General features: G+C 44.2%; 1 protein-coding gene across 1 annotated transcript; it reads right to left on the reverse strand.

The window, feature by feature from the left end:
- Positions 1–10,376: 10,376 nt before the first annotated feature.
- SLC2A2 (solute carrier family 2 member 2) lies at positions 10,377–48,912 on the reverse strand. Its single transcript, XM_048506055.1, has 11 exons — positions 48,797–48,912; positions 34,537–34,632; positions 33,247–33,461; positions 28,095–28,219; positions 26,073–26,188; positions 23,728–23,890; positions 20,536–20,723; positions 19,107–19,211; positions 17,078–17,179; positions 13,242–13,445; positions 10,377–10,864 (listed from the first exon to the last, which is right to left on the reverse strand). Exons 1-11 carry the CDS (start codon positions 48,827–48,829, stop codon positions 10,661–10,663), a joined length of 1,551 nt encoding a protein of 516 aa, XP_048362012.1. The 5' UTR covers positions 48,830–48,912; the 3' UTR covers positions 10,377–10,660.
- Between the last annotated feature and the right edge of the window lie 23,177 nt (positions 48,913–72,089).

Below are 72,089 nucleotides of genomic sequence, written 5' to 3' on the forward strand. Positions count from 1 at the left end.
TTGTGACGTTTCTATCTTTTTAGAGCATGCCGCAATTCCTTACACTCGTTCAGCGTAAATAAATCTTCCCTTTTATTGTGCATTGTGAACTTGCCATTGTTTATTCAGATAAAACCCGTTTCCTATTAGTACAGAAATGTTTAAATAGAATCACAAAATCTGGCAATGAGTGGTAACATAATTGAATTTGGTTGATTGCCTGTGTGTTTGACAAAATTTAATTCTTCACTATGATTTGTTGTTCTGTCTTAAGATTCAATAGTTTTGAAGGGTTTTGTGCACAGAGTTCTTGTTGATGCTGGATTAGAAGTGTACAGAACTCAAACAGATGAAAGTGATCCACAAATACCTGTTTCTGTATCTGCAGAGAGGTATAAGAAAGTGCTCCTGCTAAGCCAGCAGTAACAAGGCAGGAACAGGAACACATCCATCTGCAACCAATGTCCCTCCTCCTTTCCTACACTGTATATGTGCAAGTGGATTTTGGCCCCCCAATACCTGGAACCTCCTCCTTTCCCCTTCCTTTACTTTCCTTGCTGAGCCATGCTGGGAAAGAAGAAGAAGAGTTTGGATTTATATCCCCCCTTTCTCTCCTATAGGAGACTCAAAGGGGCTTACAATCTCCTTGCCCTTCCCCCCTCACAATAAACACCCTGTAAGGTAGGTGGGGCTGAGAGAGCTCCAAGAAGCCCAAGGTCACCCAGCTGGCATGTGTGGGAGTGTACAGGCTAATCTGAATTCCCCAGATAAGCCTCCATAGCTCAGGCGGCAGAGCTGGGAATCAAACCCGGTTCCTCCAGATTAGATACACGAGCTCTTAACCTCCTACGCCACTGCTGCTCCTTAAGAACTTTTTGTTGATACTGCAGGACAAAAGTTTTAAAAACAAACCTGCTGATTGCATGGCAGCAGCGGGATAATTTTTTACAAATGGCCATCAGGTCTACAGTGTGACATCATTTCCAAGGAAAACCTGAAAGCGATGTCAGGCCTCTCTAGGAATTTCTGGAAACTCTATGGTTCTTCGAGAGGCGTGGCGCCACTTCTGGCTTTTGCAGAAGTGACGTCACACTGTTGTCAATGGTGGCTGCTCAGGTTGTTTTTGGGGGCAGAGATGCTTTGGAGAAGAAGGAAATGGGCGGTAGGAAACTCATCTGCGGGCTGACCTTTAGTAACCTACAGCAAAGGTGCTCAGAAAGCAGGTAGCTTTTTAAACAAACACCAAAAAAGAGGCCTCCAATCATCATCACAGGCACTCTGCCTCATTTGCTTCTCTCTGTCCAGATTTCCTGGTCTCTCGCAGGAGAGTACCCTGTTTGAAATGGGATAATGAAAAACAGAATGAAGTGGGGCAGAAAGCTTCGTACTAGATTAGTCCAGAGAAGGATAATGGGGCCACATGTCCAAGCTCTATTGCATTAGGAAGCTGAGCTCATTTTCTGAAAGTAGAAAGAGCACACCATCAGCCATTTATCTAAAGCAACAGAAAAACCCCTAAGAGCTATAATCTCAGCGCTTTAGGAAAACACCATCAAAGCTATGCTGACAAGAGGCTTTCTGTAAAGTTTATTAATTACAGTGCATTATTAGCTAACCGCAGTACAGAATCATTGTTTGAATGTTAAACTAAAGCACAGCTCCCATTTAGCTCATACTTACAGCCTTGGCCTTTTGAATTATCTTAATGATTAGCAAAGTTAGTCAAACTGTAACACTGAGGGACAGAAAGGATAGTTGGACCGTCTTGTGTGACCAAACTGCCCAAGAGCAAAGAGTTATAAAGTGAAGAAATAAAGACAAAATTTAGAGAATTGTGCAGGCTAGCCTGAGCTCATCAAATCCCAAAAGCTAAGCAGGATTGGCCCCGGCTAGTAGTTGCATGGGAAACCACCAAGGACAGAGGCATGCAATGCCAAACCACCTCCGTTGGTCTCAGAGGGCCACTGTGGAGTCGTGTTTAAGAGCAGTGGACTCTAACCTGGAGAAGTAGGCTTGATTTCCCGCTCTTCCATATGAGCGGCGGACTCTAATCTGGTGAACCAGGTTTGTTTTCCCATTCCTACACATGAAGTCAGCTGGGTGACTAGTCACCGTTCTCTCAGGATACTCTCAGCCCCACCTGCCTCACAAGGTATCCATTGTGGGGAGAGGAAAGGAAGGAGTTTGTAAGCTGCTTTGAGACTCCTTATGGTTGAGAAAAGCAGGGTATAAATCCAAACTCCTCCTCCTCCTCCTCTCTCCTCCTCCTCCTCCTCCTCCTCCTCCTCTTCTTCTTTTTCTTTTTCTTTTTCTTCTTCTTCTTCTCCTCCTCCTCCTCCTCCTCTTCTTCTTCTTCTTCTTCTTCTTCTTCTTCTTCTTCTTCTTCTTCTTCTTCTTCTTCTTCTTCTTCTTCTTCTTCTTCTTCTTCTTCATGCCTTAAAGACACAGACTTACTCGTTGATTATTTTTCTTCCTCTCTGAAACAGAGGAGACACTTGCTGGACTGAGATTTCCTTTTGTCTCCTAGATTAGAGAAACACATACCTCCCTAATGATCCAAATTTCAGGTGAGGATAAATTCAGAAATAAATGAAAAAGATGCTTGGCACTTTTGGAGGGTCTCTGGCAGGATCCCAGCTTTGGGCATATTCACTTATCTGAGCGTTTCCTCATGTCTGACAGCTGACGGTTCCAGGAAAATATCCTGTTCCTTGAAATATTTTTCTTCAAAGGCTGCATGTACATCCTTCCTGAGTGTTTTCCATACCTGAAATCTCCCCGGGGAGGCACTATTTTCCCTGTTGAGGAAACCTCTTTGTAGTGATGGGCAAAAATAAGTTATTACCAGAAGTGATGTCCGCATACTAGCACGGCCAGCCCTGTCACCCGATTGCTCGAGGGAGATTTCAGGTATGGAAAACAAATCTGCCAAATCTGGTAAATGCCAAATCAGGTAAATGCCAAATCTGTGGCTCCCTGGGATATAGTTGCCAGGCTGACCTTGGCAACCAGCAGGAAGGTTTGTGGTGGGAAAATGGGGCAGGCTAGCCACGTCAGCTACGTCACAATGTCACTTCTGGGGAAAATCCAGAAGTGATGCTGCAACATAGCCAGTGTTGCTGTTTTTGTTGTTGTTTTTAATTTGCTCACTGCTGTGACAACAAGAGTCCTACTCTGGTACCATTTCAGGCAGAAAAACAGCAAGAAAGGAAGACTAAGGTGTCCCATGTACAGAAGTTGGCTTCCCACATGCTTCAGAAGTAGCCATGAACACCCAATGGAGGTCTTCTTTGTAGGCCCAGGCAGATCCAGGGACAGATCCAGGAACAGTGTATTGTATAGCTGGACTCTCTGAGTGGGTTTCAACAAACTCAATGGACAACAGAACCTTTGTTGCCAAATGGGTTCTTTTTAGTACCCAAGACAATAAAACTATACTGCCCCTAGTGCTGCCGTGCCGCAGCCAGCATCCCTCGAGCAATCGGGTGACAGGGCTGGCCGTGCTAGTATGCGGACATCACTTCTGGTAATAACTGAGAGTAGTGTCATTTGCCACTCTAGAACTGGTTTTACCCAGTGGCGGGATTCAGCAGGTTCGCACCACTTCTGCAGAACCGGTTGTTAAAATGATTCATTCATTCATTCATTCATTCATTCATTCATTCATTCATTCATTCATTCATTCATTCATTCATTGTTTGTTTGTTTGTTTGTTTGTTTGTTTGTTTATTCAATTTTTATATTGCCCGATCCCCAAAGGGCTCCGGGCGGTGAACAACACAATTCAACGTCAAGCATGCTTGTAAAACAACCAGGTGCTTGTAAAACAACCAGTTGTTAAATTACTTGAATCCCACCACTGTTTTTACCATGGAGATCTTGTAAATTCTAGAGCATCAACACTGTCACTTTCCTTTTTTATCAAAAGTTATGTCAGCTTGAGACACCAGTGATCAAAGCAGTAGAATGCTGTTGGGTCTCCTGCTACAGAGGGAGGCATAACTGTAGGGGTGAGCCAGCGAACCCAGCAGAGCCTCAGACAGTGCACAGGAATGCCTGCGCCATCTGTTGCCTTCTGGGCGCACACACTCACCTGTCACAAGACCCCCATGACTCACGGGTCACAAGATGCCCCGGACAAAGGGACAAAGGATACATACCCCCAGATATGGATTAGGCCCACACAGGAACGTTTCCTCCCGCACGTACGCAGCCCCTATGAGTCTTGTATTGTGCAACATTCTCCCGCTCTCCCACCTTCCTGAAACCCTTAATAAAAGGTGCCAGGGACCCCAGCTCGGCAGATTAGCCGGATCCATCGATCACGTTATATCGCCACTGGCTTCTCTCTACCGGATGATATCGCTGCGTCTCGTCTCTTCATTGAGTCGCCTGTAACGACTTCACATAACATTCCTATCTTTTCCCCAGACTAATTCGTAATTTCCACTCCCCTATGCTCTCGGGTTGCCAAGGGGTGACTGGAGATCTCCTGGGATTGCAGCTGATCTCCAGGCCACAGAGATCAGTTCGTCTGGAGAAAATGGCTGCTTTGGAAGGTGGGCTGTATGACATTATACCCCGCTGAGGTCCCTCCCCCAAACCCCACCCCCTTAGGCTCCACCCCTGAAATCTCCAGTCATTTCCCAGCCCAGAACTGGCAACCCTACAATGTCCTGTTTCTAGGAACACCAGCGATTCCTAAAGGCAATGTGTTGTTCTGAGCATTGTGTGGGGCTTTGGCTGGCAAATCTCTGCTCAGCTGTAAAATTTACTACAGGTGCCCACCAGTAAGACTCCAGTCGGATGTTTATTGAAGGGGAAGGGGGAACAGTGACAGCAGCGGCAGACCTTGTCATGTCTTACTCCGTTTTCAGCAGTGTGCTTTACGGCATAATTCATTTATGATAAATTCACTCAAATGGTGGAAAGGTGAATTTTTTCATGTTCTTCGGGAATGATGCATCTAAGGATAGCACCCAACTGTACATATTACTTCCCTTGCATGTAAGGTGCCGTCAAGTCACAGTCAGATTATGGCAGCCCAGTAGAGTCTCAAGGCTAGTGATTAAAAGAAGTGATATGCCATTGCCTTCCTTTGTGTAATGACCCTAGTATTGTGTAGTGACCCTGGCACTGTGGAATGACCCATCCAAGTACTAACCAAGGCCAATCCTGTGTAGAATCTGAGATCTGACAAAATTAGGTTAGCCTGAACCCCTCACATTAGGGCATTATTTCCCTTAATTTAATGCAACTGTTAAATAATACTGATGTACTTCATGGGTCTGTTGTTAAGCCTCACATTTATCCTATTCCTCCGGTAACAAACGCCTGCTCCCAAGTAAATGAGGAACGAGATTTAAAAAATGACTTCCACGGAGTGACTCTAGGAATCCCCCCTTTTATGCCCCTGGCTTGTTTTATTATTAATAATTCTTATGTTGTTATGTTTATGGTTTTTTTATATTGCTTTTACTTTGTGGGTCACCTTGAGTAGGATTCTGGAAAGGTAGCATAAATCATCCTTGCCCATAACTGTCCCGCTCTGAGAAAATCAGAAATTGAATACTGCGTTAGGTTGGCCAAAATGGGCAGGCATCACTACATCGGCAACAACACTGAGTACAACTTGTAGAAAGTACTACAGAGTATGTCCGCTGACCATCAGTGACCCAGGTGATTCTGACGTGGTTAGAAGCCTGCCAGAACAAACCAGTGAGAAGTGAAATTGCAGAATTATTTTTTTTTGGGGGGGGGGGGGGGGGGACTAAAAACTGGTTACAATTTTTTTTAAAAAATAAACAAAATAAATGAATTTGAAATTGTGACATGCAGACGTGAAGTTTAGGTTTTGTCCTTGAATTTTGAGTTCCAATATAATTTTGCCCTGACAGGGATAAGTAAGTTGTTGCAAAATAGTCAAGGACTATCTCTGGCCCCTTCCGCACATGCAAAATAATGCGTTTTCAAACCACTTTCACAACTGTTTGCAAGTGGATTTTGCCATTCCGCACAGCTTCAAAGAGCACTGAAAGCAGTTTGAAAGTGCATTATTCTGCTTGTGCGGAATGAGCCACTCACAAGAAGTATTTTTCTGGATTAGTGCAGCCTTTCCTTTTGCATTTTGGGCTTTCAGTCTGTTTTATGAATACAAATGAAAACCGAGCACTAATTATTTCCAGCCTGTGTATGTTATGTGTGTATTGTTTATTTCTTTACCTCAGAAAAGGAAACGCTGAAAATGTATGATTTTATTAATATCAGCTTATATCTGGCAGAGTTAGATGTTTTCCACATGGGGACAGACAGGCAAAGGGTTGCCAGCCCCTCCCCACATTGGGGATAGAAATTCCTTCATCTTTGGGTCTTGTTTCCTGCCTCTGTTCTCAGTGATGGTGAGAGATTTTTAAAAATAATCATTTCTGGGGAAACCTCAGAAGTGATGTCAGACTTGTCTTGGAATCACTGAATATTCTATGGTTTTATCGTATAGTTTCCCATATATGTGATTCCTAGAGAGGCATGACATCACTTACGCCTTTTTTGGGATGGAAATTCCTTCATCTTTGGCTCTCATTTCCTGCCACTGCTCTGAGTGCTATTGGGAGGAAAAAAATAGTCACTGGGCCACAGTGTGACATCATTTCTGAGGAAAACTCAGAAGTTACGTCAGTCCTGTCTTGAGAAATCACTGAATATTCTATGGCCTTACCATATAGTTTCCAGTGATTCCTAGAGAGGCATGACATATTTTCCAAGCGTTTTCTGGAAATGACTTCACATGGTCACTGAAAGCAATTCCATGTTTCTGCCTCCCATTGGTTGACAGGCAGTGTTATAATTATCCTTGTACTTCCAGGAGAACTCTGTATCCCACCTTTTGCATCATAGCCATCTTGTCTTTTCTGCAATCTTTCCTGTTTCAGAGTGAAACAGGTTTGGGAAAGATCAGAGGAAAGCCAAGGAAACCTTTGGAGGTGAACAGATGTACCACAATGAAGCAAGAAAAAAACACCCACTTCCGAACAGCATCAGACCCTGGGGCAAATAGCCTGTGCAGAAATGACTGGAGAAAGGTGAACCAGAAGTGTACGTTATTCTTACCAAAGGCACAGTCTTCCTACTTTGAACTTGAAAGGTATATGTGGAAAGGCACCCCATGGGAGTTCAGTTCTCCCCCTCGAGCAATTGTTGCACAGGTATGTCACTGCTCACCAGGTGTATGTGCTCGACCATTCACAGCAAACCAAGGCCTTTTTAGGCTCCTATCTTACAAGCTGCTCATAACTTTGAGGTACCCTAGTGGACACTCCTCTCTGAACACAGAGTAGGAAGGTTTATTCCCTCCACCCAATTTAAAAATGTTCTGGCTATTTATCTTTCAGAGTTCCCCTTTTCAGAATTCTGAAATCTACAGTCTTCTCAAAAACCACCTAATCTTTGCACAGAGCCCAGCCAGGGCAGGGTGATAAATTCCCCCAAAGAGAGGCATCAGCAAGTCTATGCTGCTTCAGAAGTGACAACACACTCAAGGTCAGTGGAAGGCAAAGAGCAAGAACAAAAGCCAGCAAAAGTTGAAAACATTGTTTCACGGTTACTATTTACAGCACAGTTACAGGCATGAATAATAATACTGCTGATATCACAACTCCCGCGTCTGCCATTCTGTTATGGTAGACCCAAGAAAACAAGCTAGCTGCCTCTTCTGTTTTGCAAATTAATCGCATCCACAGAGAATTATCAATGCCAGGTTTTAATAGTTTTCCTGCAATGTACTCTCGGTTTTGCAAAATCCATTATCATTTTTAAAAAGGTTAGTGCAGGCTTAAATTCTAAGCAGTATTCTACTGAACAGCAATACTTTACTGCCCTTTGATAGCTTAAAAAGGCCCACCCCATCCCCATTTCAGCCTTTCTGTTATCACTTCTTTTGTTTGGTTTTAAAGGACATCTTAAGAATTCCACATAATAAAGAAACAAACAATGGCACATATCATTTAAAAGCCTTCAACAGTACAACAGTATATATCCATTAAAAGCAGACGGGAGTCTATAGATTTCTAGGCAGTGAAGCTAGAAGACTAACCTGGCATCTCCAGAAACTTAGGCTATATCGGCACCAACTGTTTTTTAGCATGAGCTGCTACCCATAACTTAGGGAGGAAGGGGTATGAGCCACACTCCATAGTGTGTTCTGTTATTGTTGTTCTGGATTTTCTCCTACAGCCATCCACTTAAAGAAGGAGAAGGTGCTGCCGGGTAAATGTATCCCTGAGAATTGTTCAAACTGATGCTCCTGCTTCTCTGTCGAGGCCTCCTTTTCTTTCTTTGGCTTGCACTATAGCAGTGGTGGCGAACCTTTGGCGCTCCAGATGTTATGGACTACAATTCCCAATTGGCCATGCTGGCAGGGGCTGATGGGAATTGCAGTCCATAACATCTGGAGCGCCAAAGGTTCGCCACCACGGCACTATAGAATGAGTTCTATCAGTTCCTCCCACCCTAGGACTTTAACAGAAGCAGAGGCGTAGCTCCAAGGGGAGGAGGTCGCAACGCACCGGGCACGCGTCCCTGTGGGGGTGTGGCGGGGCGTTCTGGGGTGTGGCGGGGCGGGGCGGGGCAGAGGGCGCACCAGTGCACCGAGCGCTTTCCCCTCTTGCTACGCCTCTGAACAGAAATTTTATGTCCTGTGATGAGCCAGCGTAATAATGCTGTCTTCCACCTCTATGAAAAAATGTACCTGCTGATTCCTCCAGAACAAACTGTTAAAGGCACAGGGTCTCCAGATTTGGTCTCCAGTGTCTGGCCCAATATTTAGGGCTGGTGTCAAGAGTCAAAATGTTAGGGCACCTGAAACAGAGAGCCCTCCATGGATCAGGACACACTGAGCCAATTTACAGTCTGGCTGCAGTGGAGGAAGGAGGTAGCACAAAGTAACCGCTGTCACCCTCCACGGCACCCGCTTTAGAAAGATATAGGCTCCTGGACACTACAGAGACCTCTCAGGCAATATCCCTTGTCTCAGAAGAATGGTCTTTGTAGGATGGATGCAGGCTTGGATCTCCTGAGATCCGACCCCACACACCTGAACTGGGCCCGAACCTGAACCGGGGCTGAATTTTTTTCCAATCTACCAACCCTAACTTCATCATGTCCTTGAGTGTCACCACTACTTGGGGCAGGAAAAGGGGATATACAGTGGAGAGGAGGTATCAGAGGGCCATAAAAAGGGAGCCATCTATAGCCCTAGTCACCTACACATCTTATACATATTCTGTATCATCCTAAATCAGAATCACAGCCTTCTGAGCTCATTAATGTCGGCAGATATAGGAGGGCATAACTCTGCTCAGGGTAACACCGTTTATCTGTTAAATGCACTTTAACAATACTGCATTCTTTGCAAATATTACTACATCACTATTCTCAAGGCCTGCATCTGATTTGCTAGGATGGCTATGGGTTCATGAGTACAAATGTGCAAGTACCACGTTTACCACATTTGTTACAGGGGAAAAAATGAGGGATTCTGTGCAGATGTGGGAGGAACGAGGCCCTTATGACAGAACCAATTTCAAGAACAGTCATGGACAAAAGGAAAATGAGCTGAAAGGAGGCAAGTGAGTTTAGTGCAGACAGATGTGGGAAAGTAAAACATCTGCTTACAGGGGATCGAGTTTCACCTCTCCTTTCCCCAGCCACAGCAAAAATAGCAAAACAGAACATTTCTTAAATGCCCCTTCCATTCTGAGCCATACCAGATTGGGGCGACTGAACCAAAAACACACCAAGGAAGCTGAGAGTGGTGGCATTTCCTAATTTGCATGATGCAATTGAATGACACAGAGGGTTACCAATCAAATGAAGGTGGACATCTCCAGCTATTACAACTTATCTTCAGGCAACAGAGATCAGCATACTGGAGGAAATGGTCTGTTTGGAAAGTGGACTCTATGGCACTATATCCCACTATATGGGGAGGGACTTCACCTCCCCAAACTCTACCTTCTTCGGGTTGCACCCCCCCCCCAAAAAAAATCTTCAGGTATCTCCCAGCTTATTGCTGGCAACCCTAATCACAAAATGTGGGGCTGCAAAATTCTGTGAGTAAATGAGCCTGCAGATTTTGGGGAATTTCCAGCAGCACATTCCTATCTCTTATTCTCATAAGAACATAAGAACAAGCCAGCTGGATCAGACCAGAGTCCATCTAGTCCAGCTCTCTGCTACTCGCAGTGGCCCACCAGGTGCCTTTGGGAGTTCACATGTAGGATGTGAAAGCAATGGCCTTCTGTGGCTGTTGCTCCCGAGCACCTGGACTGTTAAGGCATTTGCAATCTCAGATCAAAGAGGATCAAGGATCAAGAGGATCAGATTCTCCTGCAAATCCCACATCAATTATGCCCAGGGCCCCCTTAGGGAACCCTACTGTTCCCTCCGCCACCTTTTAAAACTGCAGTCTTGACACTCTGACACTTCTCAGCTTGACACAAAACAAGTTCCTGGGGAAAGAGGAAACGTTACGAAACTCCGCAGTCACGTCCACTTGAAGTCGCAATACAAACTCAGCATACCAGTATCAATTTCCATTTTTTTTTACGTTTTAACAAATGCTTTTTTTCAAAGCTCCGCCTAGAAGCGTGAATACTACATGTATTTTCCCAGGTCTGCCTGGTCCCTAGGCCTCGGGGTTGCCTCCCAAATGCTCCAGTTCGGTAGAAGCTTTTGTGTCTCTGCCGACTGCCTTCTTTCGGCGGCGGAATTCTTCCGCAATTTCTTCAAATGACTTCCCTTTTGTTTCTGGCACCTTGAAGAATATGAAAGCGCTGAAGCCAGCGATCATGGCAGCAAAGATGAGGAACACGTATGCTCCAGTGAACTTCTGTAGTGGGCAAAGCGGAAAGAAAAACCCGGTTAGAATTTTCTGGAGACTGAGAGGAAATCCTGAGAAATCTCATAAAATCTGGAGTTTGTAAAATATTTGAACAAATCGGATACGCATTTTTATGATATGATAAGAATAGGGGTTATTCTATGTATTACATTACAATTACAAATATGAATTTATCTATTTATATGATCTATCTTTGTTATTTTGTTATTAAATATTTTTTTATTTGTGATAACTAGGGCTGATTCCGCATGGGCCAAAAACATAAGAACATAAGAACTAGCCTGCTGGATCAGACCAGAGTCCATCTAGTCCAGCATTCTGCTACTCGCAGTGGCCCACCAGGTGCCTTTGGGAGCTCACATGCAGGAGGTGAAAGCAATGGCCTGTTGCTGCTGCTGCTGCTGCTCCTGAGCACCTGGTCTGCTAAGGCATTTGCAATCTGAGATCAAGGAGGATCAAGATTGGTAGCCATAGATTGACTTCTCCTCCATAAATCTGTCCAAGCCCCTTTTAAAGCTAAAAGCTGATTCCGCATGGGCCAAAAACAGCAGTGTGAAAACGGTGTGAAAACAGTATAAACCCTTTTTCACTGTTTTAAACCCTTTTATACCATTTTCACACCGTTTTCACACTGCTGTTTTTGGCCCATGCGGAATCAGCCTAGGTAGAGTGTAACAGTGTTATAGTTAGATAAAAGAATTTAAGATTCAATATTGTTTGGAACAGTTAATATACTTGTGTGTGTGTGTGTGTATCAGAAGTAAGTGAATGTTTATGCACTATATAGAGGAAAAAGAGAGTAGAAAGTGGGGAGGGTGAATACGGGAAGGTTTCAAAGAGAATTATATGTTTCTGGGATTGGTAATATTATTGAGTGATTGAGAAGAAAAGATAGAAATGTATGCATGGAATTTCATTATATAGAAGATTATAGAATTGTACTTGTTTGTCTTTATGCAAATTGTTCTGTTTGAAAATCAATAAATAATTTTTTACTCCCCAATTTCCCCCCCCTTCCTCTTAATCAACAACAGTGATCAATCAGGAAAGGGTTGCAATATCTGTTCTTCTTCAAGAACTGGGAAAGTCGTCTACCATATTTCTTTTTAAAATCTCATTCTTCATTGAAAGAGTTTAGGGAAGCAGGCATACTTCTATCCTCCATCAGCACCATGTTGAGCGTCTCTGATGTATAGACAACCAACGTGCAAAAAAAATCTCGTGGGTACAGTTTGTGAAGACAGAAACAATAGTATCTAACTGCTGTACCCCAGCTGCACAACAGGCAATCCTTATAACAAGCACTGGAGTGAGCAGTGAAATTTAACATATAATGTGCAAAATCTCATGCAAAGTACAGTACGAGCGCATCAAAACAGAACTCTGCGTTGTTATGAATGAGGCTGATGCCGAAGTCCAAAGGATTCTTAGCATCAGCATCATTCATAACAATGTTACCAGTGTATTTATGCAGAGATTCTCTGTTGTTGTTTTGACAAGCAGAGAATATAGAGTTCTATTTTGATGAGCTTATACTATAATTTGCACATTATATTTTGAACTTCACTGCTCACTCCCGTGCTTGTTACGAGGATTGCCTGTTTGGCAGCTGGGGTACAGAGGTTACATGTTTTAGTTTCTGACCCCTGATGTATACCATAAAAGGTTTTTTTAATGGTTATGTAATGAGGTGAACAATTCATTCTGAGAATCTTGGCTTAATTTTTTTTGTTATTTTGTCTTAAGCAAAAGCAAGTTAGGTTTGGACAAAAATTATTTGGTTAAAAAACCAAAGAATGTAACTCTGTTTAGAGTTTTTTACTCACCCCTCCCCCTTCAAAGAACACTAACAATTTGTACAGAATCTCACTGGGTCAGATATGGGTTTGTTGACCCCCCCTCCCCATGTGTCATCCAAAGATCTCCTGGAATTACACCTGATCTTCAGGCAACAAACCAGTTTCTCTGGAGAAAATGGTTGTTTTGGAGGGTAGACTCTGTGACAGTGGTTCTCAACCTTTGGGTCGGGACCCCTTTGGGGGTCGAACGACCCTTTCACAGGGGCCGCCTAAGACTCTCTGCATCAGTGTTCTCCATCTGTAAAATGGATAAATGTTACAGTTGGGGGTCACCACAACATGAGGAACCGTATTAAAGGGTCGCGGCATTAGGAAGGTTGAGAACCACTGCTCTATGGCAGTATACCCCACTGAATTCATGGCTATGATTTTCAGATCTGGGGATCTATCTTCTATCTGCCATTTTGGATTTCTAGGCCACTCTATTCCTGACCTTAATTTAAATGGATGAAGCCCTTAACATTTTATCTTTGTGACAAAACCATAAACGGGCAGAGTTTTCTTACAGCTATATACGGGAAGAACATCCCAACCATGAAGTTGGAGAACCAATTGGCAAAGCCAGCCACGGCGACGGCAGCTGGTCGAGGGCCTTGACTGAATAGCTCAGCGACAACAAACCAGGGAATTGGTCCAGGCCCGAGTTCAAACACACTGACAAAGATGAAGATAGCCAGCATACTGATGTAGCTCATCCAAGGATAGGTCACCTAAAAAATGAACGCAAGGTCTGTATTAGCAACATCTGAGTTCCCACTGCCAGCGTGCCTGTCTTCAGTGACATTATTCTCTGTGAAACAGAAGTTCATGTTCTTGCCTCCTCTTGTAACACTGCCTGCTGATCTCTGGGGAGCAAGGATCTCGGGTTGGGGGGAAATGGCCTGAGAGCGTGTTCGAATTCCCGCTCTTCCAAGAAAGCTTGCTGGGCGGCTTTGGACCAGTCTCTCTTAGCCTAACTTACCTTACAAGTAATTGTTGTATAGATAAACATGGCCAAACAGCCCAGAAACCACACAACACCCCGATGGCACATTCCATTGACACCTCAAAACCAAACTTCCCCTTGTTATCTGCTAGGGGATATCAACAAATCCTGGTCCCAGGACCCCAAATAACGCTTCAGTTACATTTTGATTGATCTATTGGTGCCAGCTGGTTCGGCAGACAAATGATCTGTCCATGCTGACATCCTGCTTCAGAGCCTTCGATTGCTTTATCAGAAATGCAAAATAATCTGGTTTTTAGAATAACATCTTTGAGACTCAGCAGAACTACTATCAAATTTACATTTTCAACCAAGGCTTTTCAAAAGGATTTACAATTCAACCAGAGGCATATCGGGGGGAAATGGCGCCCGGGGACAACACCTGCCCCGGGTGGCCCCCCAAGTACCCCCATGCTCCGGGTAGGGCTTAAGGGTGGGGCTCAGAGACAAGATTTAGGGGCGAGGGCTGCTCAGACAGGCACTGTGGCAGCAGGCTGGCTCCCCCGTGCCGACCCAGCTCTTCCAAGCCAGGTCGGCGTGGGGAAGGAGGAGGGTAGAGGATTAATTTGTGCCCAGGGACAGTTGATCCCCCTGTCCCTGTTGCAGATACGCCACTGAATTCAACATTTATTCATTGTTGTCTGAAAGCAAACCCTTGCTTTCTCCTACAAGGTAACACAGAGGAGCTCCGACGTATAAATGTTTATCTTTGATGTTTTATTTCCCTCGTAGCAGAGGTTTGAAGGAGTGGGGGTGTAATTTAAACAATACCGTATGCCTGCTTGTAATTCTCTGGTTAGAGAGAGGGTATTATAACAGCCTACAGCCTTCTAATGGATTAATCTGTAGTACAAAATTAATTCTGTAGTACAAAATTAATATATATATACATACATACACACACACACATACACACACATACACACACACACATATATACATATACATATACATATATACACACACACATACACACATATACATATATATACACATACATACATATATATACATATATACATACACATACATACATACATACATACATACATACATACATACATACATACATACATACATATACACACATATCTATACATATCTATACATATCTATACATATCTATACATACATACATACATACATACATACATACATACATACATACACACATACACACATACATACATACACACATATATCCATATCCATACCCACCCACCCACCCACCCACCCTCATACATACATACATATGGAATAATCTATAACTACGTTTTCTATTTCTGGCCACTGGCTACAAAATGACCTTAGGCCCCAGAAGCTCCTTCATAAAACAGTCTTTTCCAGTAATTCAATGATAGGTCCAGGGGAAGCCATCAAGTTGCTGCTCAGCCTTTGTCCAACAAACCTGAACCTGAACCAGCCAACCTTTCAGTTAACCTAGTCATCCCATCTAGATCGCCTTGCTGTCTGTCCCCTTTTGCTTCACTTAGGCTGCCCTTGTTTGGACTTCCACTTTCTCCTTGGTGCACATCTTTCCACACTCACCAAAACTCAAACACACCAATAGAAGACGAGACCTTGCACCCTGGATCCAATCCTGCTCCGGATGCTAAACTTTGCATGGAATTTGGTCATTAGGGCTTCCTCACTGAAGCTCAGACAACTCAAGTACACAATTGGGACACCTGGAACCCTCCATCCTTGTCGTTGGCTCTATACTTGAGCCTTCTTTCATCACTGAAATCACTCTCCCGACACACACCGTCCATCCTTATGCTCCTGGACCTTGGTCCGTTACTAGAGGATCCCCTACTTCAGTGGTTCCCAACCTGGGGTACATGTACAGTGGAACCTCGGTTTTCATTGCCTTTGGTTTTCATCAATTTAGGTTTTCATCAATTTTTTCAGTGAAAAATTTGTTTCAGTTTTCATCAATTTGCCTCGGTTTTCATCGATTTGCAGTAAGGTGCAGGGGTTTGTGGAGAATAATCACCCGGACAAAGCTGTTGCAGGCAAATCTTAAAGAGGCATCAGAAGCTCTTTGAACAGCTTACTGGTGCGACATTGGTCCACTGGCTCGGAAGCTGGTCCTAGTGTTATTGTTTGTTACTGTTTTCAGCATTAAACACTATGTTTATTCACCAAATATGTTTTTTGGAGTGCCTAGAACAGATTAATTGGATTTACATTGATTCCTATGGAAAAGTTTGCCTCGGTTTTCATCGGTTTTGGTTTTCATCAATTCTTTTCGGACGGATTACCAATGAAAACCGAGGTTCCACTGTACCCCCAGGAGTACCCAACAGAGTGTTTGGTGGTACATGAAAAAAATTATGTAACTGGTTCACTAATATGGGGGTACAATTTTAGGGAACTAAATTGCCAAGGGACACATAAGTGAAAAAAGGTGGGTAACCACTGCCCTACTTCATAGTTGGTTTTGGATTACCTTCCATCTCTGGCACTCCCCTTTTCAGACTAGCAGTCCTTCTCTTGCCCTAGATGACATGGCATTAAGCTACAGTTTCATAAGGTGACAGTTAAGGACACAATAACTAAGATTGTGATACTGTATAGAAGTGCTGTTTCTATTTCTTCTTTCCCTTGCATTTCATATTCTGTCTCTACATCTTTCCTTCTTAACTGGAATGTTACATCAAATGGGACTCAAATATACATTAGCCTGTTCTGTCCCAGGTAATTGACCTGGTGATACCAGGTTTGCCCCTTCACATATAGAAGACTTTTTGCACATTAGAAACAAGCTTACTGGATTCTCCACCTAGTGGCAGAATGAAGTATTACCCTTAATCGAACAATGAGAATTACACAGCTGATATACAGGCAGGGCCTGTAAGACGGAGCTGTTCCGCCGGGCCTTTGGAGGAACCAGCCGCTAATAGTGCCCCCTTTCTTCGGCCCTTGACAACTGGGCCACCTGTCATCCAACAAGACTCGCCATGCCTCCCTCTCTGAGGGGGGAGGGATTTTTATTACTGGAATGCTGGACGCCACTTTAATTTGTTGAGTTTTATAATTGAAATAGGAATGAAAACTTTTTATCGCTGCCTTAAATTACTACTTATTTTATACTGTATTTTATATGTTGTGCACCGCCCAGAGCCCTTCGGGGATGGGGCGGTATATAAGTCCAATAAAATAATAATAATTATAATAATAACTCTGCAATTCACTGTTGAACAGAAGAAAACACTTTGAAGATGCAAGATTAATGTTTACGTAGCTAGAGTGTTCTACTAAGAGGTGTTGGAGTATCACAGTATTCAGATTATAATTTATTCAGATTATAATTTAATAATATTCTGATATAATTTCTGAATAGATTCATCTTACCTGAAGCATGAGTCCAATTGTCATTACTATTGCGCATATAAACATGCCAAACATCCCACTAAGAAACAAGATACGCCTCCCTGCTTTCTCTACCAGCAAGAGCTAGAAAGGCAACAAACAGTTAGGTCAGGCTTTATACTCATATTGCCACACTAAACAGACATTCTAACAATAGCATTCTTCTGACTCCGCTATAAAGTCACAAATATTACACCCATGCATACTCCAACTCACTAGGTGAGTATCATTTCAATGTTATCTTTCTATCACAAATATACACAAAAAAATTCTGGTAAGTACACTGTCAGGTATGGCTATAAAACCTCTAGATTAGGTTTTTATTTTGGCAGTCCTTTGTCAAGCCAATCTGAAATGTACAAATACAGTTGTCAATATATAAAAGTCTATCCAATTCTTTCATTTACATATAATTAACAAAAACCCAAAGAACCCCCCCATATGCACTTACAATTGTTGTACAAACTATTCTTTTTGGAATGTTAAGATGATACTCACCTAGTGAGTTGGAGTATGCATGGGTGTAATATTTGTGACAGTACCTGTTGTACATTTGCTATAAAGCATGCATCAGGCCTTCTTGCTATTTATGTTTACATTGAAATCGTGTTGGCACCCAGTCAGAGGCGGGAAGAAAACTTTCATTGTCAACCTACAGATGCAAAGCTGGATGACCTTGGGCCAGTCCCAGTTCTTGCAGAGTTCTCTCAGCCCCACCAACCTCACAAGGTCTCTGTTGTGAGGAGATGAAGGCAGAGGCAGAGGCAGAGTGAGGAAGAACTGCACCCGGGGCACGTGTGCGCGCCCTGCACCCCTGCTGCGGCGCTGTTCACCCCCACCCCACAACGCCCCCGGAATACCCTGCCCTGTCCCCACCATGCCCCCTCCATGGCCCAGCCTGGGGCATCGTGCCCCACCTGGCCCCATTGGCGCTACGCCACTGGATGGAGGAATTTGTAAGCTGCTTTGAGTCTCCTTAGAGGAGAGAAAGGTGGGGTATAAATCCAAAACTCTTCTTCTCTGTAAGAGACTGCTCAATGTATTTACTACTTTCATGGTGCAAGATGGCTTAATTGATAATTCCTGTGCTTTTCAGAACACAGTCTTCATTTTCTGCTAAATATAATAATTGTGTGCCATCAAGTCGTAACCAATTCCTGGCAGCATCATGATTGCAGGGTTTTCAAGGGAAGAAATAAGCACAGCTGGTTTGCCATTGCCTGCCTCTGCACTGCAACCTCAGACTTCCTTGGTGGTCTCCCATCCAAGTACTGACCATGGACATCTATGCTTAGCTTCCAAGCTCTGATGAATTCAGGTTAAGTTGGGTGATTGGGCTGCTTTTTCCTTTAAACAGCAGTGTTTTTATTGCTAGAATTTCTGGGCATCCCTTTGGCAAATTCAGAGCAGGGAGCAAAGCAAACCCTTCAGCTGGTTGCCATAGACCAGAGGTGTCCAATCTATGGCCCTCCAGATGTTTGTGGACCATGATTCCCAGCAGCCCCTACCAGCATAGCCAACTGGCAGGGGCTGATGGGAATCATGGTACATGAGCATTGTGAGGGTCATAAGTTGGTCACCTCTGCTGTAGACTATTTTGTATTAGAGGCAACTCTGAAAGCCCTAATGGCTTCTCGGGGCATTTTCAGGCGATGTCATGGAAAGATGGCAGGAACTGGTTCACATCCCTCTCCATTTTTGGTTGTCTCCCATCCCTTCCTCAGCTGCTTTCCCAACCCTTGGAGCCCAGCCCAGCAGAGGCTGTTTCCACTTTCGGTTGCTCACCTGCAGTGGTCCCTCTTTATGAAAAGGCAGAGAGACGAGGCAGTAGCAGCAGATGCTAGGAAGTGTATCAAATGCCTTAGGTGAGTTGCGCTGCTATCTGCTCCCTTACCCTAGCTAGCGCTTTGTACAGCCCTCAAAGAAATATGCAACAAGAAGAAAAAGCAACAACTGCAAAAAAATGTATGGAATGATTGCATCGGCTTAAGTTTTCAAAGATTTTACTTACGGCAACAACGGTGAACAAAGTGTTCACAAAGCCCACTCCGATGGTTGCATAAACAGGTTCTTTGACCCCAGATTCAGTAAAAATGTCGGTAGAGTAGTAGAAAATCTAAGAAAGTAGATGAGAATTCATAGCTTCAATGGATACAGAAAGGGACATTGACATTGACTAGGCTGAAATTCTCCACCCCCTGCCCCCTACCTCAAAAGAGCCTTGAAACTTTAAATAAAATCCTGGGATCTTAAAAATCCCATTGCATTCCAATCTTCCCTTCTTCCTTCATTTTCCTCTCTGAGAACTACCAATCTGTCTGTCTTTCTATCCCTCCCTTCACAATTACACACTCTCTCTCCTGATAATTTTTGCTTCCACTTAGAAAAAGATGACTTTAGCTGCACAAGTTATTTGGTCTTAAGTGATATTTGTTTAACGATTGTGGCATCCCCTACTCAGAGAAGACAGGAAAATATAACTTGCAGTTAGACTCTCACAGAACTCTATTTCCCAGGATTCCTCAAGGAAAGAGAATCTATTTGAATTGTGGTTTAAATATGATGAACAATATTGTCATTCTGTCTAATGCAAAACAAGCAACCCTGAAGGGATACCCAAGGAGAAAAAGAACTAAGTAATATCTCATATTCTAATGTGGAGATATCAAGTACCAATAGTCAAGATATCAATAGTACAATGGGGATATCAAGTGGGGATAATAGTAAACTGTGGATATCTAAATCTGTAGATCAGAGCAACACGGACTGTAAACAGATAGTTCTGCAAACTTGGGAGACCCCCACGGTTTGTAAAAAAACCTTAAAATATTTTTAAAATATATTTGGGAGTGTGTTAAACCACCCCACACAAATGTTGTCTAGACCTGGGGTGGCCAACCAATGGCACTCCAGATGTTAATGGACTACAATTCCCATCAGCCCCTGCCAGCAGGGCCAATTGGGGCTGATGGGAATTGTAGTCCATGAACATCTGGAGCGCCATTGGTTGGCCACCTTGGTAGACAAACCAGCACACATATATTGGCACAAATGGACAGAACGCTGAATTTCTAGCACTGGTGGCATAAATTAGCCCCCAGCCATATTTCCAGGAATGTAGAACATCCATGGTTCTTTGAATATCTACTCAGACCAATGGCAGCCGGGGAACAACAGGGTATGGCTCAGTGCTAGATCAAATTGCTTTTCTCTCAGAGGTTTTCAAATTCAATCCTGGCCTCTCCAGGTAAGCGATCTCTCCACCTGGATAGCAGCTAACCAGTTAGGTGAGACAATACTAAGCCACATGGACTGACTTGTTACAAGAAAGCTTTGAATATTCAAATTTTTGCCTGGGCTTCAGCCAGCTTGGATCAGGCTCAGAGCATGGCTTGAACTGCTTATTTTACTTTAGTCACTTGGAAGTTTAGGCAACTCACGGCGTTGATCCCTGAAAACTGTTGTGCTAAGTGCACCATAATAGCCACTAAGAATGGCTGCCTGTAGGTGTCGGAAGTAATGAGCTGCCAAATGGAAACGGGCTTCTCTTTGGAGGATTCCTCTTTTTCTCTCTCCATTTCCTCCAGCTCTTTGGAAGGATCATAGTTTCCTCTCAGCCACAGCAAACCTGGGAAGGGGGCGGGGTTAGGGGAAATAACATTAATTGTTTTTTTTTCTCACACTCGTGCCTACAAAAGTTTATGCAAAGATGTATGTGTTCAGCCAGGAGGAGGTGATCTCCGGCACCCGTACCAAGCAGCAGCACACACAGACTGTTTTGGTTGGCATGTGTGGATGATTCTCCAACCCCTAGCAGTGCCACTGTGGGTCAGGGGGCAAGGGAGAAGGAGCTGAGCATCGCTGATGCCCTTCCTTGCCCTTGGTACCTGGGAGCACCATTAGCTCAGAGCTTACCCCCAGTGTGAAGAACCCAAAAGGTCAAGACTGGTTCCACTTAATTCCACTTACAGAGCCAACAAATTCAGTTTTGAAAATTATGTAATATATACCCGTGTTTCTCCAAAAATAAGTGTCTTATATTAATTTTTGCTCCCAAAGATGCGCTATGTCTTATTTTCAGGGGGCGTCTTATTTTTCCGCTCCACAGCTGCATGCTCTGGTGTTCTGTTCGACGGGCATGCTTCCAAACAAAAATTTTGCTACGTCTTACTTTTGGGGGATGTTTTATATTTAGCACTTCAGCAAAACCTCCACCACGTCTTATTCTCAGGGGATGTCTTATTTTCAGAGAAACAGGGTATATAGCCAGCAAAAAATAACCACAGAAATAGGGTCCTTAACAGAAGAAGAAAAATAGTTTGGATTTATATTCCCCCTTTCTTTCCTGTAAGGATACTCAAGGTGGCTCACCACTGGTGCACTGCCCAGCCCCCGGCTGAACTCCCCTGCCCCCCCTTGCTGCTGCCGCCTCTGCACTACCCCCCCTCCTCACAGCAAACCTTTTCCTCCTTGGAGCAGTGCCAGCCAGCAACACACTGAGGGCAGAAACAAGGCCAGTATGCCTGGCCTAGGGTTGCCAACTCTGGCCTGGGAAACTCCTTGGGATTTGGGGGCTGTGTCTGTGGAGGGGGGAATTTGGGATAGGATGCCAGGTGATACCAGGGGATCGCCCAGAATTACAGCTCTTCCCCAGACTACAGAGATGAACTCCCCTGGAGAAAATGGATGCTTTGGAGGATGGGGGTCTATGGCATCCAGTGGTGGTGAACCTATGGCACTCCAGATGTTCATGGACTACAATTCCCATCAGCCCCAATTGGCCATGCTGGCAGGGGCTGATGGGAATTGTAGTTCATGAATATCTGGAGTGCCATAGGTTCACCACCATGGCATTATACCCACTGAGGCCTCTCTCCCCCAAACACTGCCCTCCCCAAATCTGCAGATGTTTCCCAACCAGAATATGGCAACCTTTCTGCCCCATCCCCTGCCAGTGATCAGGGGGACCTGCCAACCCTAATTTGGGCAGGGATTTCATCCAGAGTTGGTGTTAGATGCTATATAAGGCTATTTATTAATCCAGCTGCCACAGTCTTAAAGCTTGGTTCTTGCACGCAAAACAAGAAGATAGCCAAGAAAACAAAATGAAGAAAGAGGAAAACTAAATCATGGAGACTATAAATTATACAGGATCACATACTGGAATGTTTTTGTTTTGTTTGCATTCCTTCAATTATCCCTCCTTCCTAACCAACGTTTTAATTGCTTTCTGAATGTTTTGTATGAATTTTAACTCTGTAGGGGTTTTTTTAAATGATATGCATTGGGTTAATTTTAATGGTTTTTTAAAAAGTGATTTTACCATGTATGTTTTAAATTGTTAGCCACTTTCATAGCCCTGGTAAGGGCAGAAAGACAGGACTCAAATTTGTAAATAAATAAATGTTCCCCTATGTTGAAAGTTACTTTTCAGCTAGGGTTGCCCACTGTGGGTTGAAAAATTCTTGGAGATTCATGAGGGAGGGGGGAGGTATCTCAGAAGAGTGGAGTTTGTGGGGAGGGAGGAATTCAGCAGGTATGTGATGCTACAGAATCCATCTTCCAAAACTGTCCTTTTCTCCAGGTGAACTATTCTTTGTAGTCCAGGTGGAGCACCGAATCTGATTCAAGGTTTTAATGTTGATACTTGAAACCTTTAATGGTTAGGAACCAACATACGTGCAAGACCACCTCTCCCAATATGTTCCCCAGAGAGTCTTGCATTTTTCTGGCAAACAACTTGCTGGCAGTCCCTGGCTCGAAAAGTGTCCATCTATCCTCAATTAGAACTGGGGCTCTTTTGGCCCGGGCCCCAGCTTTGTTTACTGTTTACTCCTGACAGGCTGGTTTGGAATCTTAAAAGACTTCTGAGGCTATTTAACCAACAAAACAAAGATAGAACATTTATTTACAGGTTTACAAGAATAGATGTTACAGAAGCTTTTCTTTTTCTTAGGCAGGAATACTTGGATAAACCTCTTAGTTGTTACAGACAGTTCTCAGTTAAACACCTTGGTTGTTACAGATAGATCATTGACTCAGTTTAAATAAATCTTTCTTCACTAAACTACTTTCTTCAGGGAAAATGTTCCTTTCACAGATCTAAACAAATACTTAACCTGCTCCTTCCACTAAAGAGAGGCACACTGTGAGGCCAAAGGGAAGATCTTCTTCTGCTCCCCCCAGGGGAAGATCCTCACAGTTGCACACATAAACAAAAGCAGAGATGAGTTTATGAACCCACTTTTTATAATACTTTGGCTATTTTCAAAAGAGGGTGCATGCACAGTTCAGTTCAGGAGAACCTTCTTTTGAAATCTTTGGTTTTTGCAGATTTTATTTGGTCTGAACAGATTGTTGTAAGATTGGGTAGTGTCAGTTCTGTGTTTATGCCCCGAGGTGGTTTTACATGCAGGAATGGCAGCCTGTGAGTATGAAAATAAATCACACACAACCACAACTCCACTGCCTCTCTTCCCGCAGAAGCAATGGCCAAAAATTGTTTCCTACCAAGTTGCAGTGATGTATTAGATCCCTCTGCTCAAAACTGACTTCAAATATGAGCCCGTAAGACAGCTTGAAGGTTGGAGGAATGACAGAGAAGGTAATAAATCTTTATCAAATGGTCTTACTTTTTTTTGCTTCCTCCACATTTCCTCCTTTAATGTACAGGTATCGTGGGCTCTCTGGGCAAAGGAATAGCAAGAAAAGTTGCAGCACCGCAACAGTGCCAGAGAGGCAAAGAAGCAGTGGCCACAGAGTTTCACTCCCCAGCAGGAAGCGTAGGCCGAGGACCTGAGTGAAATATAAATTATTTGACTGTTTTTGTTTGTCAGACAAGTGCCTTTGGACATTAACAATGAATAAATCACATGCTCATAAACCACGTCAAGAAATATAGGCCCTTTCTGCACAAGTCGGGTAGAACGTTTCCAGAATGTTTTCGATCCCTCTTCACCACAATCTGCACTCACTTCCTCCAAACGTTTCATGGCCACCATAATTTTATTTATTTATTTATTTGCTTATTTGTAGAAATGATACTTTGCTGATCTACTGATGCAGTGCCGCGCAAATCAGTTTAATTGATGCTTCGTTGACTTACAAGAACAGCAAACCCCCCCCCCACACGAAATGACGAAAATGCCGAGACAAAGGGGAAAGGAGTTATGTGAGAGGTATGAAAAATGGCAGACCGGGCACCAAGGGAAAAGTTGGGCAATAGCACAGGGGTGTGGAAAACAGTCAGGCTTGAAATTCCAATTAATTCCAAATAACAATTAACTATCAAAAGCTTTACGGATATCTAAAAAAAGAAGTGCAAGTTGTTTATCTGGCTTTTGTTCAAATGCTCGTAAAAATACTCGTAAAATTTTTATAATCCGAATTCAGCAAGGAAATCGGTCTGAAGTTTTCTACATCTATTTTGTCTTTTCCTTCTTTAGGAATTAAAGAAATATTGGAATAATTCCATGAATTTGGAATTCCTTTTTTCCCAATCTCTTTAAATAAGTTAAATAAATAATCTACAATTTTGTGTTTAAATGTCTTATTTTTAAAAGATTGTAATGTCAGGAGCAGGGGTTTTATTTACTTTCATTTTCTGGATGACTTCCAAAATTTCTGTTTTGCAATCTCTTCATTTAGCATAAATTGATCATCTATCTCAATTTTTTTTAAAAATCACAATTATCTAAATATTCTAATCTATTTTGGTCCTGTTTTGAATCTATATAATTATTGATAAACATTAACAAATTCCTCTTTAATTTTCTTGTTATCATAAACAATTTAACCTTTACTCCTAATTTTTGTGATCTATTTCTTTGTGATCTATTTTTGTGATCTATTTCTTGCTTTCAATTTCCATGCTAACCATTTAGAAATTTTATTCCCGTTTGAAATTATATTGTTTTAGTTGAAGTAGCTGCCTAGTAACCTCTTCAGAGGCTATTAAGTCTAGTTTGTTCTTTTAAAATTTTAAGTTGGTGTATCCACATCATTATAGAGATAATACAAAGGAGAGGATTTGGCAATAAATTTTGTACTGGATAAAACAAATTTATAAAGTCCAATGGGCAAGAATTATTGTTAATGGGGAATAATCACACAATTGCCAGATCACAAAGGGCACCAGACAGAGATATCCACTCTCACCTTTACTATTTCTATTAGCAATGGAAATCTCAAATTATAAAATTAGAGATGGATTAAATTAACAAAGAAAATTTTAAGATATGAGTTTGTGCCAATGATATAACAATAATCTTGGAAGAACCTAATAGTGTCTATCTAAGGCAATTGTCTATCTAAGGCAAATCTTAGAAGATTTTGGAAAGAGCTCTAGGTTGCAACTGAATAAGGGAAAATCCTGGGTTTTTTGGTTTTTGTTTTTTGGTTAAAATCTGGCACTGAATTCTGAATGGATTGGAATTCTTAGCATCTTCCATAACCATGGATGCAAGAATTTCTGCCAGTGATGTTCATTGTCAGGCTCCTCCCCTCCACTGCAACTGGGAGGTCATTAGATGAAGTCATACGTGAGCCTCGGAGGGGCATGCCAGCATTCTGCATTCAAGGGGGTTTCTCCCCTAAATAAAGGTTAACAGTGTGTGATTTTTAAGTATGTGCTGAAATTGCCAGCTCCAGCCTAGGAACTTCATGGAATTTGGGGAACAATGTGTGGCAACAGTGGAGTTTGGGGAGGGAAATAGAGTCCATGCTTTGGCTCTGCCATTTCCTTCAGGGAAAGGGATCTATGTGGTTTGGTGATTAGCTGTGATTTCAGGCGAACACCAGCCCCCATCTGGAGCTTAGCAAATTTATGAGCAAAACCAGTGGAAGATCAGAACTATAAAAAAAACTGAGGAGTCACTCCAAACGATTAGTGGAATTCTAATAAGGAATTCTAATAAGAAGTCACTTGATTCATGCATAAGTTTCACTATCAATCATTCCTCCATTTGTTCTTACATACCTGGCTGACAAGAATACCTATAACTATGGCAAGCTGGTGAAGCGTTCCCAATGCTCCTCGAAGGGAGGTAGGGGCTATCTCCCCAACATATAGCGGAACAATCCCTGCTATGATACCTGCGAAAGAGGAAAGCAAGCAAAGAAATCACTTTTGCGACCATATCAGTTTCCTTATAAGAACAATAAATTATCCTTACAGTCTTTGAAACCAGCATGCAATGGTTTTAAAAACATAAATATTTGAAAGGATTTCTCTCCAGCTGAGTACTTTTTGGAACGGATGTCTCACTTCGTCCAGTGTGGCTTATTCCAAGGCAATTTGTGCCTCAGCTGTATTTAATATATAGTGCCTTTGAGTATTCTGGTTAGGTTCCTTGGCTGGGGAGTCTTTCTCTGGCTCCTTCCGCACACGCAAAATAATGCATTTTCAAACCACTTTCACAACTGTTTGCAAGTGGATTTTGCTATTCCGCACAGCTTCAAAGAGCACTGAAAGCAGTTTGAAAGTGCATTATTCTGCATGTGCGGAATGAGCCTCTGATAATGCTTTAGAGCTGTGAAACTCCCACTAGGACATGAGATTGCCCCTGCTCCATAGGAGAAAAAAAATGTGTAGTAGTAGTAGTAGTAGTAGTAGTAGTAGTAGTAGTAGTAGTAGTAGTAGGCCAATGTCATGAAGTCAGTCCTGGGGGAAACCTGGGAATGTGGCAGTCCTCTCTAGAAATTACCTGAAACTCTATAGTAAAACTATTCAGTTTTCAGAGATTCCTGGAGAGGAATGATGTCACTTCCAGAATTTCCCACAGTCCCTTTAAGCATTCCCTGTTTAGCCTGATTCCGTTTGCTCTGCAGCGGGGTCTCCCTGCATTTCTATGTGTACATGTGAGGAGACTTCACTGCGGTTCCGAGCTGAGTGGCCGTTACCTCTCCTGGCTTCCAGGTTGTTCCTGGCTTTTAAAATATTCCCACTTTTAAAATATTTTTAGGACTTTTCAGTGTTTTATTGCCCCTGCCATAGAACATTGGTGTTAAAATTGAAAGAAAAAAAAATCCTGCTCTTCCAGAAATGCTTTCTGGGGAGTGAACAGAATTAGTCATGAGTAGGTGGGGGAAGCATAGACAAGTAGAAAAGATGAAGCAGGGCAAATGGATGCTGCCTGGCTTCATGTTTCCTGCATCCGGACTTTGCCCACTCTTAGAAACCACAGGACTTGCTGTATTTGCAGCATCTTGACTTCAGGACAGAGCAAAACCTGTTGTTAAGGGAAACTTTGCCCTGAAGGGAATGTACACTCACTGCAGGGCAGACAAGTAGTGCATAATAAACCATAGTTTCCATATAGGGGTTTCCCTATACAATTTCCAACCATTCCAAGACAGATGTTTTCACCAGAAGTGATGTCACATTGCCAGGCATCCCTAACTCTGCCACTTATAGTGGCTCTTTGGCACGACCATGGGGGCAAACCTATTTCTTAGCACAAGAGCTTCAATGGCGACATAGTAGACTGTTTTCCAAAGGAAGTGGCTAACCCCCACATTTCCTGTATCACTACAGCCTGCTGATCTCTCCCAAATCCTGCTCCTGGGATTCAGGGGATCTTCATCACAGACACCATAAGGGAATCTTGTGGCGGGAAAGAGGAATTGCAAAAAAATGTCCTCTGCCAATAGAAAAGACCTTCCCACAGCGACAAAAGCTGTTGAATATAGCTAGCAGTGGCGTAGTGCCAAGGGGTGGGAGGTGGTAGAGGCGTTCTGGGATGGGCAGGGTGTGGCAGGGGTGCAGGGCACACACGTACCCTGGGTGCAGTTACTCCTCGCTCTGGCCCTGACAGCCAGTACTGCCTTAGAGAGGAATCAACAGGAAAGCCTCTTTCTGTTCAATTTTTGTTTGACTTGAATCTTTTTCTCTCGTTGTAGTTCTTTCTTTGTGAATTGCTGATTTCTTTTCCAAGCTGCCAGCAAAATCTCTCAGGGACCAAGGGAGAGGCTATCTGCTAAGCCTTTGGTATTTACTTACCGCTGTACAGTCCTGTGATTAATCGTCCTATAATGACAAGGATGTGTGAGGGGCCCATCTTTGCCACACCCATAAAGAGATTCCCAGTGAGTGAGACGATGTTCAGTAGTTGCAGGGCCCTGATTCTGTAATAAAGAAGGGAAGTTAATTCAACATCAGAACATTAAGGTCGATTCCGCACTTGCATTATTGACCTAAGTTCCAGCTGCGTTCGACCGAAGTGCTCCGCACAACCACTGGGATCGACGTGGTTTTGTACCAGCTTCGCCCCGTGTAACTGTCAAATTTCCGACTCCAGTTGGGAACTACTACTTTTCCAGGGAACCACGCTCGAACTCAGCTCGATTCCAGTAAAGTGCGGAATCTCTGGTGCCAGGAGTCCCCCATTCAGCCAATCACAGCTGAGTGTTTCGGGCATGCGTACAGCTGGCCAATCAAAAAACGCCACCTTCGTCCCTCCATTCCTGTGGCAGTTTTTTTTATAACGTGTGTGGGGATAGACGGAACATGGCCGTAGAACAGTAGCCAATCGGAACGGAGCGGCGAAGAGGCACAGGATGATTCCGCCCTCCGAGCTGGGATCAAGCTGGTTGCAGTGGGGAACAACAATGGCTTCGGCCTAGGTCAGTACCCTTCTCAGGGAACTGGGTCAAACCTATTTTACTCATGTGCGGAATCGCCCTAAGAAGAGCCCTGCTGGATCAGACCAGCAGTCCATCTAGTCCAGCATCCTGACTCACATAGTGGAACCACCAGTTCCTGAGAGGTTCAACAAGAGGGCATAGAGCAGGCCAATCGGCCATGCTGGCAGAGGCTGATGGGAATTGTAGTCCATGAATATCTGGAGCACCATAGGTTGGCCACCCCCTAGCATAGAGGCTAAGGTCTTCCCGGATGTTGCCTACTAGCATGGAAATCAGGGGTTTACATCCTGTGAACCTGGAGGTTCTCTTCAGTCACCATGCCTGGTAGTCACCATGGACTTCTCCTCCCTGAATCTCTGAGTCTAACTTATCTAATAGGGTCGTTCAAAGGACAAAATGAAGGCAAAGGACACAATGAAGGCAAAGTTAATGATATGAACCACTTTGGGTCCCCATTCGGGAGGAGGGTAGGGTACAAATTAAATAAATAAAACTGTCTAATCCCCCTTCAAAGCTATCTACATCGGTGGCCATCATTACATCCTCTGGCAGCAAAATTCCACATTTTAATCATTCATTTTATAAAAGAATATTTCCTTTGCCCTGTATCTACCATCCATCAACTTCATTAGTTGCCCTAGTATTAAACATCTCGTTTTGATGACAGGCAAGGTTTATGATGTCACTATTTACGGAGGGAGGTTTAAAGTAGTTAGGGTACTTCCAAAAAAGTTGGAAAAATTTAAAAATCCATTGTGGGCTTAAAAGACTGTAAATCTGTGTTAGGATGGCAACATAACATAATGTTGATTACCAGAAAATGGGACATTTTTATCTCCCTCAAAACTCAGAACATAATGCTCTCCCCACTACTCTGACAAAAAGCTATCCAGAATACTCTTTGAAGATACATAGATATTATTCTAAAAATTTGACTGAATGGCAAATTTAGTGACAAAACATCCATCCTGGTCAAGGGAGGCAATTTTGCTGTTACTCCCACCAGAGTTCCCATGGAAGACATCATTGCTAATGTAGAATCAGTCGTATCTTCCAGAAGAGGAAGCAGAGGAACTAAGAGGAGAAACAGCAAGGATATTACAAAAAGCAAAACTTCCCTCCAGCAACATTACACGAAAGGAAAGAAATGACATTAAGAATCTCAGCTCAGATCCAGAAATCATCATATTTCCAGCTGACAAGGGAAGTGCCACAGTAATCATGAAGACTGGACAATATAAAGAAAAAATCAGAGAATTCCTGGATCCCACAACATACAAAAAACTGAAAGACCCAGTCAAGAAAATCACTTGCCAAACCACCACATTGATTAAGAACTTCTCCATTCAACCAGACATACGCCAACAACTCCATTCAACCAGACACACACCAACGACTCCACCCTGGTTATATGGACTCCCAAAAATCCACAAGGACTCCATTCTACTCAGACCTATTGTGAGTGCGATTGCTTCCCTCATATATGAACTGGCAAAATTTTTGACTCCACAGTTACAAAGCCACATTGGACACACAACACAATATGTTAAAGACTCAGCCCACTTCATTGAAAAAATTGGCAGTCTCCATCTCAACCCTAGCAATAGAAGAAGAGTTTGAAGAAGAGTTTGGATTTATATCCCCCCTTTCTCTCCTGCAGGAGACTCAAAGGGGCTTACAATCTTTTTGCCCTTCCCCCCTCACAACAAACACCCTGTGAGGTAGGTGGGGCTGAGAGAGCTCCGACAAGCTGTGACTAGCCCAAGGTCACCCAGCTGGCGTGTGTGGGAGTGTACAGGCTAATCTGAATTCCCCAGATAAGCCTCCACAGCTCAGGCGGCAGAGCTGGGAATCAAACCCGGTTCCTCCAGATTAGATACACGAGCTCTTAACCTCCTACGCCACTGCTGCTCCTTATCAGCTTCGATGTTGTCTCCCTGTTCACCAAAGTTCCAGTGAAAGACACACTCGCACTCATCTGCCTGATTTTTCCAGATGACATCACAGCTTTGTTTCAACACTGCCTAACAACTAGCTACTTCCAATGGGACAATGATTACTATGAGCAGAAAGGTGGGGTAGCCATGGGAAGCCCCCTCAGCCCGGTGATAGCCAATTTTTACATGGAACATTTTGAGAAACAAGCCCTCAAAACAGCACCCAGGAAGCCCACAACTTGGTTCTGATTTGTGGATGACACTTTTACAATCTGGAGCCATGGCGATAAGGAACTGCTGAATTTTCTGGACCACCTTAACAGCATCCACCCAAACATCCAATTTACCACGGAGGCTGAAAAAGAAGGAAAACTGCCTTTTTTAGATGTCTTAGTTTTCCGCAGACCCAACCATCAACTGGGCCACACAGTGTACAGAAAACCAATACACAGAGACCTGGTATCTACATAAAAACTCCAACCACCATCCACAACAGAAAAGGGGTATAATCAAAACCCTGACAGATCATGCAAAACGAATTTGTGAACCTCACCTTCTCCCTGATGAAATCAATCATCTAGTCTGGGCTCTGCAGGCTAATGGCTACTCCACTACAGAAATCAGAAGAGCTTTAAGATGAAGAAAAACCCAGAGGACTGAGGAGAAACAGCCCACCACAGGAAAAAATATTTCTACCATACATCAAGGGAATCACAGATCAAAAAGGGAAACTGATGAAAAAACACAACCTACAAACCGTCTTCAAATCTACCAGGAAAATACAACAGATTCTACACTCAGTAAAGGACAAGAGAGACCCGCTCACTTCTGCAGGAGTCTATTGCAAACCCTGCAGCTGTGGAAAGGTCTACATAGGAACCACAAAACGCAGAATTCAGACTCATATTAAGGAGCACAAAAGACACTGTCGGCTTAACCATCCTAAAAAATCTGCAGTTGCAGAACATGTCTTAAACAAAACTGGACGTAACATTTTATTGGAAAACACTGAAATTCTGGACAATTCAGACTGCACAGGGAGACCATTGAAATTCACAAACACCAATGCAACTTCAACAAGAAAGAAGAGACTCTGAGAATTAACAAAGCTTGGCTACTAGTACTTAAAAACACCTGAAGCAAAGGCCAAGGGCATGCTAAGTTCATGGACCCAAACAAAGGATTTGCAATGACCAATACTGCTGCTGCTGCAGGGCATGAAAATGTGAACTGAAACTGGACTGAAAACCCCCACCTGCAATACTATACTATCAATCACACTTTTGTATAGCAAGTTCCACCCAAACACTTACTGATTGGTTCCCCACTTGGGGAAACATTCCCTTCTCACTAGACATAGTGTGTAACAGACTTCCCTCTGTGATGCACCTCTGAAGATGCCAGCCACAAATGCAGGCAAAACGTCAGGAACAAGCTCCACCAGACCACGGCCACACAGCCCGGAAAACCCATCACATTCAGAGACAGGGATTATCTGCTCTGGTCCACAGAGATTTGGCTTGTAAACATGAATGCTCCATTTAACTTATCTGGACAATAGTCATTGATGCCCTAGTCATCTTTGATAATGCTGAATCCATTTTCAGAGCAACCTGAACTAGCAGCTGATGTAGTGTTGGTGTGTGAAGGGAAATTTACTTCTCTTTGTCCTAAACTACAGCCATTTAATTGAGGAGTCCCTGAGTTCTAATATTATGGGAAACAGAGAAGTGTATCTTTTTAATGTATCTCTTTTATCCACTCTATAAACTCCTAGTTTGCTGTCAAAGGCAGCATTCCCATATTGATTCTCTTATTCCCCTTCAGTAACATACAATATTCATTGGCCCACTTCTGTGACATCATTCAATTGCAAGTTTCCCTGCTCCACTTGATTGGCTATGGCTGGTAGTTAAGGACAAACCCACTGTGCGATGACATCACAATATGATATATATATATATATATATAAAACAATATGATTTATATATATATATATAAAACTTCAGACGCACAACTTGATACATCGATGTCATTTTTGGTTGCCAATGCTATGTCGCTTGTAAAATGTAGTTTCATCTTTGAATGCCAGATGAGGGGGTGTTTTGTGTTACTCCGAAGCTCACATTCTGCATTGGGAGTCATGGCTGATCCAAATGTTGCACCAATCCTGTGAATTTTATTACAAGCAACCAACATGACTACTTGGTTTTGATTCAAATGCCAATAAATTAATTGGCTTCTCATGATAATTCTGTACAGTGCCTGGTTGTGGCAGGTGCTTAATTAACGTTAACGATAATTATTGCATATCCCAGTGAGCAATTAGCCTTTCCTAGTCTAGCATAGCTTAGCATAGCAATTATGATTCCCAACTGGCATTAGAGATTAGGACTGATTCAAACTGAACTGGCAATTCCCACCATTTCTCCTTCCCACTCGTTTCTCACTGGAGTCCACTGTCCACCCGGGACAGCATTCTGTAGGTAGACATTGAAGTTGGGATCCAACCCTTAAAGGGTTTTTTAATGATTTTTTTAAAAAATACATGCAAAGATTGATTTTTCTCACCTTCCCATTTTGTCTCCAATCCAGCCAACAGCAAAGGAAGAAATCATTCCACCAACAGCAAATGCAGCCACAGACATGGACCAAAACATAGTAATTCTGGGATCTTTGCCAACATCTGGAGGTGGAGCACTTGTCGCGTTGGTTGCATTGTGGGTTGTTATTACGGCATCGTCAACTGAAATGCCCAGTACTTTTGCATAGTGGAGCTCAATGATCTATTGGGGACAAACATGTATCAGCCTCTTCATGAGCCCCAAATGACCCGCAGAGCTTTCTTTCCCTTTGAAATACTGGGGAGGATGTTACACACCTGAGACAGAAGCAAACCCAAGTTTGCAGTCAACTAGGTACTCAGTGATTGGCAGACAGTCTTGAATAGCTCTTGAATAGATGTACGTATACAAAGCATGAACTTCCAAATACATCTTTGTTTCAGTCACATTCCATGTCTAGGCTTTGCATTTTGGCGAAAACTTGGCAGATATACCTGTGCCCAGTGGTGGGATTTAGTCGGTTCGCACCACTTCAGTAGAACCAGTTGTTAAAATGGTGCTTATAAACAACCAGTTGTTAAATTATTTGAATCCCACCACCAGAACCAGTTGTTAAATTATTTGAAAACCACCACTGCCTGGGCCTCGGCATGTCAAAGGAGGCCAAAGGATAGGCTGACCAGACGTCCCGCTTTTGGCGGGACAGTCCCGCCTTAAAACAATTTGTCCCGCGTCCTGCAGGTTTTTTCAAGTGTCCCGATTTTTGGAAGGCTGCTGCACTGCCTTCTGGGGCGCAAGGCAGTGTGGCAGCCTCCCGTGCACACAGCCACAGGAGCACTGCCTTCTGGGGTGCTCCTGTTTCTCACCCTGTGACAGGGTGGGAAGCGGGAGCGCCCCAGAAGGCCATGCTCCTGAAGCCGTGTGCGCATGTGCCCGCGGCCGGCCGCCTACCCATCCATCTGTCTGTCCTGGTTTACAAAGGTGACCATCTGGTCACCTTACCAAAGGACCAAGGGCCATGCGTGGCCAATATAAAAGCAGTAGGGTGAATCCTATACTTGCAATCCTGAGAAAACTTTCCTGGAGGCAAGCCCCGCTGAATAAAATGGGACCTACTTCAAAGTAAGCCTATTTAGGCCTACTTGTACCCTTTAAGGGGGAAAAGATTCCTTCAGTGAAGAATGATTTTTTTCCTGATGGGAAAATACTTCTTATGGAAAAATGCCTTTGTTGAAAGAAGTCCTGGATGAAGGGTGTTATAGGATCAAACCCAGTAAATAAAATCGCATTTACTTGCCTTTTGGGGAGCATTGATAACGCTAATGCAGTACCCAAATTGGAAGAATGCCAAGACAGCAGTGAAGACAGCAAGCATCAAGGAGCACGTGAGATGCTAGGAAAGGGAAGAGAAGGAGTTAATATTCTGTGCTGTCGTCAGATTGAGCAGATCTATTGACCAAAGAGAACTGAAAAACACTTATTTCATCCGTTTGCTCTGAGTCCCTTGAAAAACCATGAAGGGTTATCTGAATGAACCCCCTCAAGATAGGATACCAACAAAGGAGTGGTCACTTGTTTTGCACAGCGATGTACAAAATATGTGAGATTTTGGTTTGCCAAGTCTAAGGGCGTTTCCCCACTCACCAGGATCCCCCCTATGCTGCGCGCTGCTCTCAGTGTGTGGCATCCCTGGAACGCGCCCGGGCATCCCCACGACCCCGCGCTCTGCGCGAGGTCATCAAAAGGCGCTGTTTCTCCAGCCATCTGTCTATGACTCTAGAATGTCTACTTTATGCCAGCTGGATGCCGCGCACTGGGGGGGGCGGGACAGTGGCAGCGTCGGGGCAGCTGCGCTGTCGCTGCCCCTGTCGTGGGGAGTGCCAGGGGACCCCGCGCTACTTGAGGAGAGTAGCGCAGGGCTTAAGGTAAGTGGGGAAAGGCCCTTAGTCTCCCTGATCTGAGCATTAGATTCACTACTTGCACACGTCACAATGCACCAGATTGGATACAGCCCACTAAGTTCAATGAACTTCTCGTTGTCCCCAGAAAGTTGCAAAGTACCTAACAGGGCTATCCTATCCAGCTGTTGATTTGTGTTTGGCTTAATGGGTTTTTAACAGGGCAGGGCAGATATGGGGTTGATACGAACAATTCATGGTCTGTACCACATTCAGCTCATGGTCTTGCTTTACAAGACAGAATAAAATTCTCCATCTTTTGCTTCCAGCTAGGTAACCAGCACCACCTACATATCTAATTGTGACATACGGCCCTCTCTTTGGATATTTAAATCTACGCAGTGGGGCCATTCAGACACAAAGCAGATTTTCCTGCTAATTTGGGGGGACCTTCCCAGATCTGCAGAAAAATCTAAAATCTTATACATAGGAAGGTTTAAATTACCTCCAAAATAAAAAAAGCATTGTCTGCACATTCTTCTACAGCAACAAATTCTGGGAGCCTCTCCAGGCCCAGCTGCAGTGGTACAGGATGCTAGGAGCTGCTATGGGCCCAGCTGCAGCTGCAACAGGCACTGGGAATTGGTCTGAATCAGCTGTGGTGGTGGTACGTGAGGCCACAAGACATTCCAGACTTGTTCATGGTGGCAGAAGCAGATGCTGGGAGTCACTGCAGCCAGGCTCAAAGGAACTGCATCAGCTGTGCCCAGTGGCGTAGTGCCAACGGGAAGGGGGGTGCAACGCCCCAGGCAGAGCAGCAGCAGAGGCGTGGCCAGACTGTGGCGGGGGCATGGAGGGGGCGTTCCAGGGGTGGCCAGAGCTGCGGCAGGGGCACAGGGTACGCACGCACCCCGGGTACAGTTTCTCCTCGTTCCGCCTCTGGCTGTGCCCTCCTCCACTCGTGTTGCACTATGTTTCACCTGACCCTCAGGAGCAACTGTTAATGTGTTCAGAGGGATGCGATGGAAAGGAAGAAGCAGAAGAGATTCAGCATGGTGCAGTGGTTAGAGCGTTAGACTAGTCTCTGGGAGACCCAGGTTCAAATCATCCCCTGCTGCGGAAGGTCACTTGGTGACCTGGGGCCAGTCACACATTCTCATCCTCACCTGTATTACAAGGTAGTTGTGAGGGTAAAATAGAAGCAAGGAGAATGATGTAAGCTGTTTCGGGTCTCCACAGGGGAGAAAAGGGGGGCATAAATTAAGTGAATTTTTAGAAAGTTCCATTCTTGATTCACTGGATCCAACCAGCAATTTGAAATTCATACCATTTACTCTGATTTCTGGTTTTTTTCAGAGGCCAGCTGAGTTCCAAGAGTCGCTTTGACCTTTTGAGGCCACAACATACTAGAACCAGAATGTTTGAAGAACCTCCTTAGGATTGCCAACTCCAGGTTAGGACATTCTTGGAGATTTGGGGGTGGGGTAGGTAGGGTCTGAAGAGGGGAGGGACCTCAGTGGAGTTAAATGCTGTGGCTTCCACCCTTCAGAGCAACCATTTTCCCCGGTGGAATTGATCCCTGTAATTGGGTGATCAGTCGGCATTCCAGGAGATCTTCAGACCCCACCAAGAGGTTGCTAATTCAGTTAATGAATCTGTAACTCCGTGGTGGCGAACCTTTGGCACTCCAGATGTTATGGACTACAGTTCCCATCAGTCCCTGCCATCATGACCAATTGGCCATGCTGGCAGGGGCTGATGGGAATTGTAGTTAATGAATCTGGAGTGCCAAAGGTTCGCCACCACTGTAACTGGTCTTGGAGACCATTGTCAGAGGCCCTTCTTCGTGTTGTCTCACTGCCTGTGGTACTATGAGTGGTGGTGGAAAGTGTCGTCAAGTTGTTGCCGAGTTATGGCAACCCTGTAGAAGTTTTAAGGCCTAAGATGTCCAGAGATGATTTGCCATTGGATGCTTCTGGGCAGCAGCCGTGGACTTCCGTGGTGTTTTCCCATCCAAATACCTGCTTAGCTTCTGAGATCTGGTGAAATTGGCCTAGACTGGCCCATCTAGGTCAGTGTGGTTCTATGGGTTTTGAAAGGGTTTTGCCTGCAGTTACATTGATGTTACGGTATAAATGTGCTGGCAACAGAGCTGGTTTTGACCTCTCTTTGTTGGGAAGTAAACACAGTCTTTTTCCAGAAGGTCTGTTGCTTTGGCCCTATCTCCCACTTGCTTTGTTGATCTGATTAGTTTAGATACTGGACGAATCTTTTTCTAATCTGCTGGTTATTTTTTAATTTCAATTTTTTTAAACATTGCTAAGCTTTTAAATCTCTCGTCACTTTGGAGATCTACTATGAAGGAAAGGGCAGAATACCGATTCCCAAAATAAAACGGGCCATGCCTCAACTATACTTGAGCTCAAGTTCTCCATAACACCGACTGGTAGGTGGCACCATCTTTTTGGCTTTTGTCTCTCTGTGGGAATGCTGAGTACAGGTATAAGATAATATTTGGTGTTTCCTGGCCACAGCTGTCAAATTCCTGTTGTTCCCTCTCTGTTATTACCTCCGCCTCTTCGTTTTCGGGGGCCACTCGATTCATGGTTTTCTTTCACATCTCTTCTGCTGCCATCTGTCTATGACTCTAGAATGTCTACTTTATGCCAGTGTTTGTTTCTGGCTGCCTTGGAAACCTTAAAGGGACGGGAGCCCAGAGGGAGTTGAAATGTCAGAGTTTCAGGAAAAGTACATTTAAAAGAGATCTGGTGGCGTAGTCTGGCCTTATTGATATATTCACAAAATGCTTAATATGAATAGCAGTGCCATCTTGAACTGAGTCATAAATTTGTCGGAGGCAAGAAGAAGAGTTTGGATTTATATCTCCCCTTTCTTTCCTGAAGGAGACTTAAAGGGGCTTACAATCTCCTTGCCCTTCCCTCCTCACAACAAACACCCTGTGAGGTAGGTGGGGCTGAGAGAGCTCCGAGAAGCTGTGACTAGCCCAAGGTCACCCAGCTGGCATGTGTGGGAGTGTACAGGCTAATCTGAATTCCCCAGACAAGCCTCCACCACTCAAGTGGCAGAGCTGGGAATCAAACCCGGTTCCTCCAGATTAGATACACGAGCTCTTAACGTCCTGCGCCACTGCTGCTCCTTAACGTCCTACACCACTGCTGCAAGGGACTTAGGAAGGCATAACACTGCTTAGGATGGTGATGTAGGTGCCCAAAATTAAAACAGAGCTCACCTGCCAAGCTGACAATCTAAAATTCCCAAAACTATCAGCTCATGAAGTATGCAAGAGGTATCACCTCCTGCCCATACAGTGCCTGCCATATTGTTTTTTAAAAATACTATTGCTCTTGTGGTTTTGTTGAAGTTCAATTTATCTTTTCCCCCCTGAAAATCTCATGTAGGTATTTCAATGAATTTGGACTGTGAAGAACAACTGCTTTCGCTTTGTGCCCAAAGTTTGTAACGGCCACTGTGGAGGGGGAGCCAAGTCAGTAAATACAATCCTTGGACATCAACCCGGGTTCATCTGGAATATTCTACTCAGCACTGAGCGTCCCTAAGACAGATCACATCGAGAAGCCCCTCATTCATCTCTCTTTGCCTCAAAAGCAGGGGCGTACCGCCCAGAGGGACATTTGGGATCAAATGTCCCCAGGGTGTGGTTATTTAGTCATATGGGGGAGGCGGAAAATCACTCCTCACACTCTCCTCCTTCTCCCCAGGTCCATACACTGACTTCAAGACCTGATACAAAAAAAGTTGTTTGGTTGTGTGGGGGAGGGAGGCCACCCATCTTGGTGAATTCCGCAGGGCCTGTAAGACTGTGTTGTTCCACCGGGCCTTTGGAGTGTCCAGCCGCTGATGCGGTGCCCCCTCTCTGCTCTATGCGCTGTTTTACATCAGGGTAACCCTCATATTGAGGGGCCCGCCGTTCCTCCTTTTGGGGGAAGGTTTTAAATGTGGGTCTTCTGGACGCCTCTTATTTGATTGTATTAACCGCTGTTTTATATGGAGTTTTAGTAAGTTTTACTGATTATTAACTGGATGGAGCTTATGTTATTTGTTTACTGTGTTTTTGTATGATCTGCTCCTTTATTCAGCATTGTATGTATCTTATGTTGTACACAGCCTGGAGCCCTTTGGGGATGGGGCAGTATAGAAATCTAATTGATAGATAGATAGATAGATAGATAGATAGATAGATAGATAGATAGATAGATAGATAGATAGATAGATAGATAGATAGATAGATAGATAGATAGATAGATAGATAGATAGATAGATAGATAGATAGATAGATAGATAGATAGATAGATAGATAGATAGATAGATAGATAGGTAGGTAGGTAGGTAGGTAGGTAGGTAGGTAGGTAGGTAGGTAGGTAGATAGGTAGATAGGTAGATAGATAGATAGGTAGATGATAGATAGATAGATAGATAGATAGATAGATAGATAGATAGATAGATAGATAGATAGATAGATAGATAGATAGATAGATACGGGGGGACCTCAGATTTTACGCCTCTGCTCAGAAGCCCTTTCAGATCATCAGGATAACAATAGGAAGCATTTTTCCCAGTGCTCAGGTACACTTTAATCATTAGCCCTCTTCACAAGTTAACAGAGAATAGATTACAGGGGACATTTTTCTACAGGCATTGAGTAATTCCCCTGTTACATGCCACACATGTACAGCTGGATGTGTGATTGAAATCCCATTTTTATTCAGGTGCTGGTCAATGTTTTCATTTGTAAAGTGGATACGTGCCAGGGGCGTAATGAGGCAGCCCTGGGCAAACTGTAGCTCTGGGCAAAACCTGAGTTGGATGCGCCCCCCATGGGCGGCCACTCCACCACGACCAAATTTTTTTTGCACCAGGACATTGGTGCCTACAGGGGGCACATTTGTGGATGTATCGGCACCACAATTTCAGGGTATCATCTGGAAACTGTCCTTATGGTACCCCCAAAGTTTGGTGCAGTTTGGTTTAGGGGGTTCAAAGTTATGTACCCTCAAAGGGGGTGCCCCATCCCCCATTCTTTGCTAAGGACATGGGGGCTACCCTTTTGAGGGTCCATAACTTTGGAGACTTCCCTAATGATACCCCCAGGTTTGGTGCAGTTTGGTTCAGGGGGGGCCAAAGTTATGGACCCTCAAAACTGTAGCCCTCATCTCCTATTAGCTCCCATTGGAAACAATGGGGGATAGGAGCACCCCCTTTGGGAGTCCATAACTTTGGAATCCCTGACCCAAACCTCACTAAACTTGGGGGGTATCATAAGGACAGTCTCCTGGTGATACGCTGAAATTTTGGTGGAAATGGAAAACCACTAAAAATACCCAAAAACGAACCCAGCATTTTGATGCCCCCCACAAGGTGATGCCCTGGGCAGCTGCCCACCTTGCCCAATGGGCATTATGCCAGTGATACGTGCTGACTCTTTCTTACAAATAGTTGCACGCAAGTGAATGCAGCTTGTTCATGCACTGGTATCAGAGCAATATAAACCTACATTGTGAATTGGTTGGTTTTCAAAATTATTTGCTGCCCGTTCAGAATCCTGCCTCTGGATGCTCAGAAGGTTAAAAAGAAGAAAAGTGAATTGGTAGTGTAGTGTTGGACTCAACAATCTGCTCCTCCCCTCCCCAGAATAGAACTTTCCTGCTGTCCCATCCAAAAGTGGCCCGTTGTATTTGAGTTCATGGGATTCCCTAGCCTAGGAATAACACTAGCCACAATACAGAGATCAGCAATAGGAGAAGGGAATTGGCCAAAATCTTTCTTCTGCCAATGGAAGAATGCAACCTATTGTTAATCTGGAGGGTTCAGATCTTTCTAACTCTCTGAAAGTTGATGTCGGAGTGAGAAACAGGGGCATCCTCTGTGTAGCGCATGTCCATGTAAATGCGCTATAGTACTGGGTATTAAAGGCTGCTTGAAGCTATGTTCTGTTGATAATTTATTATAGGAAAACTATGTTTTTCTGGCATAACATTCTTCAAAAGAACAGTCTTTTTTTTTGTAGGGGAGTCTGTGGGTTAATGAAGAGGCATGCTTGAAATCTTGGGATATAGGAGGGGGTGCAACCCCCCCCCCCTTGCCCTCTCTGGCCCTCTTGGGTGTTCTAGTTGGAGAAGGCTCTTGTGAAGGAAATTAATACAGCTGATGGCAGGTGGCAAAAAACTTTTAATTTCACATAAAGAAGTGAGGTATCCAACCTGCAGGTGAGATCGGCATAGCAAAACAACTGTGTGAAGGCTGATAAATGAAATACAGTAACGTGAAGAATCTAAGGTAATAAACTGAAAATCACATCATAAACTGAAAATCACAGTTTAATTGGTTGGCTGACCTTGTGAAACTTAATTATGTTATGTTTTGGTTTATAATGAGATACAAAATAGAGGCACTGGTTTAAGTGGTTTATTGCACTAGCGTAGAACAGTAACCTCAAATGAGCAAATTTATATTCTTCACATTGTTAAATTGTATTTATCAGCCTTCACCCAGTTGCTTTGCCATGCTGATTCAATCGGTCTGTGATGCCCATTAGATTGTCCTAACTGTCAGACTGAAGCCTAGCATCCAGAATTGCGCGGATGGGAGGAGTTCTAGAGGGCCTTTCTTCTCGGCAGGTGTCCAGCTATCGCTGGCTGAGCTGCACGGCCTTGCAGACAGGAAGCACCTTCCTTTATCAAGTGTGAAACTGTTCCTTTGCTTTGCTTTGTAGAATAGTGCCGTTGGGCTTGGGGGAGCGGGGTGCTGTAAAGGTTATATGTTGGGGATTTGCTCGGGCTTTTCAGAAATGCCTTTGCTAATGCTGTCCAGTGGCGTAGCGCCCAGGGAGCAGCGGGGCGTCTTGCACTGGGCAGGCGCCAGTGCGGGGGCGGTGCGGGGACATTCTTTCTGCAGCAATGTTGGGACAAGACAAAGTATAATTTTGTATTCTCAAACATGCAGTAGTGCTGTTCTAATATATGTTTCTGTATGTTGTGAAAAATCGTCTTCTAAGCAACCTGTTTACTTCGTGAGAAAAGTTTGACAAAGTGGACCTGTTTTGCAAAATGGATCACTAGCGTCCCCGTCACGTCCTTTCTGATCAGTGCTGAATCAGTGTTTTCGTGACTCTCCTGTGGACTGTTTTTGGAGTGGTTTTGCATTTGTTTACATCCCTTTGCATTTGTTCACATCATTGTATGAACCTTTAAGACATAATGTTTCTGCATTAGAGTCCTTTGTATCACGTTACTTTGTGTTTCAATACTGTATGTAACTTCTATTCCACAACTGTTGCATTTGCTATAATTAAGGTGTAGTAATTTTGTGCCTATACAGACTTTGGTGTGTTGTTTATGATTGTTTGTTGGACTATGTACCCTTTTGCCTTTCTTATTATCTTCAGAGGCCAGTCATGGTTAGACGTGTTTCTCTCAGTGACACATCTTACTATGACATGCCTCTGAAAGATGCCAGTCACAGATGCAGGCGAAGAGTTAGGAGCAAAAATTACCAGACCAGACCACACAGCTGGGAAAAACCGCAACAGTGTTATTATGTTATTTATGAATTAAATAAACTGTGCATGGACAGTACACTATACAAAATTTAGAAATGAAAAGCCAAACATACAGGAGTCTTAATACACTGAGTCTGCTTTGGAAACAGGACCAGCAATGCCATTCTGAACGAAAGTTCCACTCTTCTAAGTCCTCTGAAGTCAGCAGATGCCCAAAAGGGACCACTTGGTTGTATTACTTAGGCCCCTTCTGCACAAACAGAATAATGCACTTTCAATCCACTTTCACAATGGTTTGCAAGTGGATTTTGCTATTCTGCACAGTAAAATCCAGCTGCAAAGTGCATTGAAAGTGTATTGAAAGTGTATTATTCTGCATGTGCAGAAGGGACCTTAGAGTATCAGACTAGGATCTGGAGAACTGGGTTCAAATCCCACATCTACCATGAAGCTCACTAGATCCCCTGGGGTCAGTTATCTGCTCCCGCCTAGCCAACATAGGATTGTTGTGAGTATAAAATAAGGGGGAAAGAATCATGCTTGTTGCCTCACAGGAAAGGTGGGATTAAAATGCTCTAGAGCAGGAGTGGCCAAGCTATGGTGCTCCAGATGTTCATGAACTACAATTCCCATCAGCCCCTGCCAGCATGGCCAATTGGGGGCTGATGGGAATTGAAGTTCATGAACATCTGGAGCACCATAGCGTGGCTACCCCTGCTCTAGACTGTCCAGGCTAGTCTGAATTTGTTAGATCTTGGAAGCTAAGCAGGGTCGGTCCTGGTCAATATTTGCATCGGAGACCATCCAGGTTTGCTACGCAGAGATGGGCAGTGGCACACCACCTCTGAACATCTCTTGCCTTGAAAACCCTACGGGGTCACCATAAGTCGACTGTGACTTGACGTCACTGTCCACCACCAGATAGATTCAAAATGGAACAGAAATTGGAGACAAAGAAGTCAGAGCCATCTCTGCTTTCAAGTTCTCCAGTTCCTTGAGAGAGCAGTTGAGGCTGATGGGATGTCTTTGTATTATTTATTTACTGATGTAAAACATTTTTATGCCGCCTTTCCATCCCATCGGGGTTTGCATAAAAAAAAAAGCTTTTGCACAATTAAAAGTTCTTCAGTGGGGGATCACCAGGGAAATGCAGGTGGCTATACAGAGGAAGGCAATGGAAAACCACACCTGTTAGTCTCTTGCCTTGAAATCCCTAGGGGTCGCCATAGATCAGCTGTGATTTGACAGCAGTTTACACACATACAGTAATTGATTCATTTACAAAAATCCCAGTTGCTCCACTGTTGAGGCCCCTTCCGCACATGCAGAATAATGCATTTTCAATCCACTTTCAATGCACTTTGCAGCTGGATTTTACTGTGTGGAGCAGCAAAGTCCACTTGCAAACAATTGTGAAAGTGGATTGAAAGTGCATTATTCTGCATGTGCAGAAGGGGCCTTAGAAGAGTGTAGATGCAAACACACAGGCATATCTAGACTCATAACAACTTCACCTTATCTGCACCCAGAATACCCTGTCCCCAAACCTGTTGCTATACAGAAGCACTGCAAGTCATCACAAAAGGGAGTTAGCCATCTTTTTTTTGTATTTTCAATGGCATGCTACCCTCTTCCCTGCATGCCATTGAAAATATTATTGACTGATTGATTTGCCTCATTTATCACCTCCCTTTCTTGCTGAGAATCCAAGCAGATTACAGAATATAAGCAGGAAACTATCAAACAGCATAAGTGTGCAATTTAATAGTGTCTAGTCACACTCTGTGCCAGTTAAAGTTGGCTAAGCATCCTGACAAATATCCTACGGGATACAAAAACTTTTTTTAAAAAATTCGTGAGCTGAAAAATGTCTCCCTCTTTTGAAAAAAAACATGAAGTCTGATGAAGGGTTTCGGAGAACTGGAAAGCTAGCACACTGTTTTCTGTTATTTCTGTTGGTCCCAATATTACGTGGCTTTTTTGGATTTTGGAAGCCAACAAAAATTTACAGGGCTATGCTCTTTTCTCTTTTTCTAGGGCTTAAATTTTGGCAGACTCATTTGCATTCACTCCCACTCTGGCTCATTCCGCACATGCAGAATAATGCACTTTCAAACTGCTTTCAGTGCTCTTTGAAGCTGTGCGGAATGGCAAAATCCACTTGCAAACAGTTGTGAAAGTGGTTTGAAAACGCATTATTTTGCATGTGCGGAAGGGGCCTCCGAGAAGGGGTGAGTCTTGAAGTACATTCCAAGGTAGCTGACCAGCAATACAGCTTGAAGGCGACATTGTACACTGACTACTACTATGGGAAGTTTTCCTTGTTAATGATCCAGCTATAAATCTGGGCAAAGTTTTACACAGCCAATGAGAGGAGAAAGAAGAGTTTGGATTGATATCACAACTTTCTCTCTTGTAAGGAGTCTCAAAGCAGCTTACAAACTCCTTATTTTCTCATCCCCACAATGGCCACCTTGTGATGTAGATGGGGCTGAAAGAATTCTGAGAGAACTGTGACTAACCCAAGGTCACTCAGCAGACTTCACTTGCAGGAGAGGGGAATCAAACCCAGTTCTCCAGATTAGAGTCCACCTCTCTTAACCACTACGCCATGCTGAAGAGAACATCTAAAAGGAAGAACATCCTAAACATCCCACAAAGTATGAAAAACTTCATAGATAGGTTCATCTCTGTGCCCAAATAATTTTGGCTGCATCCATATCTAGTTGGATTTTTCTATAATTGCTATTGTTGTTCTATAGCCGTTATTCCCCATCTCAATTGGAATTTTCTCATCCACGTGGAAAAATCTAGTGATAATTGATTGCCACGAGGTACTAACAATAGCCTAAAACACAACACTGGGCAGACGCAGCCCTTTGCCTGAAAAACTTCTGAAAAACTATTTCCTCTATGCAGCATCCTACATATACAAATAGGCAGACACACTTTTCAATGCAATAACAACAACAACAACAAAAATCAGCTTTCTGAAGTGATCTGGGTTGGGCCCCTTCCACACATGCAGAATAATGCACTTCCAATCCACATTCAATGCACTTTGCAGTTGGGTGTTACTGTGCAGAGTAGCACAATCCACTTGCAAACAATTGTGAAAGTGGATTGAAAGTTCATTATTCTGCAAAGTTCATTATTCTGAAAGTTCATTATTCCTTGGAGTCAGTAATTCCCTTCAGCTAAAGAATCATGGAGGAAATATTTTGAAATTGGAGGAAGTGGAAGGGAATAAGTGGGCGGATCCAACCCTGTGCATAGGATGGATGACTTTAAATGTGTATGACTCTCTAGGCTTTGGCAGGAATTTTGCATCCGTGTGGTATAGTGGATGCACTCAGGTCTGGAAAAAATAGGTTTTAATTCTTACTCTACCATGGAAACTTCCTGGGCCGGTATCCCTTCTACACATGCAGAATTGTGCACTTTCAATCCACTCTCAATCCACTTTGCAGCTGGATTTTACTGTGCAGAATAGCAAAATCCACTTGCAAACAATTGTGAAAGTTGATTGAAAGTGCATTATTCTGTATGTGCGGAAGGGGCCAATGTGCTACCTAATCCAGAGCCTGCCTGTGGAAGCCGGTACATCAGCACCGAATACAAAGTTTCGCCAGTCTCAAGGACAACACCATTTGCTTCAACACATGAAGCCCTCAGGGGAAGGGGCAGTATATAAACAAACAAACAAACAAACAAATAAATAAATAAGCAGCTCAACCCATGGAGGAATCAAGCCCGTTTGCACAAGAGCGTTGTAAGTGCCACAGAGTATCCTTGACCTCTGAAATGCCGTTTTCGACCCTATTTGTTAAGATTGCACTTTGCAGTCACAGAAATATAGTAGCAATTCTTGTTATCAGAAAGGCAATTTTCTCAGCTGCCATAACCTCAGGAATGATTACTGGTCATATCTCTAATTGCCTAGTTTGTATGCTATGTTTTGCCCCCTTTTATAGGTGAGGAGGATCAGAAGAGGAAAAGCAGACCAACTATACGAGCCGGCCTTAAGGAGCAAGCAACATATTTCTCTGCAAATGCACTACCCTGCTGCCCAATGTTTTTGAGATGACTTGGAAGTTCAGAGTCTCAGTGCTGAGGTAGCAGGGGATTATTTCCTGAGGATAGTGACACTTAATTGAATTGCCATCGAAATACACTGTTAGCTGCACAGGGTGGAAGAAAAGAGTCGCAATTGTTCTTCTGTGAGACAATGATTTTGAGTAGGTGTTTTATGATATATTTAGTACATTTAACCACCACCACCCCTGAGGTGGCATACGTAGTTCTGTCGTCTTCTCCATTTTACCTCACAACAGTCCTGTGGGATAGGTTAGGGCAGTGATGGCGAACCTTTTCGAGACCGAGTGCCCAAATTGCAACCCAAAACCCACTTATTTATCGCAAAGTGCGAACACGGCAATTTAACCGGAATACTGAGGTTTTAGTTTAGAAAAAACAGTTGGCTCTGAGGCTCGCGTTACTCGGGAGTAAGCTTGGTGAAGCAACCATGCAACACTTCGAATGGGTGAATCATGACCCTGGGAGGGTTTACTCAGAAGCAAGCCCCATTGCCAGCAACCAAGCTTACTCCCAGGTAAAAGATCGTGCCCAGGTCAGCCTAGATGTGTGTGTGGGGAGGGGGAGGTGATTTTCCGTCCCCCCACATGACGAACTCTGTGCACGAGTGACCACAGAAAGGGCTCTGAGTGCCACCTCTGGCACCTGTGCCATAGGTTCACCACCACTGGGTTAGGATGTGACCTAAGGGCACCCGACAAGCTTCAATAGCAGAATAGGGATTTGAACCAAGACTGACTGTCTAACCACTAGACCACACTGGTTTTGGATACGTGATTGAGATAGGGACTGTATGTTTAGAGTAAAGCGTTCAACTCCACCCCCACCCCACGCCTGCCCCAGCACTATTGGTGTTATCAGATGTGAAATCCCCTTCACTGCTTTAACAGAAATAAAATACTGGGATGTCCTGTCAAAAGAGTTCTCATGCAATGGCTCATTTGGCTCCAAATCTGACTGAAATCAGTGAGATTTGGCTCAAATCGGAATGAATGAGTGTAGATCTGGGCTTTAGTCTAAATCTACCGTGTTTCCCCGAATATAAGACAGTGTCTTATATTAATTTTTGCTCCCAAAGATGCGCTATGTCTTATTTTCAGGGGATGTCTTACATTTCTGTATTCTGTTCGTCAGGCAGGCTTCCAAACAAAACCTTTGCTACGTCTTACTTTGGGGGGATGCCTTATATTTCGCACTTCAGCAAAACGTCTACTACGTCTTATTTTCCGGGGATGTCTTATATTCGGGGAAACAGGGTAATGGGGCTACACTGGACTACACCTTAATCTGCGTGTTTTCATCCGTTATTTTGCTACTCTGGTTTCAAACATAATGACATTATCCAAAGCACCATTGAATGCATCAAATTTCCATTTTGTTACACCAAGTAAAATGCAAACAAAAATCACATGCACAGGAAAGAAGATGATGATGATTTTGGATTTACACCCCAGCTTTCTCTCCTGTCAGGAGACTCAAAGTGCTTTACAAGCTCCTTTTCCTCCTCCTCCCCACAACAAACACCTTGTGAGGTAAGTGGGGCTGAGAGAGTTCTGAAGAACTGTGACTAGCCCAAGGTCACCCAGCAGGCTCCATGTGTAGGAGCAGGGACACAAATCCATTTCACCGTATTAGAGTCTGCTACTCATGTGGAGGAGTGGGGAATCAAACCTGGTTTTCCAGATCGGAGTCCATCACTCTTAACCACCATACCACACTATCTCTGTGAAAATCTGTGACCTTATCTCTCCTATGCCACTGGTCCAGAGGTGGGATCCAACCAGTTTGAATCCCACCACCATTGGAACCTGTTATTAAAATTTTTGGATCCCACCACTGCACTGGTCCCACCTTTGGAGGCGAAAAATTGAAACTTCTCACTATACCAAACATTTCTACTGTGCATTAGCGCATTCTCCAGGCCAGCCACCCCAGTCCACTAGTCATATAGAGGTTAATTCCTTGAGACTTCACACTTAATGCCAGTATTAGACACAAAGTTGGCAGTATCTTAGGCTCAGCCTTACCTTTTTCTCGTGTATTTTAGGTTTCTTCCCCATCCTTCCTCACAGTGATGAGGAGATCCAAAAACCCCAAAGCCACTGGCTGGAAAGAAGACGTGCACCAAAAGTCTTCCTTATGCCACACTTCGCTTGTTCCTCAAGAGAATTGAGCAGGCATATTCCTTCGGATGAAGTTTATAACCCCTCTGGAGCTAGAGGAGGGGCAGTTGATCACAGACAGTCAGAGAGGTTGGGGGGGATCTTCTTTGGCCTCCTGGAGGGCAGAATGAAATTAGCAAAAGTCAACATGAATGTTAATGAAAAACCAAGCCCTCCCCAGCGTTTACCTTCCTTTGCATGGCTGTTTAAATACGAGCAGAGCAAAGGGTGAAAGAGGTAAGCCAGCTGATAAACCCACCTAGTGAACTAAAACCTTTGACAGGCACACATCACAGTCTGGACAGCAGTTAGCTCTGAAGCTTGCACGTGCAAGAAAAAGAGATGTAAAACTAACAGGCAGAGAATTACCCATTTTAAGTGTATGCAAGCTTTCTGGTCACACAGAATTCCTCATAAGAACTGGGGGCTTGCCAGTGGGGGCTCCCATTGTCAGCCAATACACTACAACCCTCAGTAATATCTTAGCAAGAGAGTGTTGGATTCCATCGATTCCTTCTGCTAATAAGGATGATTCTCTCCAGCCAAAAACACTCATGTGTCAGCAGGAGATCCCTCTTACTGCAGTTAGCAGAATGGATCCACAGGATCCAAGAGTGGGCATCATCCATCTAAAATTCATTTTGATACCCGTCAAAACCAATGAATCTGAAAAGTCCTTGTGTTGGTCGGATCATGCCCAATATTTGCAGAAAAAGAATTCCTGTTCAGTTGTTACATTTGATTAAGTGTATGGAGTACTCCAGCTTTTGATGGGCCTTGGGCAGAGGGTGCTCAGTGTCCCACTAGCTTCCTACAACCACCACCAAATCCACCTGTTGGATCTGAAGGCTGGCATCCCTAATTGACACACGCTTCCCTGCAGGCTCTTCTCATGGCTACTTGCTTACTTGCCTACTACCTGGGCTGCTCAGCACTGTCAGGGAAGAGTGGCAGGCCCCTGACATAAACCTCTGTCCCTGGAAGATGCCTCATCTCAGGGTATGCAGACACCAGCCCTGAATGCTCACTACCCTGAATCTCCCTGATAGGTGTGACTGCCATTTTATCTGACAGGAGCAGAGGACACATATTCAGCCTTGGTACCATTCATCAGAACTCTGGTTCCTGATTCTGACAACCTGAAAAAATGGCCTGGGGGCTACAGCAGCTGCCCTGCAAGGGTTGGTTAAAACGTCTTGCCTAGAAAAAGGACAAGGAAAGCCATGATAGAAATCTATAAAGTTAAGCATGGTGTGGAGAGAGTGGGCACGGAGAAGCTTCACTCTCTCCCATAATACTAGAACCTGGAGTCATCCACTGATTCAGGCCAGACAAATGGAAGCAGTTCTTCATGCAGCGAACAGTTAATTTGTGGAACTTGCTGCCACAGGATATGATTATGGCTGAGAACTTAGGCATTAAAAGGGGAGTGGTCAAATTCACAGAGGACTGGGCTACCAATGGCTACTAGTCATGATGCACGTCTACTTCTTTCAGTAGCAGAGGCAGTAGGCATCTTTGTATCAGTTGGTGGGTAGCATGGGCAAGATGGTGGGTGATTCCGCACACAAGTAAAATAGGTTCGACCCAGTTCCCTGAGAAGGGTACTAACCTAGGTCGAAGCCATTGTTGTTCCCCACTGCAACCAGCTTGATCCCAGCTCGGAGGGCGGAATCATCCTGTGCCTCTTTGCTGCTCCATTCCGATTGCCTACTGTTCTACGGCCATGTTCCGTCTATCCCCACACACGTTATATAAAAAAACTGCCACAGGAATGGAGGGACGAAGGTGGCGTTTTTTGATTGGCCAGCTGTACGCATGCCCAAAACACTCGGCTGTGATTGGCTGAATGGGGGACTCCTGGTGCCAGAGATTCCGCACTTTACTGGAATCGAGCTGAGTTCGAGCGTGGTTCCCTGAAAAAGTAGTGGTTCCCAACTGGAGTCAGAAATTTAACCGTTACATGGGGCGAAGCTGGTACAAAACCACGTTGATCCCAGTGGTTGTGCGGAGCACTTAGGTCGAACACAGCTCGAACTTAGGTCGATAACCCAAGGGCAAAATGGACCATAGTCTTCCAGCTTATGGGCTTCCTAGAGGCAGCTGTGTGAACAGGACGAGAAAGGCCTTTGGTCTGACCCAGCATGGCTCTCCTCGTGTTCTTAGGGAACGTATATTCCAAAGCTGAAGTATACTGGCATTGCCCCCTTCAGCCCAAATGCTGATCCTCCACAATTCTTTGTTTGGATTGGACCAAATGAGGTTTTCCTCTAATCAAGGTTGAAAGGGAAAACTCTGGGAGATCCATGAGTCGCGCTTACCATGTGCAGTGTTGTATAGCAGTTGGAGTATCATATTAGGATCTGTGTGGCCCCAGTTTGAATCCCCACTCCTCTAAGGAATCTCACTGTGAGACCTGAGGTCAGTCACACACTCTTAGCCTAAACTACATCACAGGGCTGCGGTTGGTACAATAAAATAGAAGAAAGGGAAAATGCAGGCTTTTAATGAAGAAAGTAAATAAAGGTAGATTCGCCCACTTAAATCAGGGGCTTCAGAAGGGAGAGATTTTTGTGAACAAGCAGCCAGGGATGGAGACCCAACCCCCCGCCCTCCGCCTACCATGGGTCCTTATGAGGATGGAAAATGGGGAACTATTTATACTACTTGAAGGAGGAAGAGAATAATATAATCTATGGCTATAATAAACTCTATGTATATAACTAGCGGGCCCAGCCACGTGTTTCTGTGGCAATTGTCCTTCTCATCACAGTCCGCAACCCACACAGATGTCCATGCAGGTCCAATGATCCGCAGCATAGCCTTTTGGGGTGGTCAAATGGAATCCCTCCTTCCCTTTTCAATGCACATCGTTATATGGTGCTGTCTTGTTTTTTTAGTATAATGTAACCCTTTCCGTTCCACAACGGAACTGTCCAGAGTGCGAATCCCACTGTCCATGAGGCTGGTTGACACGCACAGTCCTGGCTTGGGGAAGGCAGAACTGGGGCAAGGAGGCTATCCCAGTCAGGCAGCAGAGGCAGGGTGGTGAGGCGCTCAGGATCGAAAAGGCCGGCTCCCCTGGTTCTTAAAGGGCCATGTGCAAAAGAAGCTGAGCCAAAGTAGTGTGTTGGTTCGCCCCACCCCCGTGGATTTTCTTAGAAGAAAAAGGCAAACTCCAGCTCGCTTTTAGTAAAAGAGAGCTGTGGCGAATATGGGTGAGGAAGTGGGTAAGAGGTGGTTGGATGTGAGGGAGGGCATAGTGAGGTGTGTGAGGATGAGCTGGATGTGTGTTGTGTGGTAGCAGTGGGTGAGGCACAGAGAGTGAAAGTTACCTGTGTGTGAGGGGGGGGAACCCCACCTGACATCTCACATGGCAAAGTGTGTGTGTGTTTCACTTCCACTCGTATTACCTACCAGTATTACCTATTTACTGTTTCCACTGCTCATCTCTGCCCATCTGCGCAAACATTCTAAGCCCTCAGGCCACAGACAGACGGGCTGCACGGACATTCTAAGGGTGACAGTTAAACACAGCCAGCTTCATGGCCTGGTGCGCCAGGAAAAATATGTTTTACCTGGCTCAGGTATGGAAGGTCCGATTACCTGCCCGCAACAGGGAGGGACGTCATGTGAAAATTTGGGGGCGATCTGTCCAGCAGCTTCTGAGGGAGACCATCAGGGACAAACACACTGTTAGATTTTTATATAGAGATAGATTATGTCAAGATGAGTAATATTCAGAATCATCCCTTGGCCAAAAAATGGTACACTCCTTCTATCTGGGATGGCCGTCCTCTTCCACCAAGCGTGTAGCTTCGGGAGGGACGCACATGGAGCGTCGAGGGAGGTAGGGTACACACGCCTAGCCAACCAGATCAGCCGAACAAACCCTAGTGATCAGTGGGGTGACAGATGTCGCAGCCAGATCACCCTCACCCTGGAACACACTCTTTTCCACTGCCAGAAACATACTCAACGAAGGATGAAATTTTAAAACTCTTTATTTGTGAAATGCTCAGGCCTGTCTGACGACCATAAGATACTTTTCTTTTTAAATAATGCATATTGCGCACAAGTTGCAAATTTATTATTAGATATTATAGAGATTCAGTGAATTGTTTAGAGATGCAAACTGTATTTTGACTCCTTGTTATTATGTTTGACTTCTTATATGTAACCCTTTTCTTTCTTTTTCCTTATGCCAATAAAGGCTTACTTGACTTTGCTTGACTATTCAGAAACTTCTTTTACATTTCCTCAGTGGATCATTTTTGGGGGGTGGTTCTAGAAAAGCACTCTCTTTCCCAGTAGCACCGGTGTATGTGTTGTTCCTGTCTGTGTACCCCATTAATCTTCAGTGCGCACAATTAGTGACAGGCAATGAGCTTGGCTTGGCTCTCTTGTTGGTCATTAGCACTAATCTGGTTGAGGCTGGCGGGCAGCAGTTTCTTTGCTGTGTGCTGGAACAGTCAAGAGCTGCCTCTTTAAAAAACCAGTGACTGGTCCTCATTGTTGAAACACATTAAGCTGTAGAATTGGGTGGGCTCTGAGTGGCTTTTTTAGTGGGAGGAAGAAGAAGAAGAAGAAGAAGAAGAAGAAGAAGAAGAAGAAGAAGAAGAGGAGGAGGAGGAGGAGGAGGAGGAGGAGGAGGAGTTTGAATTTATACCCCACCCCACCTTTCTCTCTTGTAAGAAGACTCAAGGTGGCTTACAAGCTCCTCTCCCCACAACAGGCACCTTGTGAGGTAAGTGGGGCTAAGAGTAGAGGGATCCAACCAGTTTTCACAACTTCTCTAGAAGTGGTTACTAATTCTTTCTGAGTGCTGAGAAGGGGTTACTAAAGCAACCTTTCTGTCCAATAGGGACTGGAGGTGCGTGTGTGCGGCGGCGCCACTGTTTGAATCCCACCACCATCGGAATCTGTTATTAAAATTTTTGGATCCCACCACTGGCTGAGAGACTTCTGAAGAACTGTGACTATCCCAAGGTCACCCAACAGGAATGTAGGAGTGTGGAAACACATTTGGTTCACCAGATAAGCCTCTGCCACTCAAGTGGAGGAGTGGGGAATCAAACCTGGTTCTCCACATTAGAATCCACCTGCTCTTAACCACTACACCACACTGACTATGTACACTTAAGGAGAAGTCCCACATGCAGAAAGGATAGTGTTCATTACTGTCTTTAGTGCTGTTCATATATAGGAGCTCATTTGTTTTTTAAACAGGAGGGTACCCATTAAATACTCCTCAATGCTGTCTTTTTAAAATTAAAAAAAAAACACTTTATTACATGTACATATTTAACAAATGCAAGTGAACTAAGAAGCATAACAGAAAAATAAAAACAGCAAGAGAGTTTAAGTTACAGTGATGGATGCCTACATGTTTAAAAATGTTAACTACAGAGTTCAAACTTTGATTAGAAATTTTCTTTCATTGTGTTGGCTAAGAAATGCTTTAAATATATTTTTCGTTTAAGTTTTATGAGATGGCTACAAATGTCTTAAATAAAGAAACACATATTAGTTCTGGCTATCATGGGCTTTCCAGGCTGTGTGGTTGTGATTTGGTAGTTTTTGCTCCTAACTTTTCTCTGCATCTATGGCTGGTATCTTCAGAGGCCGGTCACTGTAAGATGTGTCTCTGTCCTAATGCATCTCACCGTGTCCTACCTCTGAAGATGCCAGCCACAGATGTGGGCAAAATGTTAGGAGCAAACAGCCTGAAAAACCCACATCAGCCGGTTGATTCCAGCTGTGAAAGCCGTCAACAATACAAATGTTAGTCCTCATTCCAAAGTACAACAGAGCAGTGCAATTTTCTTTCACACGTTCTAAATTCTGCAGTTTGTTGCTGGCACACTTTTATACTGTTTCTCTTTGCTGCGTTGTTATAATCTATCAGTAGTAGACTATCCGTAGAGCAAATAAGCCTCTTTTGACAATTTCAGCTGAAATGTTAGTTTCTATCCGTGCTGCCTGGCAGGCATTTTTCACATGGACACCCAGCGTACTTTGTTAAAAAAGACCAAACTAATCTTTGTTCTGGGTTATAAGTAAAACGTTAACCTGAGGAGGAAAGTTCACTCCCAAACCAGTGGTGGGATTCAAACATATTAAAAACAGGATCCGGTGGTTTTAGGATTCAAATAATGACGGTTAAAAAGCATTTTTAAAATATTTTTAATGTCGCTTTTTTATTTTAAGCATTAAAAATATTAATACTTAATAAAAATATTTTAAGTATTTAAAAAGTGATATTTTAAATTTTAACAACAGTTTCTACAGAACCTTTGGAACCCCTCTGTCCCAAACCTATCAATTTCTAAGTTGTTGGGAAAAGAGACCGTTCCATTATGGAATGCACAACACAGTCCCGTGCCTGCTTATTCAATAGCACTTACTCCCAAGTAAGGAGGGTTCCAGTCTTGGAGTTGCCAACCACCAGTTGGGGCCTGGAAATTTCCTGGAATTACAACTGATTCCTACACTATGAAGATCAGCCCCCTGGCAATTAGAGATTTTATTGACTGCAGATTTTTGAAAATGTTGCTTTGGTGGCAGCTACTATGACAGTACAAGGATTCTCACAATATCACTGAGAGGGTGCCGCCGCCGCCATTGTATGGCAGACATTGGTCATTTCCCCACTTTTAAAAATGATGTCGGTTTCATCCGGCGTGGACCTTTTCAGCGCGGGGATTGTGTTCCCCGGCTTCCCCACTGCCATCTGCGCGGGGTCATCAAAAGGAGCCGTTTTCAGCAGCGCCAGAAATGACTGCACTAAGGGGGCGCAAGAGCGGCAGAGTTGGGGCGGCTACGTTGTCGCCGCCCCTGTAGTGGGGAGTGCTGCTGGACCCTGTGCTACTTGGCAAGAGTAGCGTGCAGCAAATGGTGAGTGGGGAAAGGGCCATTGTATGGCAGGCTCCGCCTCCTGCTGGAGCCATTTTGTGGCATCCATTTTGTGGTCAGGCCCGTCATCCTGTGTCAGAATTGCAAATGTACAATACAGTAAACCAAATGGGCCTGCAGGGATAAACACTTCAGCTTGCCTTTTGGGGGGTATAAATATATAGCATGCTGAGATGGCCCTTCTCCAGTAGAGCCTAGAACAGTGGTGGCGAACCTTTGGATTCATACGCATCAGGATTCGGTTTTCATCAGCTCTTCCAGCATGGCCAATTGGCCATGTTAAAAGGGGCTGATGGGAATTGTAGTCCATAACATCTGGAGTGCCAAAGGTTTGCCACCACGGGCCTAGAAAGACACACTCAGCCCTCAGGTCTTGCCAGCCACATTGAGGTCTGGAAAACAAATAAAAATGGCAAAGATGCAGCGAGATTCCTGCTGCTAGCTTATAGTTTCGGGTGAGATTTCCCATTGGTCGGACACAAGCCTACAAAGTCACATTCTGTACATTCTCAAGCACCGTGAGGCTAATAATCGATATCCTCCAGTTGATGTGGATAAACAATTAATTGCTGGAATTTGCTCCTCATTAAGCTGATAGCTCAGGGTCTAATAGGGTGACCCCAGATTAATGATTTATCTGCAAAGAATGGCCTTTACGACAAATAACAGAGATTCCTCAAAGAGGAAAAGAAAGGTAAGCTGCTCGCCTCTATTCAGTGCCTCCGTTTGTTTCTCGCTGGCTCTTATGCCTGGTGGGTATGGGATCCACCACGTTTCCCTTTGCTCAGTACAGTATAATCAGGAAACAATAGGAACCCCCGCCAAGCATTCACAAAAGGCTTCTTTTAATGTTCCTCTAGGAACTGATAAAATGTCCATTTGCCATTGTGGAGCTCTGATCCCACTTGAAAGATAACGGGGTACAGCACAGATAGGGAAGGGGAAAGGAGGTGAACCTTGTAATGAGCTTGGTCTAGTAAGCTGCTCGTGGCCAGGTATTTTAATTGCCCATTCAGTATGGTGTTGGCGGAAACATTTTTTTTAGGAAAGGAATTGTGCTGTTGCTCTATACCTGAATCCACCTGGCTCCAATTCTTGCAGTTCCAAAAATCATCAAACACAAGTCAACATCCTGGACCTTACTGATGGGACAGTCTGACCTTACTGATGGGACAGACCTTACTGATGGGACCTTACTGATGGGACAGTCTGGAAATCACAACCTGGAATACAGTTTAGGGTTGCATTTTTTAGCATAACTAATTATGTATGGACACTACCATTACACTCCATTCTGTAGAGCATCTGTAGAACATCAAAAGTGTACAAATCAGGGGCTTTCAAGTTACACACGGCTGTAAGGAATTTATTTTATACATTTTGAATGTGTAAAACGTCCATGTCTGGGGCTCATTACAATTGCTGCTTCTTACAGTGAACTTGATCTTCCTGTATTCATTAGTAGGGTAGCAAAGAAGGGCAACTCCAGGTCAGGGATTCTACATAGTTAAGGTACACCAAGTATGCAGGGGGGAGGGGGATCAAATTCTAATTTTAAAAATAAAAGACTGCCCCCAAACCTCTTCTAGCAAGCAACTATGGTTACCAGCCTCCAGGTAAGACCTGGAGAACTCCCAAAATTACAACAGATTGGCTGAGATCCGTTCCCCTTGAGAATGTGGCTGCTTTGGAGGGTGGGGTCTATGGCAGGATACCCCACTGAGGTCCTACCTAAAACCTGCACTCCCCTGACTCTACCCATCCAATCGTCAGGAATTTCCTCCCAAAGTTAAGAACCTTCACACTGAGTGTCCTGCAGTGTCAGTGGCAACTGGGTTGAACTTGATGGCCCTTGGGATCTCTTCCAACTCTGTGACTCTATAAGTCCAGCGGTCTGTTCACACAGTGGCTAACCAGGTGTGTGTAGGAAGCCCACGGGCAAAACAGCTACAGGAATACTCTATTGCATGTCTTTTGACCGATGCTGCTAAGGATTGGTGTTTGGAATTTGCTGCCACAGGAGGTGGTGATGGCCACTAACCTGGATAGCTGTAAAAGGGCCTTGGACAGATTTATGGAGGAGAAGTCGATCTATGGCTACCAATCTTGATCCTCCTTGATCTCAGATTGCAAATGCCTTAGCAGACCAGGTCCTTGAGAGCAGCAGCAGAAGGCCATTGCTTTCACATCCTGCATGTGAGCTCCCAAAGGCACCTGGTGGGCCACTGCGAGTAGCAGAGTGCTGGACTAGATGGACTCTGGTCTGATCCAGCAGGCTCCTTCTTACGCTCTTATGTTCTTAAGGACTGGACCTGGGATCGTCAGCTGCCAAGCACGTGTCCTTTGCCTTCTCCTGGATTCCTTCCCAATATTATCACATTGTACTGGGGGGGGGGGGGATTGTATTCTGCTGCTACTGGATCTGGATTATACAGCAGAATTTTTATAGTGCAAATTAATAGCTCTAATTGCACTGCGGTGAACTTCTTTATTAGCCCAAGCAGGAACTTGGCTGCAAAGCTTCTGAGTCAAGCTGCCCTAGCAATTGGAATTTGATTGCTTTAAATAACCTCTCACACTTAGTGGCTGTTGTGTCTTGATAGTGCCAGAGTAGGGTTGCCAGGTTTCCTTGGACACCAGCACGGGAGAGGCGGTGTGTTCACAGATTCAGTGTTGAAAACTCCTGGAGATTTAAATGGGCGCATTACTGCTACTGAATCCCTCGGGCCCAGCATCCTGGTTTTTCTCCAGGAGAACTAATTTCTGTAGTCTGGAGATGAGCTGTAATTCTGGTGGATCCTCAACCCTATTTGGAGGCCAGCATTCCTATACCAGAGAACTACAGACTGTCCTGCTGCTGGATTTTCACAGGTCAGGCAGCTGTGAGGACACAAACTGGGGGGAAAGGCCATGCGACGTTTAGAGCCTCTTCGAACAATGCATGTTTTAGCATGGTTATTGCTGTTTTGCATTGTTATCACAAATACGTTCACCACATTTAGCCAAGTTGTCCTCCTTTGAGGCTGCAGTACAGTGGTGAAAATGTCATAGTTCACCAGCACTGTGTGTCTAAATATGAGCCTAATTAAGCACTGAAGAGTAGGAGCTGAAGAATAGGAGGTCCTGGGTTCAAATGCCAACATCCAGTGGTGGGACTCAAATAATTTAACAACCGGTTCTGGTGGTGGGATTCAAATAATTTAACAACTGGTTGTTTACAAGAACCATTTTAACAACCGGTTCTGCTGAAGTGGTGCAAACCTGCTGAATCCCACCGCTGCCAACAGCCCAATACACTGGTAGCAAGCAAAAAGATGCTGCCTGTTTGGTCTCTGCTCTGCTTCAGCGCTGTCCAGTTCTGTTCCAGATAGGGTTGCCATCCCCCAAGTGGCACCTGGAGATTTCCACTTTTACAGCTGACCTCCAGATGACAGAGATTAGTTCCCCTAGAGAAAGTGGTTGCTTTGGAGGGCAGACTCTTTGGCATTATATCACGCCGTGGTCCCTCCCCTTCCCAAACTCCACCTTCCCCAGGCTCCACCCCCAAAATCTCCTGGTATTTCTCGACCCTGAGCTGTCAACCCCAATTCTTGATCAGGAAAGCTAGCTATATCAATGAAGTTATTCTACTATGCTTATGCTGATCTATGACCATAATAAAGACTGACTGATTGACTGGTGTGGTTTCTCCTCAGCAATAATCTGATGGGCACCTCTACATCCGATGGCACTCCTGTATCCAGCAGGATAATTTTTTTTAAATGCCATTAATAATAGCATGACATCACCTAGTTATTCTACATGACATCACCTACAGGAGGCACCACACCCCTCTAGAAACTCTATGGTAAAACCATACAGTTCTCTATCATTCCTGGCCACAAGTTGTTTACAGTGTATCTTGCCACCAAATTTTTCATTGAATTCCACATGTTGTTTCCTCCATTTTGTTTTTGAAAACTTTTCCCCATCATTTTTCCTCTTTGTTTTCCTGAGTACTTTAATCACAATGATTTTTCCAATCCATTTTCAAGCCAGCTTCCACTGAATGTACAATCATGTCGAAACGGTTTTATTTCTCCGCCCCACCAAAATCCTGGCCCTTATCCATGCATGCCCCTTGTAGTTGCTCAACATCCCCTCCATTTAAAAAGGGAAATTAAAAAAAATCTCTTTGTCATATCGATCTACCAATGTATCTACCATAGAGGCAGAAATACAAAGCAGCAGGGTCATTGGATCAGCTTTATCAATTTCATATTAAACAAGTGATAACATTAGAGCAGAGAGCGACTTTGAAGTGAGGAGATTGCATCAATAATGGAATACTTAAGATGCTAGAGCACTGAAAAGAATTCTAGGAATAACTGCTGCATGTAACTGGCGACTGCTGCAATAATAATTGTGTGTTGCTGCAATCAAATTTGGCCCCAAAATGTGGCCCTTTGTATGTGTGTCCATGTGTTTCTGTTCTTTCAGGTAATGGCATTTGCTCCAGGAGCTGTTTTGGCTTCGATTTTGGGTTGCTAGTTCTCAACAGTAGAAATGGAGACTGAAACGTTTTTTAATTGCTCTTCAAAATATACCTGCGCGGTATAATAACACTCCATATGAGAACAGGTTATGTCAATGTAACATGGCTGTTGTTGAGACGGCTCAACATGTACTATTGGAGTGTCCAATATACGAAGTCTATACTTCCATAGTACATCCGGCCCATTGGTAGAGAGCTCAAACGCTTCTGTCAGGTTACCATCTCGTGATGAACTTTCTACTCAATGGGTCCTGTGGATCTTGTATGTGAGAATGTTGCAAGTTTTTTTGAGGCACTATTTGGTCAGGGCTTAATCATTGGGTTCTACATAGTAGTAATGGTTAATTAATTCATATGTGTGCTGCTTCATACAATGGTTGTGAACGCTTTTAACATTGTTTTAACGTATTTTAATGTATTTAATGTGGTTTAATGCATTTTAATGCATTTTATCAGCTTTTAATGTCTCAGTTAGTAGATAAATGCCTCTTTTCTACTTTTCTACTAACTCTGTAGTTTATAATGCCAATAAAGGCTTTGGAATTGGAATTGGAATATACCTGCGCAGTAAATGCTAGAGCGCCTGCACAAAAGCAAAAAGGGAACAGTTATTTGGCATCATGGATGACATTCCCCTAGCATCAGAAATAATACATTTTCAGCAGTATTATGTGAAATAAACAAAGAAACAGAGGGGGGGGGAGCTCAAAATGATGGTTGGCTGGGAAGATTTTACAGAAAACGTTTCCAAGACAAAAGGTTTGGCCACTGGGAAAATCTGTGACAAGTTGTGCATGCAAGAGCGGGCTCAGGATACACTGGTGTCACTTCTTGGAGAAAAAACTCTACTCAAACCTAAAAAATGCTCGCTGAGTGACCTGGGGCTGCTCTCACCGTCTCAGCCAAACTTACCTCACAGATTTGTTTTGCTAAGGCTAAAACAGAAAACAATGTTGTAAGCGACTTTGGGTCCCCGCTGAGTAGAAAACGGGGTATAAAAGTGGCCCCGGAGATGTTGGGTACAATGTTTGGACCACACCCTCCCAAACAATATGATTAATTCTCGCAGTGCCTCTATTTGTTATTCCACTTGCATTGGTAATTCCTGCCACAGCAGAGTAATCGACCAGTCCAGAGCCAGGCTGTCTTGATTGTCCTGAGGCATGATCTTCTGTTTTCCTCCTCAGCTTGCAAAAAAAAAAAAAGTCCATCGGATTGCTTTCTCCTGGCCTTCACCTGCACGTGTATTGATTCCACCCCCCCTCCTTTGAAGAATTTCTGCCTGACTGCCAGAAGATTAATTTGCAGGGAGATTTTGGACTCTGGTTCCTTCAAAGCCCCACAACAGTTTCCTAAAACACGTTTCCAGATAAGAGTTTTGAAATACTGACTTTCTTGGGCAAGCTGTTGCTAGAAAGCTTTTAGGTAAATGTCCCCCTCGTGACTCAAGGATGGCTTTTTTTTGTGAGTTCAGCAGTATTGTAAAATGCCTGTGACTCAATAATCCAGTGCCCTCATGCATTCGCTTTCCTCCTCACCTGAAGGAAGTGTTTTCTGTCACTGCAGTGAGAGATGGTGGGAGGGTGGCACGTACTCCTCTTGAGACGGGAGCATTTGGGCATCTCTGCTTTTCTTCAGGAATGGCTGCCCAGCAGGTCGAGGTTACAAAAAAAATGTAAGTTCAACAAGGCAACAAAGATGTTAGGCATCCATTTCTTGGGGACAGCTTTGTGTTGGAGGCATAATTTTACCATATGGGTACCACATATCCAAGCTTGAGGACTTCACCTGGCGTAGCGGTTTGGGAGTTGGTCTAGGTCCTTGGTGGAGAACCTTTGGCACTCCAGATGTTATGGACTACAATTCCCATCAGCCCCTGCCAGCATGGCCACAGTGGTGTTGTGAGGTTAAAATGGAGGAGATGAGTATGACGTAAGCCACTTTGGATTCCTGCTGGTGAGTGGTTTTGCGCCAGTCACACCTTCTTTCTTCTAACCTACCTTACAGAGTTGTTAATGAGGATAAAATGGAAACGAGGAGGATGGGTATAAGACTAAAATGCCAGTTCTCCCTAACTGTGGGGGGGAAGAAGAGGAGAGATCTCACTACAGGTTTGCTACAAACCCCCAGGCCTTGATGTCACTTGCATGATGACGTCACTTCAAGAAGCAACATCCTCATATTCTTGACAATGAGGGAAATACTCTAATATTTGGGCAAAGCTCTTTGGTGGAAGCTGTTGTTATACAGTTTTGTCCAAATACCAAAGCATCTCCCCTGTTGTCACCTATGCAGTGACATCAGTTCTAGAAGTGACATCATCATGCTGGTCCGGTTGAGGCCGAGGCTTCATTTTAAGCCTGGTAAGGCCTCCACCAGCCAGCTGGACGGAACTGAGGGGAGTGGGCCCAAAATGATGGAGGGACACTCTAGCTACTTTGTTAAGCTGCTTTGTGTCCCCTGTAGGAGAAAGTGCCTCTTGTGTAAAGTGCCAACAAGTGTAAAGTGCCGTGGGTGTAAAGTGCCATCAAGTCACAGCCACGCATATGGCGACCCTAGCAAGGGGCTTTCAAGGCAAGTGATTAAGCAGAGGTGGTTTGCCGTTGCTTTCCTCTGCAGAGTCTTCCTTGGAGGTCTTGGTGGGGAATAAATGAAGTTCAATAAGTAAAAAATAAATTTGTGAAACAGTACAGCAGTACATTTTTTTCCCCAAGTGTGGGGGACTGGTGGGAGGTTTTGGATGGCAGGATTTTTAGTGAGGTGTGTTTTTGCAGATACTAGTTTGTATGAGTTGTCAGCGGGCCAGCTGGCCAGGAATAAATCTCTGTAATGTATAATGTGTGGAAATGGGCATGTTGCCTGAAGTTAAATTACATCACCTGATTTCTCCTTGCAGGTCTAACTGATATAAAAACTTTAACTAGCTGTTGGAGATGGTTTTATTTGGGACCGTCAGTATTCGCTGGCTGTTCATGAGGTGCCTTGGGCCTGCCTTGGCTTTAAACAATAAAACAAAAGGGGGATCCAAGACCTCTTCAGGGTTCACTGATCTCTAACTTTGTGTCGTCTGGCTGTGTCAGCTGCAAATAGTAACCAAGATGTTCAGGGAATGATGTCCTACAAAGCAAACATTCCCTGCTTTAAAAAGTTCCCTTTGTAGTAAAGAGGCTTTTGTGCCGTCCAAACAAGAGTTCAGCTCAATTGATAAAAAGATCAAATGCTTAACTCTTGTTGACTGGGTGGGGGGGGGGGGAGGGAAGGTATTGAAGAGCAAATCCAAGCCCTAATTTATTGATGTCTAGGAATTAATTGCCCTTTAAACTGGAGGGATCTTGGTTTTTGTCAATGACTCAGGTATTTCCAGCCCTTCCTGTGCCACCTGGTGGAATTTCAGTCACTGTCTAATCATTAATTCACATCTTCTTCTCATTCTTTTTTTAATGTTTCATCACCCACTTCTTAAGGACCAATGATGATGTTTCCCGCTAAGGGCTGCTTCAGTGAGCGAAACCCACCTCCAAAGGCGCACAAAGCATTTTAGCCTGTGACGCCGCTTGGAACGACCACCCCGGTATCAGCACAAGCTTCTGAAACAAGATTTTTCCATGCTATCTTTGCATGCATTCACGCATGCAAGCCAAGCACTGCAAGTGTTATGGGAGCTTGTGTGTAAAATCAGAGTTCAAACCGAGATCTGTAAAATAGAGAGCAGCATGGTGTAGTGGTTAGAGATCCAGGCTCAGGTCTGTGTGACTCCGGTTTGGTTCCTGCTGTGCCATGGAAGCTCGCAGGCTGACCTTGGGCCAGTCATACTCACTCAGTCTCACAGGGCTGTTGTTGGAGGAGAGCAATTTAAGCTGCTTTGATCTCCCATTAGGGGAAAAGTGGGGGTATAAATGAAGTTAAATGAATAGAGCCAGCATGGTGTGGTGACTGAGAGTGGTCGACTCTAATCTGGAGAACCAGGTTTGATTCCTTACTCCTTCACATGAAGCCCAGCTGTGTGGCCTTGGTGGCCTAGTCACAGTTGTCTCAGAACTCTCTCAGGCCCAGGTACCTCACAAGGTGCCTGTGGTGGGGAGGGGAAGGAGTTGTAAGCCACTTTGAGGCTCCTTGTGGGAGATAAAAGAGATATATAAATCCAACTCTTCTTCTTCTGAAAAGTTCCACAGGGTGGGGCTCAGTGGTGGGATTCAAATAATTTAACAACTCTTCTTTACAAGAACCATTTTAACAACCGGTTCTGCTGAAGTAGTGTGAACCTGCTGAATCCCACGACTGGTAGGGCAGCAATCCAGGGAAAGAGGAAACAAGGAGTAATGGCATTTGTTGCTTCGGACACTGAGACATGTCTAGTGGCATCAGTGGTGGGATCCAAATTTTTTAGTAACAGGTTCCCCTGGTGGTGGGATTCAAACTGTGGCATAGCGCCAATGGGGCTGGGCGGGGCACGGGCATGCGGGGCCAGGGCATCTCGGGGTGGGCATTCCTGGGTGGGCTGTGGGTATATGCAGCCACGGCTACCGTCCTTTGGGCTGGAACGACGCACACAGGCGCAGGCTGCCACGCACGCCGGTGCACCTCCTGCTAGACTGCTTCAAGTTCTGCGCGCTACTGCTGAGAGGAGGGGCGTAACTAAGGCAAAAATCACGTGGCCAATCACCAATTAGTAACCCCCTCTCGGCACACACAAATAATTAGTAACCTACTCTCAGGAACCTGTGAAAACCTGCTGGATCCCACCTCTGAGTGGCATCTTAAAGACTTCCAGAAGTTTATCTGGGCTAGAGCCCACTTCACTAGATGCATGGAGAGCATGTTAATTTAGTATTTCTGTATCTGTATACATACAAAGAAAAACAGGAAGAGAAGCCACATTTATAGATGATGGAGCCAAAAAGCGATGAAATGAGAAATGAGGGCTCTGATTCACAAAAGCTTCTGCTGGGATAAATTTTCTTAGGCTTTAAGGAACCCACTGGATTCTCGTTTTCCTCTGGCTGCTGCAGAGCGTCCATCCGGATTTCTCTTTAAGCTCAAATGAATACAAAATAAAACACAGTGATCATTCACAGAACTAGCTGCTATAACACAGCTTCCTTCCACCTAACCCAGTTCAGTGATGTCAGCATTAAGAAAAATCCATTGTGTTCATGGAGACTTAAAAAGACAACCAAACCAGGCATCTTGTCTCCACCTAAACTGCCTGTGTGGACAAATTCTGACTTGTAGTCCTAATAAATGTCAGCCGGATGGTTTATTAAGGTTGCCAATGTTGTTTCAGGTTTCTATCCATGTATTTCATTGTCTAGAGTCTGGTCTAGTTGTCCTTATTAGACAAGCAGGTCAATGCATCCCAGAGAACAGAACAAATTTATGCATTTTGCTATCAAGTTGCTGCCAACTTTTGGAGACCCTCTAGGGTTTCCAGAGGAAGAGACATCCAGAGACAGTTTGCCATTTCCTGCCTCTGTGAAGCAACCACGGTAGTCTTTGGTGGTATTCCATTGAAGTGCTAACCAGGGTCAACCCTGCTTAGCTTCTGACAACTGACCAGATTGAGCTAGCCTGGGCCATCCCAGTCAGGGCAAGCCAACTTTAGACTCTCTAATAGTATTGGCTGTAAGCGTATATGAAGACTTGGATTCACAAATGGCAGAGAACCCTGGTTGGGTTTGGTGTCTACGTCCAGTTTAACACACACGTGAGTGGCAGGTTCTCCTCAACTTCCCATGTGCAGTACAAAAGTTATTTATTTATATTTATTTATTATTTGATTTCTAGGCCACCCTTCCTCATACTGGCTCAGGGCAGCTTCTAACAGATCAACAATTAAACAGTCCAATCAATTTAGGTCACCTATATATATAAAAAGCAAACAGTGACTTTGTTAGTCACTCCCTAACGCCAAAATGGCTGGATGGATTGCCCCCAAATTTTCACTACGACGTGCTCTCCCTGTTGCCATGGCAGGTAATCGGGACCTTCAAATCACTTAAAAGTCCATACCTGAGCCAGGTAAAACGTCTTTTTCCTGGCGCACCAGGCCATGAAGCTGGCTGTGTTTAACTGTCACCCTTAGAATGTCCGTGCAGCCTGTCTGTCTGTGGCCTGAGGGCTTAGAATGTTTGCGCAGATGGGCAGAGATGAGCATTGAAAACAGTAAATAGGTAATACTGTTAGGTTAATAATGCATTATGAAGTGAAACACATACACACTTTCTGCCGCAGTGAGACGCCAGGCGGGGTTCCCCTCACATCGCTTTGGTAACTTTCACTCTCTGTGCCTCACCCACTGCTACCACACAATACACATCCAGCTGATCCCTCACACACCTCACTCTGCTCCTCCTCACATCCAACCACCTCTACCCACTTCCTCACCCATATCCGCCACAGCCCTCTTTTACTAAAAAAAGCGCATCTTGGAGTTTTGCTGTCTTTTTTCTCTCTAAGAAAATCAAGGGGTGGGGTGAAATCCAACACTACCGGCTCCACTTCTTTGGTGCATAGCCCTTTAAGAACCCAGGGAGCTTGCCTGATCTGAGCCGGGCCACCAATTCCTGCCTCTGCTGCCTGACTGAGATAGGCCTGTTAGTCTGTGCCAGTTCTGCCTTCCTCCCTGGGGCCAGGACTGTGCATGTCAACCAGCCTCATGGACAGCGGGATTCACACTCTGGACAGTTCCGTTGTGGAATGGGAAGGGTTACCTTATACTAAAAACACAAGGCACCACCACATAACAATGTGCATTGAAAAGGGAAAGAGGGATTCCATTTGGCCACCCCAAAAGGCTATGCTGCGGATCATTGGACCTGCATGGACATCTGTGTGGGTTGCGGACTGTGATGAGAAGGACAATTGCCACAGCAACGTGTGGCTGGGCCCCGCTAGTCTTTATATATTCATGGTGTTGACTAAACTATTGGAGGTGGGCATTATATTAGTAATAAGGGGAAAGGAGCAGAAAAAAAGCAGAAATCAGGAAAATAGGGAAGGGAGGAAGGAGGGAAGAGGGTTGTGATTGCGGCTTCAGCCTGCCACCCCCTTCTTCCATCATTTATCTGATCTGGAAAGTTGGGAGTCAAACAGTACACCCCATGGATCATTGCTGGTTGAGAAAACAGGTCTAGGGAGGTGGCTTACTCCCCTTCTCCACACGTTCCACAGTCACACAATCCAAAGAAGGCATCACATGTGTGGGAATGGAGAAAAACTTGCAATTTACACGTGACTGTAACATGGAACACAGGTTAGGGACCCCAGATCCAATCTGTATGCTTTGTAATGCCCCCTATCTCAGGTAACTATGGGTAAAATGGCAAAACTCAGTGGGCAGGCTGCAGTGCCATTGGGGGAATAATCCTGAGGGCTTCTGCTTCCTCTTTGTGAGGGATATTTATATAGCGCCTTTACATCCATGGTGGCTACAATGGTATTCTCTGGGATACAGTCTGGATCAATGTTATAGTTTCTTCGGGAAGTGACATGCCACAAGTCAGTTGAGATACAAATAGCAATGGGCATATACCTGCTCAAACAACACTATTATGGGGTTCTCACCTGTCTGTTGAGAGCTCGTTCACCTGTTCTTCCTCCAAGTTTGTGGATGCAGTCTTCTCTCCACTATGCCCTTTTGATAAGAACATAAGGACATAAGAACAAGCCTGCTGGATCAGACCAGAGTCCATCTAGTCCAGCACTCTGCTACTCACAGCGTCCCACCAGGTGCCTTTGGGAGCTCACATGCAGGATGTGAAAGCAATGGCCTTCTGCTGCTGCTGCTCCTGAGCACCTGGTCTACTAAGGCATTTGCAATCTCAGATCTATGATGACTACATAGGAGCCATGCTCAGCCTTCCAATGCCAGAGGATGGTCCAAGAAAGCGGATGTCCACACACACCCAGCAGTGAAGCCCCAATTCCATACACTCCATCTGCCTCTTTTTTTCAGAGACAGCCCGTTTTATGATATTTGCCCGATAAATTAATGCATCCGCTTTTACTTTGGCAGAGTTTGCGGGAATGTCATCTTTTAAAGAAGCTGGTCACACTTCCTGTTATTCTGCCTGTTTCTGAAGTTTCAAACTCCTTCCTCAAAATCCCTGTAAATTGCAGCAAATGCACCTGTATCCTGCATGGGTGAGAATGCATTTGGGGTGCTGTGTGGTTTCCAGGCTGTATGGCCATGTTCTAGCAGCATTCTCTCCTGATGATGTTGTCGGCTGGCTTTCACGTCGAATCACTTGCGCTGTAGTGGTTTCGATATAGCTTACGCCGCTTATCCTGATGTTAGCCAGAGTCTGTGGCTGGCATCTTCAGAGGATCTGAGATCCTCTGAAGATGCCAGCCACAGATGCAGGCGAAACGTCAGGAGAGAATGCTGCTAGAACACGGCCATACAGCCTGGAAACCACACAGCACCCAAATTCTCTCCTGACGTTTCGCCTGCATCTGTGGCTGGCATCCTCAGAGGATCTGATGAGAATGCATTTGTTTGTAAGAAAGAGCAGAGGCATGTTCACTTGAGAAATGAACATGGGGACCTAGATAAATGTGTGCTTTCAATCATGTGTTTGGCTGTACATGCACTGAACAAACCATGAGAATGTGGGTGTCAAGAAAAATCAAGTGTACACTGAACACAGATTGTGCGTGCGTTCATTGTAACTTGTCAACCAGGCTTAAGTCTCTGGGTAGGGGTATGGGTGCCCCTTGCCTCTAGAATACACGTGAGTAATTGCATGCGCATGAGACTGACGTCTCCATCGATCACCATTCCATACACCGCAGCTTGGGATCGACGAACTGTAAGACAATGACATCCCTCCCTAGCATAACATCTTTTTTGCTATGAGCTAATTTGACAAAGGCCAACTGTGTTAATTTTTGGTGGTCAAACTATATTGTTATCTTTCCACCTATCAAAATCTGTTAATTACACCAGTTTTTTAAATAAATGCATCCATATCTATGGCACAAACGTATCCAGCCTATTAAAACATGCCTGCCCCTCTTCAATAACTATTATCTCGAGGGTTTTGAGGAAAGACAAAATGACACTGAGGCCTATTCTATTCTAGAACCAATACCTGCCACTTCGAAGACTTGGCTGAATTTCTATTGTACCAGTTATTCTTTCCTATTTTTTTTTCACTCAACGTTTCTGTTTTTTACAAAAACCGTTCCTCAGTTTTGTTTGCTTGTCCGTCAGCATTTCTAAAGGATTTGCGCAGGGAAAGTTGATGAGTTTCTCTCAGGGGACATTGTCCTGGAGATGAAAACACCTCTATCAGTTATCACACCTTACAAAGACAAATGGGCTTTCCTGCCAAGAAACGGGATTTCTCAGGTTGAATTGCTAATGCAAATTACATTAGGCTCTGGGTTTAGGAAGTCCTGTTTACCTGTGCCTGAAGCAGTCATTGTTCTCACAAGGACTAGCGTACCTGCCTCTTGTTTCCAAGGGCTCATATTGTTTATAGGCTTGAAAGCCAAATACCTCTTGAGAGACCCTTAAGGGAGACATGGCCACAGCTGAAAATTCAATACCAAAGGATTGTGGATTTCTTTCTGAAAACTTTTTAGCATCTTGAAACAAACTGAAATCCAATGACACCTTAAAGAGCAATTAAGACTAACAAACTAAGCAAGCGGTCAATTTTGCGGGTTCTTCTCATCGCAAGATCTGCCCACCCCCAGAGGGCAAATACTGGGACTGTGCCTGTCCTGGAGTTCTGAATGCTCCAAAGTGCAAAGCCCATTTTTAAAACAGTAAAACATGAACTGATTTTTTCCCAAGAAAAATAATGGGCCTTTTCATTGTGTAAGGCGGTAGCATTCAAAACCACTTTTATCCATTGTGTTTCCCGCCTTCCTCCTAGGAATTTAGAATGGCAGATTTGATTTTCCCATCGAGGAATTGCAGATAAGCTTCTAAGACAAAACTCCTAGGAAGGCATTTTTGAAATCATTGATATAAAACATAAGACATTGGCCTATGCGCAGGAAGCTGAAAGGGAAAATTAAGAGAGTCAAAAATGTCCAAGGTGCTTGGAGGTTATTTAAAAACACAGTCTTAAAAGCTCAGCTGGAATGTGTTCCGCAGGTTAGGAAAGGCAGCGCCCAGTCCAAAAGAAAGCCACCATGGTTAACAAGGGAGGTTGAGGAAATTATTAGGAAAAAAAAGATGTCTTTTAGAAAATGGAAGTCCAACTTAACTGATGAAGAATACCAGAGAGAACACAAATGGTGGCAAAAGAGAAGCAAGTTAGCTGTAAGGGAGGCAAAAAAGGATTATGAGGAACGCTGTGGCTGCGAACATCAAGACTAGCAACAAACAGTTCTTCAAAGGCCAGAAGAAGTCAAAAGCAGGAAGCCAGCAAGGGAAGGGCAGGAACCCAAGATGATGAAGGAACAAAAGGTGCTGCTAAAAGATGACAGGAGATTGCAGAGAAGCTGAATGAATTCTTTGCATCTGTCTTCAATTCAAGAGGAGGTGAGGAAAATTCCTGCACCTGGAACCAAGCTTCTTAGGAGGTGAATCCGGTGAACTAGCTAAGATAGTGGTAGACATGAGGAAGTTAGTTCTACAGCCATTGATAAACTAAATGCTACCAAATCCCCTTGGCCCAGATTGCATTCATCCAAAAGAGTTCTTAAAGAGCTCAAGCATGGAAATTGCTGATGTTCTCACATTAATATGCAACTTATCCTGGAATCTGAAACCATCCCTGAAGACTGGAAGATGGCCAATGTCACACGCAATCTTAAGAAAGGGTCTAGGGGACTCCAGGAAATTACAGGCCAGTCAGTTTGACATCTGTTCCTGGTAAATTAGTAGAATCTATCATTAAAGATAGTATTATTAAACATGTAGAAATTCAAGACCTGCTGAGGGAAGAGTCAGCATGGTTGCTTAGAGAGGCAAGTCCATGTCTTGCTAAACTTACTAGGAGTTCTTTGAGGGGTGTAACAGACATGTGGATAAGGGGAACCAGTGGACACTGTCTACTTGGATTTTCCAAAGGCTTTTGACAAAGTTCCTCATCAGAGACTGCTGAGAAAATCCCAGCAATGAAGGAATATGAGGGGGAAGTCCTCCTATGGATTAAAACTGGTTGAGGAGCAGGAAACAAAGCTGGGTGGGTGCATAAATGGGAAGTTCTCACAAATGGAGAGATGTAGAGAGTGTATTGTCCCCTCAAGGATCCATATTGGGACCCGGTGCTCTTTAACTTTATTCATAAATGACCTGGAAGTAGGTGTAGTAGTGGTGGCCAAGTTTGGCAGATGATAACAAACTATGTAGGGTGGCGGTGAGAACCACAAAGGATTCTGCGAAGAGCTCCAAAGCGGACCTTTGATAAATTAGGTGAGTGGGCTAAGAAATGGCAAATGCAGTTCAATGTAGCAAAATGTAAAGTGATGCAATATAGGGGCCAAAATCCAAACTTCACATAAGACGCTTACAGGGGTCAAAAAAAGCTATCAGTCACAGACCAGGAAAGGGATTTAGGCGCCTTAGTTGATAGTTCCATGGGAATGTCAACTCAATGCATGGCAGCTGTGAAAAAAGGCAAACTCTATGCATGGGGATAACAGTGGAAAGAGGAGTTGATAATAAAACTGTAAGGATTGTCATGCCCTTATATATAAAGCAGTGGTGCGACCGCACTTGGAGTACTGTGTTCAGTTCTGGTCGCCACA

The sequence above is a fragment of the Sphaerodactylus townsendi genome, linkage group LG08 (genome assembly GCF_021028975.2).
Source record: "Sphaerodactylus townsendi isolate TG3544 linkage group LG08, MPM_Stown_v2.3, whole genome shotgun sequence".
In the NCBI taxonomy this organism is placed as follows: Eukaryota; Metazoa; Chordata; class Lepidosauria; order Squamata; family Sphaerodactylidae; genus Sphaerodactylus; species Sphaerodactylus townsendi.

Excerpts from the sequence above, each read along its gene's own strand:
- SLC2A2 (XM_048506055.1), bottom strand. The coding sequence starts at position 48,829 with ATGGGGAAGAAACCTAAAATACACGAGAAAAAG. Across the intron at positions 17,180-19,106 it reads CTTTGTTCACCGTTGTTGCC|CTCTTGCTGGTAGAGAAAGC; the intron begins GTAAGTAAAATC and ends TTGCCTTTCTAG. Across the intron at positions 13,446-17,077 it reads CAATTGGACTCATGCTTCAG|GTGACCTATCCTTGGATGAG; the intron begins GTAAGATGAATC and ends TTCATTTTTTAG.